At 36.2% G+C, this 72,089-nt stretch overlaps 4 protein-coding genes and 1 long non-coding RNA gene across 8 annotated transcripts in view; 3 read left to right on the top strand and 2 right to left on the bottom strand.

Annotated features, from left to right (window-relative positions):
• Nucleotides 1-1,876: 1,876 nt before the first annotated feature.
• Nucleotides 1,877-8,218, top strand: LOC131531377 (transmembrane and immunoglobulin domain-containing protein 1-like). The gene is made up of 6 exons (XM_058762091.1): nucleotides 1,877-1,913; nucleotides 2,268-2,597; nucleotides 2,826-3,122; nucleotides 3,986-4,102; nucleotides 4,658-4,722; nucleotides 6,315-8,218. The coding sequence occupies exons 1-6, from the start codon at nucleotides 1,892-1,894 to the stop codon at nucleotides 6,405-6,407; spliced, it is 924 nt and encodes a 307-aa protein (XP_058618074.1). The 5' UTR covers nucleotides 1,877-1,891; the 3' UTR covers nucleotides 6,408-8,218.
• A 14,534-nt stretch (nucleotides 8,219-22,752) lies between these two features.
• On the top strand, nucleotides 22,753-42,929 carry LOC131531382 (uncharacterized). Its single transcript, XM_058762096.1, has 5 exons — nucleotides 22,753-22,898; nucleotides 35,438-35,768; nucleotides 40,788-41,114; nucleotides 41,353-41,634; nucleotides 41,899-42,929. The coding sequence occupies exons 2-5, from the start codon at nucleotides 35,678-35,680 to the stop codon at nucleotides 42,024-42,026; spliced, it is 828 nt and encodes a 275-aa protein (XP_058618079.1). The 5' UTR covers nucleotides 22,753-22,898; nucleotides 35,438-35,677; the 3' UTR covers nucleotides 42,027-42,929.
• A 946-nt stretch (nucleotides 42,930-43,875) lies between these two features.
• LOC131531406 (uncharacterized) lies at nucleotides 43,876-52,007 on the bottom strand. 2 transcript variants are annotated; one of them, XR_009268676.1, is made up of 6 exons: nucleotides 51,831-52,007; nucleotides 50,006-50,403; nucleotides 49,221-49,286; nucleotides 46,285-46,389; nucleotides 46,122-46,166; nucleotides 43,876-45,916 (listed from the first exon to the last, which is right to left on the bottom strand). It is a non-coding gene; the product is annotated as an uncharacterized LOC131531406 (long non-coding RNA). The 2 variants fall into 2 exon arrangements; XR_009268677.1 differs by lacking the exon at nucleotides 51,831-52,007 and adding an exon at nucleotides 51,177-51,600.
• A 5,241-nt stretch (nucleotides 52,008-57,248) lies between these two features.
• LOC131531376 (natural killer cell receptor 2B4-like) lies at nucleotides 57,249-70,449 on the top strand. Of its 3 annotated transcripts, XM_058762088.1 has the most exons (8): nucleotides 57,249-57,836; nucleotides 58,086-58,409; nucleotides 58,668-58,964; nucleotides 61,882-61,998; nucleotides 62,568-62,650; nucleotides 63,044-63,822; nucleotides 67,441-67,615; nucleotides 68,065-70,449. In XM_058762088.1, the coding sequence occupies exons 1-6, from the start codon at nucleotides 57,788-57,790 to the stop codon at nucleotides 63,095-63,097; spliced, it is 924 nt and encodes a 307-aa protein (XP_058618071.1). In that variant the 5' UTR covers nucleotides 57,249-57,787; the 3' UTR covers nucleotides 63,098-63,822; nucleotides 67,441-67,615; nucleotides 68,065-70,449. The 3 variants fall into 3 exon arrangements, with proteins under 3 accessions (XP_058618071.1, XP_058618073.1, XP_058618070.1); XM_058762090.1 differs by lacking the exon at nucleotides 67,441-67,615 and having other exon boundaries at nucleotides 63,044-63,154; XM_058762087.1 differs by lacking the exon at nucleotides 68,065-70,449 and having other exon boundaries at nucleotides 67,441-67,782.
• An 85-nt stretch (nucleotides 70,450-70,534) lies between these two features.
• LOC131531397 (uncharacterized) overlaps nucleotides 70,535-72,089 on the bottom strand; it is an 8,803-nt gene continuing 7,248 nt past the window's right edge. Inside the window, exon 6 of the mRNA XM_058762134.1 lies at nucleotides 70,535-72,089. This exon is cut by the window's right edge and continues 3,713 nt beyond it. The gene's annotated coding sequence lies outside the window, so the exon portion shown is untranslated.

Genomic DNA, 72,089 nt, shown 5'->3' with positions numbered 1-72,089 from the left:
CCTCAACTCGTTGAGGTCTTGGGATTTGACTCGAAACTTGCTTGTGACTTGAAAGGAATGAGTTGGTTCCTCCTCTGGTGAAATCAGCTGCTGAGTTCATGGGTGGAATAAACACATGGCAGGACTTTTACTTTCTGACCCTGGATTTGAGACCTCTGGTCATAAATTAATCTATTACTTTTCCTACATAATTTTTTAACAGAAAAAGTGGTAAAATACCTATTTAGGAGTCTTAGACCTTTCCAACGATATATAGTTTGTCATGATTAGATTAGGATTTAATTGTAAAATAGTGAAGTAAAGGTAGGCGTCCCACAGGGTGGACGGTGACAGTTAAGAGGTTAAAGTGTTTGCAGTTTTATAGTAAGAAATATATTTTCTCAGTGGACTCAAATGATATAAGTTCACATTACTAATGCCATATGGATACCAATATTTTAAACTCAAACTGTTTGAACCAATTGGAGCAGAGTTTATTTCCATGGTAGTATAACAGTAACAGGCTGTAAAAATGAAAAGCTGTAAATTAATGGTAGAGGGCTGTAAAATAACAGTACATTACTGGCAACTCTGCTGCCAGTACATTACTGTTATTTAACGGCACATTTTTTTACAGTGTAGGCCTATACAGAAGTGTATAGAAACAGTAAGTAACTTTTTTCCAGTGAAGGTAGAAAATACAATGCATTTCTTTTATTATTGAGCGCACTATGAATAATTTATAAACAATATAACATATAGGGGTCACCAAATCAAAAAATCTAAACAACACAGTTCCCACAACTGTTAACCCAAACATCTAAACTATCTACCAAAATGAAAATGTAGAAACAAAACCAAAATATGCGACGCCTCAACTAAACTACGCAAACTAAAAACAGAAATGCAACGGGTGGCAATCACTCGTAAACTAGCCTACACTAACATTGAAGAAGCTATAAAGACTTGTTTGCGATTGGTGTATTAGATCAACAATCAGCTGAATTGTACAAAATAAAGGGCATTAACACAACACAACAACACAAAATCCAATAAAGAAATCATTTGCAATCAAGTGGTTAACCACAATTGACTATTAGCTGGAAAATGTATTACACAAAATTTAGCTCTAAAATCACCTACACACACTTGTACTTGAACCTAGGCTTTAGTTAAAACACTGAAGCAGTGTCTTAATCAGAACAAATAGTGCAGTGTATGAAGACAAACAAACAACAAAACCAAAGATCTGCTGGAGCTCAGAAACCACAGAACAAACAAGCAGTCGTGGCTAACTGAACTTTCAGGACTCAAGAGTTGCATGAGATCTGACGCTGCTCTGGTTACTGAAACAGTGCAAACAGGGCCTTTTATCCCGCCAGTATGTCAGCTGATTGGTTGATCATGCGTGATGTCACAAGCATGATCGAGAGGCGTATAATCCAGTGGTCGTGACTCATGAACCTGAAAATGGTTTATAGAAACAGTGGAAAAACAAAACCACAGGGGAAACCAAAAAGATGTAAGGCAAAATACACAAAACACACATCGAACGTAACACAACACGGTGCAAAGTATAATTCAAAATACAAGCAAACCTGTGAAATAGCTTACAATCAATACAGCACATTAACACTGTACATTCTGCTCTACTTTTGGAAGGAAAGATTGAAAGAAAATTACAGCAAATTTGTGATCTTTCTGTCAGTGTTAAAAGCTAGAGAATTTAGGCTATTGTAGCTACTGTGTCATATATGTGGTAACAGTGCACTTTCAGTGAAGGGTGGTCCGATCCTTTTGGGGGAGGATTCAAACAGATGGATATCTCACTTCTGTCGTGTCTAGTCTGTTTTCAGATGTTATAATCGTACCGTGCTCAAAGAAAATGGTTCATGTTGTCATTTTGTTCTGTATGTGTTTGTGCAAACTAGCTGGTAAGTAATGTATATTTATTGTGTTTATAGATAAAAATGTATTTACTGATTTAGTTCAAGCCTTAGAGAAATAAGATGGATATCCATTCGATATTATTTTCTGATATACTGAAATTGAACAAGTATTTAAAACCTGGTTTGGATTCATATCTATCATCACAGAATAACATAAGAACAGATTCAGATATTTTGTGTTAATTTATTTCTTCTTTCTTTTAGCTTCTTTCCTGTCTGTGGTGCTGTTTTGCGTTCTCCTTATTTCACTTTTAAATAATTACAGGGTACTGATCCTAGTAAAGTAAACCAACATAAAGTTATTAACCTTTAATCTGTGACAAACTTTATATTCTTCAGGTGTGTTTGCTGATACAGATGCAGTGGAGTCAGTGTCAGTGCTGGAGGGAGATTCAGTCGCTCTAAACTCTGGTTTTACTGAAATAACGGATGATGATCTGATTCTGTGGAGGTTTGGAGCTGAAAACACTTTAATAGCTGAAATCAGTGTAATGGCCGGCAGCATGGCTGTATTTGATGATGTTCTTGATGAGAGATTCAGAGACAGACTGAAGCTGGACGATCAAACTGGATCTCTGATCATCACAAACACCACAACTGAACATACTGGACTCTATAAAGTAGAGCTCAAAGATAAAGTGAACAAGAATTTCAGTCTTATCATTTATGGTGAGTTAAACAATTTATGTTACACTTATTTTTGACTTTCCTTTTGATTGATTATTTTGAAGTTGGCATCTCAACAAACAAACAATAAATAACTAAATAAATCTGTAATCAAAGTAATGTATTGTATGTGAATGACATCACAAACTCTAACACATCCAACACAGTTAAAAACAGCCCTCTTATTTACTACTAATAATGATTTAATCTGATTCTGCTAATCTTTTCCAGCTCATCTGTCTGTTCCTGTCATCAGCAGTAACTCTTCACAATATTCTTCATCATCATCATCGCAGCAGAATTGTTCATTGTTGTGTTCAGTGGTGAATGTGAGTCATGTAACTCTCTCCTGGTACAAAGGAAACAGTTTATTGTCCAGCATCAGTGCGTCTGATCTCAGCATCAGTCTCTCTCTACCTCTGGAGGTGGAATATCAGGATAACAACACCTACAGCTGTGTGCTCAACAATCCCATCAGCAACCAGACCACACATCTGGACATCAGTCAACTCTGTCACACATGTTCAGGTGAGATTAGCATTTATTTACTCATCTCAGTCTACAGGTCATGTGCTGAAAAGATTGGTCAATTTACACAGAAATTCAAATCGTGAAATACAGCCAATCTCAATGAGAAGTCTGGGGGATTTTTAAATGCAAATTTGTAGAGTTCACCAATAGTTGTGCTTCAATACATTCAGCTACACTAAACAACATTCAGTGTGTTTGTATCTACTCAGCCACTTCTTTATACCTGAACTTGTCAAAAAAAAATTGCTGAGTTAAAAAGAGAATCAGTGAGTCAGTACTAAATGTTATATTAATCTACAGGCCAAAAACTGTTGATTAGCACTGTTTCGTTGCCTAGTCCACAACCCAGAATACGTATAGCTTTTACACACGCTTCACATTCAGCCCCACTTTCTCTGACTTTACCCGTAAAATTTGACTATGCAAATGTGTATGTAAATGTGACACTGTAATAATGGTGGAGTAGAAGAGAAAGCAGGCAAAGAGACAGATCTAAATACAAGAGGATATTATTTTTTAAACTCAAAGTCAAAACAAGAACCAAAAAAAAAAAAAAAAACAAGGACTGAAGGGAACAGAAACACATCAACATTTGACAACTGAAAAAGCAAAAGGGGAAACAGAATGGCTATATAAACACAAATGAGGCACACCTGGGTAAGACAATCACCTGAGAAAACCAACTACAAACATGGCACTCGAGACAGGACTTTTGTGTCTCTTCCTATAGAATCTGAATCAGAAGCATACAGTAAACCAAGTATATGATGTCAACAAGTAAAGCAGCAAAAACTAAGTTGGATGTTCACTTATCAATACATCAGACTGACACTAATGATTGTGTCTCTCTTTCATTACAGGCTCTCTGTCTCTGATAGTGTTGATCTCTGTTACTGCTGCTGCTGGATCTCTGTTGATTGTGGCTGCATTCGGTATATTTCTCACATGCAGGAAATGTAAAAAAACTGATCAAAAAGGCAAGTTGTTTGGCTGTTATCTATAAAGTGACATTGGGCAGAAATGGTCTTTACTCATCTCGCTCAGAAAAAACAGATTCTGCATTTCTTAAACTGCGTTAACGCACCCTGGAAATACAGAGAAAGAAATACAATTCTGCATAGATTAAATTATACAGTAACTCAGAAACACAATCGTACATGTTAAAAATGCAGAGCTCAGCTGGTGTTCATATTAAACTGTTTCACTGGTGGGTGACATTTTACTTGCGCTTTAATTTATTACATTTCATCATATTATAATAAAATGCAAATTACTTTAGCATTTGTCTTATGGTTTACAAATTATCTGAAAAGAATGCCTTTAAAGTTCATTTTCTGTATTTCTGTGTGAACTGAATTCATTTGTTAAAGCCATTAAAACCATGTAATGGAGCATTAAATATGTTCATATTGCACGATTAATTAATCATTAAATGACAGCCCTATAATAACAACACTAATGTTGTGAAGAACCAGATCTAGTTAAGATTGAGTTGTTGTTGTTTAATGCATCTATTAATATTTTTCAAACAGTTCAGACTCCTGAAGAGATCACTTACATTGACCCAACATTCAACAACAGAAATACGCATAAAACGGTAAGATTTATTCCAAAGCTATGTTGTTAATCTCTGCATCAATTTAGCAGTCAGTCAAATTTGTGATTTTACAGTATATGATAGATCGTGATTCAGAGAAAAAACATAAAATAGTCATAATGTCATCACTCATATCCCACAATACCCAAGACACTCATTCTAACATAACAACAAATGAACAACAGATCCATTTAGAGAACACGAGTTCATATTTACACAGCTGATGATATTACTGTTCAGAATTTTTACTGAAGAACTTAATGAATTCACTCTCAGAAAAAAAAAAAGTGCAAAAATTGTATCCTAAGAAGTGCAACGGCTTGTGACCTGGGCAGCAGCCTTAAAGGGATAGTTCACCCAAAAGTGAAAATGATCCCATGATTTACTCACACTCAAGCCATATGACTATCGTCTTTCAGACTAATACAATCGGAGTTATATTTAAAAATGTCCTGGCTCTTCCAAGCTTTATAATGGAAGTGAATGGCTGTTAAGATTTTGAGGTCCAATAAAGTGCATCCACCCATCATAAAAAGGACTCCAGATGGCTCTGGGGGGTTAATAAAGGCCTTCTGAAGTGAGCTGATGTGTTTGTATAAGAAAAATATCTATATTTAAAACTTTATAAACCGTAATCTCTAGATGTGTTTGTGTAAGAAAAATATCTATATTTAAAAATTTATAAACCGTAATCTCTATCTTTCGCTAACTGTCGTACGCGCATTCACGAGAAAGTGGCGTTCCAGCAGATTACATAAGATGTAGGGGTAGCGTAAGCTCCGGTGAGTGAAAGTGAAAGTGACGTAACGTGACATTTGAAATTTCCATACTCAATTTGTGCTCTGCAGTTAACCCATCCAAAGTGCACACACACACACACACACACAGCTAAAGGGCACCTCAGTCGTGGTATTGAGGTTGGAGAGAGTGCTGTACGTTCACTCCCCCCACCTACAATCCTTGCCGGCCCGATACTCGAACCCACAAACTTTGGATTACGAGTCGATTCATTTCAAAAGGCCTTTTTAACCCTCCAGAACCGTGTGGAGCACTTTTTTTTATGATGGATGCATTTATTTTGCTTCAAAATCTCAACAGCCATTCATTGCCATTATAAAGCTTGGAAGAGTCAGGACATTTTTAATATAACTCTGGTTCTATTTGTCTGAAAGAAGAAAGTCATATACACCTATGATGGCTTGAGTGTGAGAAAATCATGGATTAGTTTTCACTTTTGGGAGATACTTTTTATATTATTTACCACTAAAAGCTTTCTAGTATGCACCTTTTTGGGGTAGAAGGTGCATAGTAATCCTGCTCCAGTCACAATATGTTGCAGCTCTATTTCTTTTAATTTTTTTTTACTTTTTTTTCTGACAGTGGTAAGTACTGTCCTAGGCTGCATTTCTCGAAAACATTATTAGTGTAATTAGACTGTATGGTAGGCCATTGCTCAACCTGATCACTGTTACAAGAAAAAAAAAAAAAAAAAAGATATTTGAACACATTGAATCTCAAATTTATCATCAGTAAGATTTTAAAAGATAGTTCATTTATTATTATTATTATTATTTTTATTTATTTTTTTTCAGAATGTTGAAGAGGAAGCTCAAGTAGAGTATGCATCAATCGCCTTGAGTACCGGACCCAGACCCTCCTGCAACAACCTTTACAACTCCTGCTGACAACAAGTTCTTTAAAACTTGTAGATGAGTTTTGGGATTGTTGACAATGTGTAGTATCTACAGTACATGTATCTAGAGGCCCGTTCACACCGGTAGTGACTCGCAGTGACTAAAACTGCCTTTTCCGACAAATGACAGGACTGCATGCAGAAGTTTTGGATCCGTTTTAAACTTTGGGTGCGTTTAAATATTTACTTTCAATAAATAAATAAATATTTACTGACCACTGTGAACTTAGACATACTTGTTTTGTTGCACATGATTATTGCCTACTGTATAGCGGGGAAGTATGCGATTTGATACACAGCTGTTTTATAACAGTAAGAAGTCTTTTCTTGTAGCCTAATCTTAATGTAATATTGTGTCATGATTATCGAAATAAAACATATTATAGATGCACTTCACTGGTATTTAAATGATATAGACTTATACTAAATCTGTTCTTGATCATACAGATTAAGCAGTAGGAGTTTTGAATGAAAAGTGTTTCTGTTGCTACAGTACATGCAAAACATCTGTGTATTTGACAAATAGTTACCGCATCCCACCCAAAAACCGCACTGACGTCACAAGAAGGTGATGTGTTCAACTTCAAGCCTCTGTTTTCAATTCCTCTTACAATTGGAAGTGGCAACTCTCACCTTTCGGTTAAATCCAGCTGTACACAAACATACCTAGTGTTAATTTGGCTAAAATATTATTTAGTTGCAGTCAGTGATTACTATAGAGTGGTCAGATGGCCCCTAGAGTTTGACTCTCTTTGGAGGCCCCTGGGATCTCTGGCTCCACTAAAAGCTCAGTTTGTGAGTCAGATTGAAACCTGCTGTAGTCGGATTTATTTACAGCTGTGCAAAAATTGTGGTCTGAACTGTTGGGCGTATAAATGGCTTCTTCATGAGGATGTATACTGGAAGATTTTTGTGGTTGATGTCAGTTTGAGAGTGTACGTCAGAGGTGTTAGTTGTGTGTCTGTGTGGATAGTGTGTGGGTAAAGGGCTTTTTCCATTCCTGTTCATATGAAGCTCACAGTTTGATGTCTGCCTTCACTAAAAATGCTGAACCCATTAATAAATTCTGAAAATTAAAGATTGTCTTAGAGATTGATATAGCTATGTGAATGTGAAATGTGAAAATATTATGCAGTGTAATGTGAAATATCAAAATCGATACTTACGCATATGCATGTCTCTCCATGACCTCACACGTCACACTGTTAAATGCCGAATAAGCAGTGTTAGTTTCACTGGTTGCAGATCCTGTAAGAGAAGTTATTTCTGAGAAGAGGACGTGCTCTTGATGTCACACTTTTTTTTTATATATAAAGGTCATATCCTGTTTATTTTTGTCGATGTCAGGGGGTCATTTTAACAATAAATGCAAGTAGTGTGAAAATGATTCATAATGCCATTACTCTGGTCTTACCTGGAAAAACAGCCTCCAAAGGAAAAAACAACATCTCAGATGTAAAACTGGAATAGCTGTCAATGTGGAAAGATGATTACACCATTTAAGAACAAACTGGCCATGTTAACCAGACAAATCTTGACACTTGATACTTTATTAGTTAGAAAGTGTACACACCACAGGCTTTTACTGTTAATTATAGTGCCATGTAGTGTCCAGAATCAGACCATCGGGAACAATAAAAGCTCCAGACGGTGTGCGCTAATACATCATACAGTAGAACACCCAAAGGCCTAATTATAAACATGATGAAAGTGTTGATGTTGTTTTTTGTTTGTTTGTTTTTTTGTGGACTGAGAAGCATGTCAATCATTTAGATTTAGTCACAAAACCATCCGAACCATATTGCCAACCAGTTTGACCAATGCATTGTTAATAACAGAGTCAAAGGTACTATTCATCAACAGTCAGCATACGAAATTCAACAATGGTGACATGCTTCATGCTGCATTTTAAGGCAGTTTTAATTATTGTTTCTGCTCGTTTCTTTTCCTTTTTCTGATTCTGCTTGTTAACATCAGGTGTTTGATGCTCATTCATTGTTTAATTAAACACTTAATCATCTATTTAACTGCAGTTGCTTCAGTGTTAATTTTTACTGTATTTTTTACAAGAATACTTGTCAAGGCACTCATTTTGACAATTGTCTTTATATTTGCTCAAGAAGACGTGAGCATGGGCGTCGCTAGGCCATTTTTAGGGGGGCTTGAGCACCCCTAAATTTCTGCTCAGCCCCCCTAAAAATCTTGCAATTCTTTCCCTTTAAATTTCAAATGAAAACGGCAGCAGACTTCGGCTCCTCCGCATGTTTCTGCGCGTTGTTCAATCCACAGACTGCGGTGGCGCAGAGGAGAGGACAAGGTGTGTGTTTATCGATAGATTGTTATAATATCTACATCTAAGCAGTTCTTTGTCATAAATATAGTTTACAAAAAGTCATGGGAGAGCAATCGGTTTCTAATCTACTGTAAAGTTTTCGCTGCATTCACCACTCATCACACCACAGCTGTTTCCTTCAGCGAAAGCCCTTAACACATATGAACGCATACTTTATAAAACGATCACGTTATTGCTATTTTCATTTGAAAATTTAGCTTTCAATATAGTACATAATATTACAGTGCATGTGGCATTAACTACCATAAAGTTATGCATAGAAATGATTAAAGACAGTGACCGACAGCACTCAGTCAGTGCACTCATTTTAATTGCATATCAGAGTGATTGACAGAGATTGAAACATTGTGTGTGTGTTTGTATTAATAAAAAAATATATATATATTGTTTGAATTGAATTTATGTAGAACGGTTCTACAATTTTTTTGTACAAATTTTCAATCAATTTATTTGTAAATATTTATTTTTTATTATTATACCCTCATTGGGGGCTGAGCCCCCCTAAAATGAAAATCCTAGAATCGTCCCTGGACGTGAGAGATAACTTAATTCACTACTCATGTGCAGTCTAAGAAGAGTTTGTTCGTGTGTGCGTGCATCAGGTGCTTGCAAGTACCGTTCTCTTTCGCGGTGTCTTGCACTTGAATGGCTTAAATGGCCCACTTGAATGTTTAAACTGGCAAGACTAAAAACATGTGAAAATGAGGAACTTTCTTGAAGAAACAGAACTGGCCTGATTGTTGGAACATGCCCCATTGGTTTTGAATGGGAATAAAACCTCTGCCAGCAGTTTACCAAGCTGTTATGTGCAAAATTTGGTAAAGACTTGGAATTGTTCCCCCCCACTCAGTCCTTATGTATGGATTTACTCATGGACTGAGTGGGGAAAAATATGTCTACAGCCATTAGGGTCAAAAGTTATAATCCAACATCCAGAAATATTTTTGACTGATCCTGTTAAGATTCTCTCTGATTATGTGAAACTTTCCTTTTTTTTTCTTCTGTAAGAAAAAAAAAAGAAAATAAAGAGAAAGACATGAACAGTATTTACAGTTAATAAGATTCAGTTTATTCGGTTTACAGCAGTAGTACAGTATTTTACCTCATACTGCGACTTTCAACAGATGCTTAGACTTGTTTTTCTTCATGTCTTCTGTTAAAAAAACACAGACAATTAAACAGTAATTTTGCTTAATAAAGATGATGTTTTCCTCTCACTATAGTATCTGTTATCTGTAGGTGATACTTGCCCTTATTAGAGCTCCTGCAACAAAAGTAAATTACACCGACAACAGCTGCAGCCAGCAGCAGAACAACACCAACACCAACACATATTCCTGCTATAAGATTTAAAGACCATCCTGAAGAGAAAGACAGACAGTCATTCATGTGAGTAAACAAAAGGAAAGTAATTAAGGGAAAAAAAGGAAGGGAGGAGAAAACATACTCTTTTCACACTCTTTTGCCTTCCCCATAATGTACTGGGATAATGTATATAATTTAAATCTTTACTGATTTTGTCCCAACCAGACAAAAGAGCTGAAAAACACAACAGAATAACAAAAAAAATAAAAAGCACATAATTTATTGTTTTTATTTATAGATTTTTTTATTATTTCATTTTTAAGGAAAACCTTTGACTTGAGAAATCTACTAAAATGCTATTAAAACGTATTATTATTAGTGGTTTATTACTATGAACTTACTGTGAGCTATTACTGGCTTCTTCTTATTATTATTATTATTATTAAGTTAGCTTGAAAAAAGCCAACGTACTGAAATGCTATTTAAAATGATTATTATTAGGTTGGCTTGAGAAAGCATCATTGACAAATACCTTATCCTGTAAAATCATTACCGCTGCTCCCTATGCACATAGTGCGTGTGATCGCGAATTCGATTTCAATCCCCTGATATTCCCTCCCTGGTGTCCGAAAATTATATACAATATAATTACCCAACAATATACTGAGACAATGCAAAGGCATTGAAACGTTTTGTCACCAAGTCCCTTTAGCGGCTCTCTGAAATGCATCATTTCTTTCCGAAAACAGTATTCGGGTTCGGGGACATCCCTAGACTTGTTTGACTCAGGGGAGCAAATAGACATCACTAATTACCTTCACCACCTTCTAGCCACAATTGTCGAGCATCCTAGCAACCAAAAAGTAAAGAGACATGGGGGACAAGAGACAAGGGACATATAATGCAGTCAAGACCTGCCTGGAACTACTTTAGCTGTGTGTTTCCCTGAAAACAATTACACACCTCACAACGTTCATCAGCCAGAGACTTACCAGTGACAGAAACACTAAATGTTTTCATGGTGTCTCCAATGTTGATATTTTTTTTGATGATTTTTGTGCCGTCACACTTGCTGTTTTGGTTAAAGCTTTGGCTGGTTTCTGAGCTTTTGCTTTGGATGAAATTTGCTTCATAACGTCCAGTGTGTTCAGGTCTGATGTTTTTGACGGTCAGAGATCCAGTTGCATAGTCCACCTTTAGTCTGTCTCTGAACATCCCACCTTCACCATAATACACACAACTCTTACTGGGCTCTCCATTGATCAGCACAATCAGAGTGTCGTTAAAATACCACAGCATCTTGTCACGTTGTTGTTTGGTAACACCAGAGTGCAAAGCAACTGAATCTCTCTCCATTACTGAGATTGTAACCACATCATCACCAACCACACCTGAAGACAAAGATAAACAATAAATATAGTTACAAGCAGCAATTGAGGGGCCAAGCACTACAGAAGCAAGCCTCAGAGTCATTAACGCGCCATGTCATCAAATTTGTTGAGATGGTATACGATAATGGTTTCGTCTATCGACACAAAATCCAGAAGTTTGCCAGCATAGTTTAAAGATGATCTGATTCGAGTTTTGTGAAAATCAGACCGACAGTCTAGGAGGAGTTAAAAAAAAGTCAATATGGCAGACAGGAAGCTGGCAATATTGCTGTCTATGTTCTTGGTGTGACCCAATGAATCTACTGAGACCAGTTTCATGACAACATCCAAAATGAATAAAATGCTATTGGCATTTTTGACCACAAGGTGGTGCTGTCTCAAAACATTTTGACATTCGGGACATGGTGCAGATGACATGTACAGTTTTGCAATAGTACACAATGCATTTGTAAAATATTGTATTTTATGTCATAACATTGTATTGTAGTTAATATCAATTTCATGTTTTGTTCAATTATAGCGCCACCTAGAGGCCCAATCCCACAACTTTTTTTTATGTGTCCTCAAAGTGTGCCCATACATATGTGTGCCAAATTTGGTGAAAATTTCTCATTTTGTTTTGGAGTTATAGACACATATTTTGAAATGTCCTACAGTGGTTTTGTTTCAGTCGGACTAATGATTTTGAAGATATTATTGTTTGATGGTATCACTTGATTTGACAGGGATTCAGGAATCTAAGGAGATGACTCCAATGAAAATAAGTCAACCACATCCAAAATTAAAAGCATGTGAATATTTTATTTCACCACTATGTGGCGCTGGCTTGAAATTTTGCAGGTTCCTTCAGGGCATTGTGCCGATGACCCATGCTGAGTTTCATAACATTATGCTAATGCATTCATGAAATACAGGATTTTAGTACAACATTCTAAATGGCTGACACCCAAAATGGCCAACATGGGAAAACTGGACTCGGCTTGCAGTACTGAATCTAATGAGACAGATTTTATGATTTTTGGGCAAACCATTCAGAAGTTATAAACAAAAATATTATTTTTCATATCTCCTGACCACTAGGTGGCGCTGTGTCTAAACTGTGCAGGTAGCCTCAGGTCATGGTTGTTATAACACACACCAAGTTTGGTCTGAATAAGTCAAAGCATTGGAGACATACAGCCTCACATCGATTTGGCAAGCTTTTCGTCAAATTCGTTGATGATCTGTGTAAATTTTGGTGAAAATTGAACAAACCGTCTCGGACAATTTCGAAAAAGTAAAAAAAATTATTGTTCCTGGTTACATGATAGTGCTAGTAACCCAGCATGATGTGTGCTTTAAATTCCAAAGGTGGGATAGATAATATATTGACAATGGAGTTATGATCAGAGATGATTATAGTTGAATATGTTGGACTTGTTAGCTCTGCCAAAAAATATCTTAAACCACATAAGCTTGTTTGCTGGTAGCTGGTCTGTTTATGCTTTTAAAGGAGTTTGAGCACTTATTAGCTGGTTAGTCAGGGAGACCATACACCAGACTAAGCATGTTAAGACCATTTACTAGTGATTACGTATAAAACAAAGGCTAAAGTGCATATATTGAGTATGCAACGGAATTAATTTTCGTATGGAGGAAAATCACTTGATCGATGGTTTTGTTGTAACACATGCAGAATGAATCTTGGCATTGTCTTGCTGAAATAAGCAGGGACCACTCTGAGAAAGACGTTGTCTTGATGGCAACATTATGCTATATTTTTTTCCCATGCTATAGCCAGGCAAAAGTAACAAAACACATGTCATAAAAACGGACAGTTTTTGATTTTATAATTTTTCCCTTATCGGATATCGGTTTTGTAATATAATATTCACCGATATATGATGCCTTCTTGTGGGCGCTTTAAGAATTGCATGCGAGACCTCCATTACTGCAGTGCATCTTGAAGAGAGACAAGTCAACAATGGCGTTTATAGGTAAAGTAACTTGATTTGCTTTAATTTAAATGCTTTATTTAACATGTCAGCCAATAATGCACAAATGAGAATTAAATGTTAAATGACTGATATGTAGTTTTAGCTTGTTGTTGAGAAATAGAGACGAACTTGAGTCATCCATAAAGTCATGCCCCAAAGACATAACCTTTACATGAGTTCAATAAAACAGACTCAAATAAATGCACGTTGGAAACAAAGCAGCTTAATCTAACACTTATTTTTTATGCAAGACAATTATAATTTTGTAAAGCTGCCCTTTATGAGTCCTGTTCACTCACCGGGTCGACGTTCAACTTGATCATTCAATTTGGTAACATTCTACTTTTCTACTTCTACATATTTATTACAACAAATATTCAAACATTATCAATGGCAGATAATAAAACTGTAAAAATGAATAATGTTTTTCACCATTAAGAACATTTGCATTAAGAACATTCAAAGTCTTAACAAGTGCCAGAAGAACATTTTATGTAACTAGGCCTATGTATAATGTGCATTATGTAACTATGTACTGTATAATGTGCATTAAGTGTATGTATGTGTGCATATGAGGAAGGTCAAACTGTTGTTGTAGGATGATTTAAACCACATTAAAAGTTCCATTGTGGGTAAATCAGTTTGATCTTTTCTGGTTGTCTTAATAGGTTAGACTTTTCACTGAACCATTTAAGAAAATGATTCACATGTGTGTTTTGTTCTGTTTGTGCCATCTCACTGCCTGGAAAGTTATCTATTTTCTGGACATTCTTCAGTTCACATTTACATGTTGCAAATTTCAACAGATTTTTTAAACCAGCAAGAGCCTTAATTTGTTCCTGTATATTATCCAGGTGTGTTTGATGCTGGTTTACAATCAGTTATGGAGGGAGGTCCTGACACACACACTTTGGTTTTGGTGTTATACAGGGACTCTCCATAGGCGTAATTATACTGTACAAACTGTATGTGCTATTGCCCTACACCAACCCTACGCCTAAACCTACCCCTTACAGGAAACTGTCTGCATTTTTAGATTTAAAGAAAAAAACACCATTTAGTATGTTTTTTAAGCCTTTTGATTTACGGGGACATAGGCAGTGTCCTCATAAACCACCTTCAAGTTGTAATACCTTTGTCATACCTATGTCATTAAACAAATTTGTGTCCTCGTAAACCACAAAAACCAGTACACACACAGTTTTCCTTTTTGCAACATTGGGATTGTTTTCATCATGTTGACAGTACCTGTATTTTTGCGGTTTGGAGTTCCTGTCAGAAACGTCCTGGGTTACTCGCGTAACCCTTGTTCTCCTTCATAGGTTCACTCAACGCTGCGCAAACTAAGACACTTTGGGAACACCCTCTGAGTGTGCCGATTGTCTGAAGCCCTTATAGAATCATGCCAATTCATTGGCTGATGGCGCGGATGCCGTCTTCAACGTTCTTACGTCGCCTCCTATACTGGCGAACGTGCCATCTGCTCCTCAGATTTGCCGAAAAGGCCCCTGTCGGCAGCGTGAGCAGCTTGACAGCAAACGCAGTGTCTTGTTCCCTATTCAGAGAACAAGGGTTACGCGAGTAACCCAAAACTTTCTCTTTCATAGGTTTGGTATATCTTTCATAAATATACCAAACATGCCAAGCTAAAAACGCTGCCCTATCTGGCCCGTTTACGAACCAGACAGCATACACGGCTGGCTCAAGCAGATAAAACCTGGGAACCCGGAGCTGTGTCAAGATCCAAGTTATAGAACTTGATAAAAATGTGCGGAAAGGACCATCCTGCCGCTACACAAATATCCTCTAGGGGAACCCCTCTAAAAAGAGCTTGAGAGGAAGCCACGCTAGTAGAATGCGCCCGAACACTGAGAGGTGAAGACACGCACCTCATATGCTAGCGAAATAGCGTCCCCCACCCAGTGAAAAATTCTACAGTGGGGTAAAAAAATATTTAGTCAGCCACCAATTGTGCAAGTTCTCCCACTTAAAAAGATGAGAGAGGCCTTTAATTTTCATCATAGGTATACCTCAACTATGAGAGACAAAATGAGAAAAAAAAAAATCCAGAAAATCACATTGTAGGATTTTTAAAGGATTTCTTTGAAAATTATGGTGGAAAATAAGTATTTGGTCAATAACAAAATTTAATCTCAGTACTTTGTTATATACCCTTTGTTGGCAATGTCATCTAGGCTGACAGCGACGATACTCCATGGCACTTCACCACAAGGAGAACAGAGTTCCACTAGTGCAGTCACCGAAGTGCAGACGAAGAAATCCCAGAAAAAAAACTATTAAAAAATCATTAGAAAAATCGCAACAGAATGGCTAATATGGCCGCTTCGTGAAGGCAGAGAAATCTGAGGAGCAGATGGCACTTCGCCAGTATAGGAGGCGACGTAAGAATGTCGAAGACGGCATCCGTGCCATCAGCCAATGAATTGGCGTGATTCTATAAGGGCTTCAGACAATCGGCACACTCAGAGGGCGTTCCCAAAGCGTCTTAGCTTACGCAGCGTTGAGTGAACCTATGAAAGAGAACTAATATTTGCTTGTTGAAAATCATTAGCTCATTTGTTTTTCCACATCCACTGTTGTGGTTCTACTGAAGCTGTGATCCGATTGGCTGTCTCTGCTTTTGTGGGTGTGACCGCTGTTGCTTATCTGATATATGACATCAGAGCTACAGGAGGAGAAGACAGGAAACAGATATCATAAATGTTGTGACATATCTTGGAGTTTTGTAAAGATGGATGCAAATAGAATTGACAAGTTTCTAAAAAAGCCAGAAATTATTTTCAATTTTATTTTAGGAAAGAAACAATTACATTCAAAATATAATGTGGTCAATGTATTGTTCAGTAATGTCTTGGATTATAAAATCACTCTTGGATTATAAAATCACATAAAAACCGAATACTGTGTACGTTGATGCCATCTAGTGGCGATGAGTAGTTTTGAATATTTCCTTTCATTCTCTACACTGCCACGCATTTAAAATTTCTATAATCAGTGTTGGGCAGTAACTAGTTACTAGTAATTTAGTTACTGTAATAATATTACTTTTTGCAGTAACTAGTAGTGTAACTAATTGCTAATAAGATTTCAGTAATAATATTACAGTTACTTTCCATAAAACAGCTTAGTTACTTAGTTACTTTTGATGCCTCAACCCGCTGATTTAAAATCTAACAATCAAATAATTCCTAGATTTATTTTCATAATTTTCATGACTCGCACATGCATGTGATGTCCCCCGTGCAGCAGGCAAGCTTGGAATATGGAAAAGCTTACATTCAGCAGATAGAAATATTGCATTATATTGATTTTGTCAGGAAAAAAGATCTGTTGTGTAAGTTGTGGCTTTACTTTACTCTGGCATTACATCCGTCTGATCAGCATGTGGTACATTATATTAATATAATTCAAAATATTTTTGGAAAATTAAACAGTTTCTTACAAACTCATGTGATTTGATAAAATACATAACAAAATTTAATCGCATATGGGTAACAGTAAAATTACTTCAAGCTACACATGACAATTAATGAGATGAATACAGCACTTCTACTTAAATGCCACTATCAATCACTATTGAGTGATTGAGTAATAACTTCTGACTGCGATCCAATGTGGATTTTGGTCAAACGATGAGGCAGAAATATGTTGTTAGTAACATTGTAGAAGAATTTTATCTGGAAGATACACAGTTACAACTTCTGTGGAGCGTGAAGAAAAAGTAATGTAACTAGTAGTGTAGCTAATTATTGTTGCCAGAAAGTAATAAGTAACAATATTACTTTTGAAAGGAGTAACTAGTAATGAGTAATATATTACATTATTTCAGTAACTAGCCCAACACTGTCTATAATACACCATATCCATGTGTGTTTTATGTTGATTTCCAGTATTTTCATTATGAACTGTTTTAACTGTGTTATAATAGCAATAAATGTTGGTTATGATGTTTGAAATGTGGCATTCTTACATAATAGCTCAATAAATTATAATTAATTTAAACACACTAAAATAAAATTTTAATAATAAAAACATCATCCATTCTGAAGGTGTATTTAACAGCAAACTTATTAACTTACCATTATAGACATAAAAATTTTCATTTTTCTCATGTAGATGAATAAATATGATCAGAAGGGAGATTTATACAGCCCTTATTTGGGTTATATAACTTATTTCAAAAGTAAAAATTGTCCTGTGCATAAAGTTGCACTCTGACGCATGCTCTGTCTGCGACAACACAGTTTATCTTCTCTTATTTGCGTTGTTTGTTTCCCCAGTTTTTGTAAAAAAATGGGATTTTTTTTTGTTTTTTTGAGTTTGTGCTCATCTATATTTGTGTGAGTTAGTAATCCATGACTACCATGACTCATGCCGGAAAAATGCTGCGGTTTATCGTGATCCTTTGGCTGATTATTTGCGATCTCAGGTGTGCAGCGCTTCACCCGGATGAGTATAGCAGCAACAAACTTACCTACTCTCGTCAAGATCCTCTCTCTATCCGGAGCTCCGTTTCTCTTGGCCTAAGACCACTGGATGTAACGTGTCCTTCCATCCTTAAACAATATGTGGACATTCCCACAAGGAAGGAGAAGGTGCTAGACCGGTGTTATGGGAACATAAATGATGCGTACTCTGCTCGCGTTCAGCCCCCACTAGGCTCCGCGGATCATAACATTGTTTTCCTGTTACCGCAATACAGACAAAGGCTGAAGAGGGAGAATGGCCACCTATAGCATTAACCAGTGGTCAAAGGACGCGACTGCGAGACTCCAGGGGTCCCTTGCATGCACAGACTGGAGCATCTTTGGAAGTGATTTGAATGTAAGCACTGAGATAATAACTGATTATATCAAGTTTTGTATGGCAACTACCATACCAGTCGTAACTGTAAAAAAAATATCACAATTCCAGACCAAAAACTTGCATATAAGGACAAACTGGAACAGGACTTCAGCAGCATGAATACCAGACAGACCTTTCAGAAAGAAAGGACTCTTACTGGAACCACTTCAAAAGTAAAGGTAACTATACTTGCTGACTCCCACTCATTTACCAGAGATTTGAATAATTTGTATGCCAGATTTGACAATCTGAAATAAACCAGTGAGTGTGAAAGACTGCTCAGGAGCCTACCCACCCCTGAGCAGTCACACTTTGTCTCTTTCACACTGGATGATGTTTACCAGCAGCTCAGGAGATGCAAAACTGGTAAGGCTCCCAGACCAGATGGGATCACTGGAAGGCTGCTAAAGAACTGTGCCCTGGAGCTTTCTCCTGTTCTCTATTCACTCTTCAAAGAGTCACTAGGTGCGTTTACATGTACACTTTTTTGTCATTCCGATTCAAATCATTCCGATTGAAAGATTCGATGAACTGTTTACATGAGACGCTTTCGATTTTAGGATATGCTAATAGCCTACAGTGACAACAAAAACCAAAACCATATTTACGTTAATATTTTTAATATCTGTCTGCACTTGCTTAGAATAAACGGTTAATATTTGAATCCCTTGCGTTCATTCGAGCGCTCAGTCATATGGCCAGAACGCGATCATAGAAATCATATGCCCCTCTGTAATGCAGCTGAGATTAATTGTACTCTGATACTACAAAGTTGTACTGTACTTAAATGGAACAAATACACGATTTCTTACCAAGAGTTGCTGAACAATGAATCAAAGGAGCATTGCTTTATCACAATCGTGTTTCTTACAACATTCATGGCGTGAGCACGTATAAATTCAAGCAGATCGGAAATTATGAATCTGTCATCTATACAAATACAAATGACAAAGGCAACTTTTGGTCAAGTTGTTTATTTTCATTGAGCTACTTTCACTATCATCACTGTGTTGTTTCTAAGCTGAAAAGCAGAAAATTGCGCTTCATTTCGGATCTGTTTTTCACTTCGGACATGAGAGCAGATAGTCCGTCACACAACAAGCGTTCTCCTTTCTAATGTGTTTTTAACTGTATAATGGAAATTTTAACTTTATACCTCCACTATTACCCAGTCTCTACTGTAGTGTCGGTGTCCCCAAATCACAGAATGTACCGTTGCCGACATCATCACGTTCACGTTCTGACGACCCGACCTCTGGACGTGATGATGTAGACGCAAAGTAATCGGTTTAAAGTGTTTACATGGCAGGATTTTAATTTTGTTCGGTTTATAGAAAGGTTTATCCCACCCCTCTCAAACCGATTACAATTTCATTCGGTTTGGGCATTTTTATTCCGATTGAGGTGTTTATATGGAGCATTTTCATTCGGATTGGACTTTTAAACCGATTACAATGCTCCATGTAAACGCACCTACTGTTGACAGCAACTGTCCCCGTGCTCTGGAAAACAGCAGCCACTATTATCCCTGTTCCCAAGAGGCCCCGTCCTTCTGAACCAAATCATTACTGGCCAGTAGCGCTCACTTCAATAATAGCAAAATTTCTTGAGAAACGAGTTCTGAACATCATTCTCCCAGTCATCAGTCCACGGCTGGACCCTTATCAGTTTGCCTATAAGGCTAAAAGAGGAACGGAGGATGCTGTTGCATGCCTCCTTCATACTCTTCTCCAGCATCTGGATACCACTGGCAATCATGCCAGGATTCTTTTATAGACTTTAGTTCCGCTTTTAACACTATTCCGCGTCACATAATGATTACCAAACTTCACCATCTTCACGTGCCATATTTTCATCCGCTGGATTTATAATTTCTTAAGTGACAGACCACAGGCAGTAAGGATGGGTAGCATTACATCTACAACTATCATTGTTAACACTGGAGCTCCTCAAGGCTGCGTCCTCAGTCCTTTTCTTTATCCACTATACACCAATGACTGTCTCAGTCCCTCTCTGATTACGAGATATTTCAAATATTCGGATGATACAGCCATACTCGCCCTCCTTAACGGAGAGGACTCAGTTACAGCATATCATCAATATGTTGCTTATTTCACTCAATAGTGCACAGACAACCATCTTCTCAATGTTACTAAAACAAAGGAATTGATTTTTGATACACGGCACAAATTTTCTACTTCTCACTGTCCTATATTCATCAATGGCCAGTCAGTAGAAATTGTTGACAGTTTTAGGTACCTTGGCATTATTTTAGACAACAAACTAAGTTTTGTCCATCATACGTAAACTCAGGTTCTTTTCAGTGAAACCATATTTTTTGCTTCTGTTGTATCATTGAATCCAGTATCCTGTATTGTGCCACTTGCTATTTTACCAAGCCCTTTTGCACAAACAGAAATAAGCATTGTAGAATCACTAATACCTCTTCAAAAATAATTGGTCTTTCTACCCCTAATTTGTCAGTTCTTATTGATACTGCCATCATTCGCAGGGCAAAAACTATAATAAGTAACCCTAGTCATCCTCTAAATTTTTGTTTTACTCTTCTTCCATCAGGTCGTAGATACAAACAGTTAACCCCCAAAAAAGCACGTTTGGGGAAAAGTTTTGTACCCTCTGCTATTAGAATGTTAAATCCAATAGTGTGTAATTTAAAAGCTATATTGTTTTGTTGGTGCTACTACCTTCTGGTTAATATACATGTAGGACTGCTGACGCACATCTGGTGCAGTATACGTGTATCTTGTGCACTGACTGTATATTTTTATTTGGTGGAAATATGTGTGTATCACTTATGAGTGTATTATGTGTACTACAGCTTGGGTACAGTCTGTGGAAACAAGTTTCCTCTTTCTTGGGGACAATAAAGAATTAATCTGAGTCTGAATCTAAAGTTATAATATCTGTGTCATTCAGGTATTTATGTATTTTTTTGCACAAATAATAAAGTCACTTTCCAGATCCATAACCTGCTCTGTTGAGCTATTGTGAAAAAAGGATCATATTCTTATTATAATAACTCCTATAATAAAGTGCTTGGGATCTTGGGATTGGGTCTGCGGGAGTTTGGGCGGGACTTTGATAACACGGCTCCACCTCACAATCTCTACTGCGCAGACTTGGGCTCCAAATGATGTCATTTTCACAGGATGACAGTGGCAATACCAAGTGTGCTGCACTAGTCCTGAAAAGTGAAGCCAGAACGTTTTGTATAGGTAAAGGTATAGGTCATAAACCCTGCAGTCTCCATTTAATCTAATGGGACGTCAGACAAACTAAATATTAAATTTCATTTCAAATATTTTTTACAAAGATGCTTTTTGTCATTTTATGTAGTTTTTATCATGCTGATGTGAGTTCAGGTGTTCGTTTTTAAATAAGTTTGATTTAGTTAGTTATGAGATTAATTTATAGTTAACGAGAGTGTGACGTCATGATTGACAGCTGAGACCGACAGCTTCTCTGAGTGAACTGAGGCGCCGCCAACGGACTTTTTCGGAATCTTCAGGAGGAGATTGGAGTTTTATTTACCTTATTTTAACACAAGCCTCTTGTACGGCAATCAGCAGATAAAAATTGGAGCAGTCAGGGTAATTTAAAAAGGGTCATGGGCGTGTGCTTGTGATCGACTCTGCAGGAGTGTGGGTGGGACACGACTCCACTTCACAGATTCGGGTCCCAATATCTCTACTGTGCAGACTCTGGTCCTAAATCAGCGCAACCGCAACGTGTCAACCTCATAATGTCCAGAGTCGGTGGTTCTGGTATTCTTGATGGTCAGAGATCCAGTCTGATGATTCTGTCTCTGAATCTCTAATCAGCACTATCATACAAACTCCATTTCTACTCTATTGATTTCTCCACTGTATCACATCATATCTCTGTATAACAGTAACAGTGTTTAGAGCAAAATAATCTCCCACTGACAATGACAATACATCAGCAAACACTGCAGAAGGACTGGAGAAACAAACTTTTACTAAGACTTGCACTGCAACTATTCAGACCTTCACTGGTTAAAAACCACATGTCAAGACTAGAAAGAGATTAATGGACAACATCCACAAAATATGTTCACAAAATCAAGTGAGTTCATCCAATCCACATCTACATTTATACTTAATTTAACATATTCTTTTTCCAACGTGACATACAAACAAAGCAAATCATTTTAATGAGACAATAACACACTGTCTAGAAAATCACAAGCTAAAAGAATATTTAATAAGTAGTGAATAATAGTTTGTCAAAAAAATAAAAAATTAAAAAATTAAAAAAATAAATAAATAAATTTGAAGGCTGTCCTAGCTGCCAATTATTTTGCGCATAATGTTTGACTGGCAGGTCTTTGGGTGAGTTTTAGAGAGGAAGTGTTGTTGAACACATGGGGCGTGGTCTAATTCAGTCTGGAGGAAGTGAGCAGAGAGTTCACATTGTTAACAGCTTGTACTCTACACAACTTTACTGCAAGGTTTCAGATTCAACTATTAAAATATTTCAGATCACTGAACTGATGATGAAAAGGTTTCACACATTGGCTTTTTGCTGTTTGTCCTGTTGCCATCTGGTTGGTAAGTTATATAATTTTTTATTTTATTTTATTTTTATAAATATATATATATATATATATATATATATGAATGAAGAGTTCAGATGCAAAGTGCCATCTCTAAGTGCGATCTGAAATTTTCTTCTAAAATGAGCATTTTAATCAGGCTCCTATGTTTAAGTTCAGTTATTTCACTTTAATTGCATAAAAAAGGACCTAATTGCATATATTGCCATTAGAGTAAAATTACTAAACCTAAACATAGGAGCCTGAAAAAAAATTCTCATTTTAGATGAAAGTTTCAGATGGCACTAAGAGGCTTTTGCATCTGAACTCTTCATTATATATATATATGTATAAATTTAAACAGCTGCATGTTATTTTTGTGTAGCTCTAATGAATTCAGTTTCACTATCAATAAATAAATAATGCAGTCTGTATAAATACTTAAAATTGTAAATAAATAAATAAACAAACTAACTAACTAACTAATAGAACTTATGCTCGTTAGGCTGTTTCCTTTATGTTAATTATATGATGTCACTACGCTGCTGTGTTGATGCCAGCCAATTGCTGCATTGCTGATCATGGTTTCAATTATTAATATGTCTGTCCTTTCCAGAGCACAGTAATCTCAGGCAGCTTAATGCAGATATTTTAATTAGTGCAGTCAAACGATTAATCACATCCAAAATCAAAGTTTTTGTTAACATAATAAATAGTCAAGTCAAGTCACCTTTATTTATATAGCGCTTTTAACAATACAGATTGTGTCAAAGCACTTAACAGTATCAAATTAGAGGATAGAGTGTCAGTAATGTATAATGATAAGATTAAACACTCAATTTTCAATTTTCAGTTAAAGGCATTTCATTTATTGAATTCAGAGATGTCATTGTCTAGCTCAGTTTAGTTTAACCCTCTGGTTGTGTTCGGGTCAAATTGAACCCGAAGAAGATTTTCTTTTTTCCGAAAATACTAGTTAACGTTATCACATTGGACTCAAACTTACTGACTTTGTTCACATAGGGTATAAGTAGTTCTCATAAATCTTTTTAGAATTTTCGTAATTTTTTGTGGGTTTTATTTCACCTAGTAACACTTGTGCTGTTCCCGGTCAAAAATGACCGGACTCCAAACAACTGCTTATAAATCTGTCATTTTGCTATATTATCACTAAATATTGGATTCATTCTTTTTATCAACTTGTTGTCTTTCATTTAGGACTGGTTTTGTGTTTCTATTTGCATCTGATTATTCGTAGGCCTCATTTATCCGAAAGTAGGCACTTCATTTTTTGAGTGAAAAAAGCATTTATGAATAATTTTCACAAATTATGAAAATTTGCACTGTTTCTCACACTAGTGTGCTGTAATGTTTAATCAGGAAGTTTGCTTTTAAATGTTTTTATTTTGTACAAAATTGCACAAAGTCACACTCGTCAAAAATGGCCGGCCATTGAAAGTGAATGGGGAAGAATGAAAGTAAGAGAAACAACTAGTGTTCAGGAGCATGTTGTGCTTGCAAACATAAAGGCCTTGGACCAGTGCGTGTGTGGATGCATGTATACTCACGCTATCACACACACACACACACACCTATGCATACAAACTATTGTGAGTATTACACCTATTTCATCCTACCCTGAACTGCATGCAATATGCTTTTATGAATCTGATATTATAACTCTCTCTCTCACACACACACACACACACACACACACATGCTCAAACTTGTCTTTGGCCTGCATTGACTTCAAAATAATCTTTTCTTTCTCCACATTCTAGACAAAACATTATGACAATAGGTTTTGAGGCTTTCGTGTTCTCACAGAGTAGACAAAAGTTTACAAATAAATTCAAGAGCATACAAATGCCTAGGAAGGGACAACTGAAGATGAATCTTACAGTGAAGATGCATTGCAAGATATATTGGAAGAGGAAAACATCACTGAACAAGCTGAAAACCTTGCAACAATTGAAGAGGAGCAATCTTCTGATTTTGAGGGACCAGATTTTGAAGTCAATGCAGGCCAAAGACAAGGCAGTTTGAGCATGTGTGTGTGTGTGTGTGTGTGTGTGTGTGTGTGTGTGAGATAGCGTGAGTATACATGCATCCACACACGCACAGGTCCAAGGTCTTTATGTTTGCAAGCACAACATGCTCCTGAACACTAGTTGTTTCTCTTACTTTCATTCTTCCCCATTCACTTTCAGTGGCCGGCCATTTTTGACAAGTGTGACTTTGTGCAATTTTGTACAAAATAAAAACATTTAAAAGCAAACTTCCTGATTAAACATTAAAGCACACTAGTGTGAGAAACAGTGCAAATTTTCATAATTTTTTTATCTCGTATTGTGAAAATTATTCATAAAAAATGCTTTTTTTCACTCAAAAAAATGAGGTGCCTACTTTCGGATAAATGAGGCCTACGAATAAAACCAGTCCTAATTGAAAGAAAACAAGTTGACAAAAAGGTTGAATCCAATATTTAGTGATAATATAGCATAATGACAGATTTATAAGCAATTGTTTGGAGTCCGGTCATTTTTGAACACAACAAGTGTGACAGGAGTCCGAACAGAACCAGAGGGTTAAATATTATCTGTGCAATCAAATCGGCGATAATCGCTAGAAATTAAGTGTCCCCAACTGAGCAAGCCAGAGGCGACAGCGGCAAGGAACCAAAACTCCTCTGTGACAGAATGGAGAAAAACCTTGGGAGAAACCAGGCTCAGTCGGGGCCAGTTCTCCTCTGACCAGACGAAACCCGCAGTTCAAAAGTTTATATTTCTATTTTAATTTTGTTGCAATTTCTAACAATAGTAGTATTATGTAGTTAGGTATTTTATTATATTTTAGTTATTTTGTTTGTTTTTTTTAGTTTTATTGTATTCAATCGAGGTTTTATTGTTTTATTGAAATATTGTTATGTCCCAGGACGTATGAATTTGTGTTTTATTATCATGGTGTATGTCATTCAGGATGTGCTGCCAGTGGACTCAACGGCCTTCTGGGAGTTGTAGTTTTTGTTGTAGGTTTTGTCCTATTTTTTGTGCTCCGCCCTGTCCTGATTGGACCTACCAGCTGCTCCCCGTTAATGTCAAGAGGAACTAGTTGTAAGTGTAGTATGTAAATAATTTAATTTAGCTCAAAGGGAATAATTTATGATTTTATAGGAAATTTGAACAGAATCACTGTTTTGCGGCTGATCACGGAGTCGGCCAATGATTCATTGAATGAGCCATATAACAAACTCTGCACTGGATATTAAAATCCAAAATATAGTGAAAACAGTATTAATAAGCACAGTAACAAGATTGGCAGTTTAAGAAATTAACTTATAAGCACAAAACACAAGATACTTCTCTTTTCAATATAAATAAGACTTTATTTATATAAACCTGAGACAAACTAATCTAACGCATGAACACACGCATTCACACGTTGCAGAAAGAGAGAAAGTGAGGGCAGGATGAGTTTAAGAGAATGAAAATGTGATATCCCAAGTTTACAGCAATATGTGCTATTGCATAGACCTGAACAACCATCAATCACTTATTTAACCCTCGCATTGAGTTTCTCAATGAGGCTAAAGTTCAAAGAACCAGTTCAGCCTGGAAGTTTGTACTTGTGTTGCCTTTGTGTTAGGATTCCCTTCTGTCGTCGTCTTTGCAAAAAGGGGGTTTCCCAAGTTGCCAATTGGCTGGAAGTTCAGTAGTCGTTGAAGTGATGTCTTGGGCGTTGGCTGGAGATGCGGAGTTGGTCTGGTTGAAGTTGAGGCGGTCACAGGCTCGAGTTGAACTCGGAGACAAGGCGTGGCGGCAAAACTTAAACTGAGAACACGAAACTCGCAACGGAAAAGAGACTAAAATAAAAGAAAGAAAGGATGTAACGAGACTAGATGGTTTTTCTTTTCATCGTGGTGTTAAGTAGAAACTGGCCTGTAGGCCAGAGCACGCTCCAAGAGCGATAAAAAGCAGCATCAAAACGCAGTGGCAAAAAGAAGAAGAGAGAGGAAAGAAAATTTGATGGTGTCAAATACTCGGCTTCAGGACACATCCCATCTGGTGTCTTGACCAATTAGATAGTCTATTATCTTAGCTAGGGTTGTTCCTTCCATCATAAATCAGCATGTTATCAGTGACATGGTCTGAATTTTACACACTCTTGCAAAGTATACTTTTGGATGTGATTTCTATAACCAGAATATGATACATTTGACAAAGAATCAATTGGAAGAAACGTTTCAAGCTAGAATTGTCAAACTCATACATACCAAACACGAATAACCCTTAAAGTCATTCAATAGTTATTAAAAAGACATACATAATATGTGCTTAAAACATGATAGTCTAATGTGTGGGTTACATACATAATATGGGGTTATGCATAGAAATGTCCTTTTAGGATGATTTTAGGTGCATATGAAAAATAAAGTCTCTGTGTAGTTCTGTGGAGACCAAAAGACATGTTCTTTGGACAAAGGAATTTCAGTCTGGTTCTTTGTCTTCTATGTGTGGGAGAAGTGTCAATCTAAAGAAGCTTGTGATTTCTTTCACAGATCTACATGTGCTGGTCATGCGGTGCATCTCTTTGGCCATTAATCTTGATTACTTACCCCAAATTTGACAATCTCCTTCCTGCGTTGGAATTATCAATAAGTGTTCTTTTGTTTTAATGCTGTGAGCTGTTTTGTGAAAGAGGCTTGCTGGTTAGGCTTTCTTCAGACTAGTTGGAGCTAGGAATCTGATTTATGACGTCCTGTTGCAGCCTTGTGGCCCCTCTGGAATTTCGGCTCCTCATGTTTCGATCGAATTTTAAATTTGTCTGACTCGTTCTGATCCTACACAGTATTTAAGAAGATTAAGAGAATGAACCAGTCAGAGGTTTCTTCTCCCAAGAGCATGAGTGTGTTGAGACGTTGCCAGTCCCAAAGTGTTGCTCTTGTTGGTGTGTTTTAAGCCTAATATTGGTGTTATGGCTGTAGTGTGCCGTTTTATGTGGCAAGCTTAAATTTAAAACTAAACTCAAATGTGATGTGGCTGTAGTGCACAGCTTTGAGTTGTTTGCCTGTTTTCTTTTAGTGTTGGAGCAGTAGGGAGTCGGGTGTAATTTTCTTTTGTCCTCGTTTTCTCCTGTTTTTGCCAGTTAGGAAGTCAGGTAAGAATTCAGTTTATTTGCTTTTTTTTTTCTTAATCCTTGGACGTTGGCTAGATTTTCCTTCTTATAGGTAGAAATATTTTCTTTATTTTGGCTTTACCCACTCCTGAAGAGATGCTTCTCTTATGTTGAAATTGTTTGCTTCGATATCTTTTAGCACTGTATATATATATGTCGCCATTTGTTTATTGTTGATAAATTTACTGGCATCTTACCTTGTGTACTGAGTGCTGGGACTGAGAACGGCTCAAACCTTTACTTTAAAATGTTGCTTCCCTGTTGCCCCTAGAAATCTAATTGGGAATGTAACAATATACATACTAAATATACACAATACACACATTATGTAAACAACTTTTATTTTGGATGCGATTTAATCGTGATTAATTGTTTGACAGCACTAATTTTAATAAAATCCACTTGAGCCTGAGATAAGTTATCACTATTACAATATCTGTCATGTCAAATGTATTATGTGAGCTACAAAGCACAGACCTCTGGTACCCCCTTTCCACCAGCAGAAACCAGGTGCTAGTTCAGAGCCAGTGCTATTGCCAGTTCTTAGTTTGTTCGACTGGCGAGCCCTTTAAGAACGGGTTGCTTTTCCACATGCTAGAGAGCCAAGTCTTAAGTCACTGAATAGGTTTCATGTTTCGTTTCACTAGCGCGTCCGCGGTAGCGGCAGCGCCAAATACAACAGACTTGTTCGAGGTGCATCAGCACCACGCAGACCGATCGGTCGATCGGCACACAACACACTAAAGCACCGCGAGAGAGATCCAAAAACATAAAGAGCAGTCTGCTTTCCAGTCGCTCCCGCAGCACCCCGATGCCACGCACCGACTGGTCCGCGCAGCGCCGATCCACAACAAGCCTAAACAAACTATCAGTAATGGCACACGTTGCGTTGTTATTGATGTTCATGGCTTTGTGAACCTACATCGGCATCCAAACACGGCAAATCCAGCGTGTTCGTGTTTAGCTGCTATTTCAAATATGGCGGTCCAAAGTTTCTGTTGTCTTGTTGGTCATGGTATAACCCCGACCAAAGCCCCTGACGCAAGCGGTTCTTCCTTCTAGCCCAGCAATGTTTTGGTGCTACTTACGAACCACATTTCCTGGTTCGGAGATGGTGCTTTGGGTGTCGAAAGACAAAGAACCGGTTTGAAACTAGGCTCTGGCTCCGAACCAGCACTGGAACTACCTTGGTGGAAAGGGGTATGGTATACGAGTCTCACCCACAGCTGCTAGTGAGCTCTGCTGACTCCAGCCCTCTCTTCCGTGGAGTGACGAGCAGACCATAGATGTGTAAATTCCCTGTTCGACCGCTCCAGCTACGTTGAAGCGTCAGCCATCTCGCATTCACCATAATAATCAATGAATATTCAAAGATAAACAAGCGTATAACTTGCTGTTGTAGACGCACACAGTCAATGCGCTCAAAGATTCACAGACCGTTCCAAAAATGGCGGATGGCTTACATGTATCGCGGTCCATAGAAACAATCGATAATGAGGCATCTAGGTATATATATATATATATATATATATATATATCTATATCTATGGAGCATACTAAACTTCAGCCACGAAATGCATGTAAAAGTTAACGACCAAATGGATGTTTAAAAAAAGTTCACATTGCTGTTGCAGATTAAATATAACACGGATAACAATAAAAAAATATATATTTTTACCAGGTTAAATGTTGATTATTAGTAACTCAAACCCCTTTTTGCAAACCTCTCTACCTAACCGTCGATCGCATGCATCTTCCACGTTTGTAGTTTTTCTAAAGCATTTTATACATGTTTGTAGTTCTGGACCAGAATCCGTCGCCAAAGCGCAATGGATTGTGGCCAATTTTAGCCATTAGTGTGTGCACGGATCCACACTTCAAAAATCGACCTGAAATAGTCTTTTCAACATACTATGCTTTGGGACACACTTATTGTAATCTCACATACAATTTAGGATGGATAGTATGAACATTGGGGCACCGGAGTCGACACAATGGCGGACAGCTCTTAGCTCACTCAGGGCGGGTCTAAGGTAAGACGGTCTTGTCAATCAACTATCGTGGGAGGGGCCTGTACAGAACTACATCATTCTGACAGGAACCTCAGAACAGCCTGATTTGAGAAAGGGGATTTTACAATAGGGATTTTAAAAAAAAAACACACAAAAAAAAAAAAACACTGGGTGGATTTTTATCATTATAGGATGGCTATGTACACACACTTCCAACACACATTTATGTTCAAACAACTTGTAAAGTGAATTTTGCATTCGATGACTAACACATCCACTAAAAATGACTGTCTCAGCAGATTAATTCACTGAGCAAAAATTATGAAAAAAGGGAAGCTAGTTTTGAGAAAAGATCGTGCAGCACATGTTTAACAGTTAAACCCAGCTCACCCAGTGTGATAAAAAAATAAAACAAAGTGTCTGAAATAAAGTTCCCAGTCTTCACCCAAACTGCTGAGTCAACTTTCACAAAGCAACTGAAGACAAACCTCATCCATATCAGCATTTAACCCAGCGGCAGCTCGTGTCTATTCGTCTTACTGAGATCACAGTCAAAACCATCACAAAAAACTTCATGATGCCACCTCAGTCAAAGTTAACCAATTCATTAATGTGTTAGTATCGCAACAACCTAACTAATAGTTTGGATGGCATGAACAAAAGTCATTACACTACACACAATGAAACTGTGAAATTATATTCAATGCTATTTAAAGAGAAATTGTTGCATTATGTGTAATAGCATGATATAGCATAGAGTGCATACGCTTTCTTGGAGTACATTAGAATAGAATAGACTTCGTTTACCACTGCTTCTCCACAGCCTCATTTTGAGCATGTGCATGAGAATGTGGCCATTACTGCATGTTTGTGGTTAATGTACGATAGTGTGTGCATGTCTTGAGACATGAAGAGCGTGAGTGTGTGTTCTTGTGAATATAGCCTGTGATTGAAAGGACCTCCACAATTCCACTTCCTCTATATGAGAAACAGTTTAACGGTGAAAAAGTGCGGAATCTATAATGCTAATGTTTGACCACAAACAAGAAAAAAACATTTCTCTTTGTGAGATCTCACAGTGTGAAAGTGAAATGTTAATATATCATTTATTATATGAGTAAAGTATTTTACATTTTACATTTAGTCATTTAACAGATGCTTTTATTCAAAGTGGCTTACAATATGCAACAATATGCAAGTGGCTTACAATATGCAACAATCGTGTTTTTGTTTTTTTTTAATAGGAAAGTAAACAAAATGGATAAAACTGAATTAGATTGTGATTGTGAGTGAAATAAGAAAAAATATGGGGCTGGCCTAATTTTGGCCTAATAACTGATTGGATAGTTGTGGTTTGCTATTGGTGAATCTCATGTGAGTGACAGGTTGCCCCTCCCTCCTGCCAGTAAACATCAGAGAAAAGATTCCACTGCAGGAGGGAAGGCAAGTTATTTTGATTAAAGATTATGAGGGCATATGAATTAAAAAAAAAAGAAAAAAAAAAGATTAATAATTTATATTTAAAAAAAAAAAAAAAACACTGCAATATTCCATAAATAATAGGAAGTCAATTTTGATTTCATGCTGACTTTAATAAGAGATGACCAGCATATATAAGTGGGTCATTCCTGGGATTCAGTTCCTTTTGTGTCCCCAGTAAAGATCATGATATTATTGCCTTAGCATTTTCAACAGCATCAATTTTAAAGTTGTCTTTGTCATAAACAACACCATTTGAACTTGTAGCATTTTTGAGTGCTTTTTAAAATCAATTCGAAGCATTTTAAACCACCAAATATCACAATTTTTTCCATGTCCACCCCGTTAAGGGGAATGGGTCATTCCTAGTATTCGGTGCCTTTTGGATATCATAACACTTAAAGGGGTCATTGGATGCGACATCCACTTTTACAAGTTGTTTGAACTAAAATGTGTGTTGTCAGTGTGTATACACATCTACCTTATAATGATAAAGATTTCACTTCCCCTTTCACATATCAAGCCATTCTCAAATTCTTGGCTGTCTGACATCACACAGACCCAGGCCCCTCCCACAATTGTTGATTGACACTAGCGTTTTACCTTAGACCCGCCCTGAGTGAGCTGTCATAAGTCCTCCATCGTTTCACCACTGGAGCAGATGTAGACAAGATTGTCTCCTAAGCGATTGAGGCATTTTGTTGTTGGATGTAATAATGAACATTGCAGTTGTCATTTACTCCCGACATCTGAGCCGCTGAAGACGCAGAGGATTATGTTTGTTTTTGAAGGGAATGCCCCCCGATCTACCTAAATGCATTTATGTTCGCGCAAATCATTCGTGATCCAGCCTCACCTACAGAAGAAGCAAGTATAAAGTTCTTTTATGAATCTTTGCAAATTGTCTTTCCTAATAACGTGTTAGTTAGAAGGTTCCGCGACTAAAGTAAACAGTTTCATGAGAACTGCTCGTCTCACCCCACGGAAGAGTGGGGCAGGGCCAGCACAGCTTGCTGAAAACAGTGCTGATTTTTACAGGGTAAAAAGGGTGTTTTTTACACTACCATTGAAAAAATTTAAGACTTTTTTTATTAATTGTTTTAAAAATCAATTCTTGTGTAATTATGATAGGAAGATGTAAAACATGTGAAAAAATAATTTTGGTATATAAATTTAAGGATCCATTTACTAAATGTTTCCATCTTGATAGGTTTTATGACTTAACAGGGTGACACTAACAGAGTGGACATTTTGACCTAAAATCAGTCATTACACAAAGTCCGAGCAAGAAATGCTAACACAGAAGATCTGTCAAATAAAGAATTGAATGTTTTATTAAAATGCTACTTTTACAAATAATAATTTCTATTTACTTTTTGGTTACACTTTATATTAGGTGGCCTTAACTACTATGTACTTACATCAAAAAATAAGTACAATGTACTTATTGTGGTCATACTGTATTGCAAAACACTATTGCTGCTATTAAGGTGTGATATGGGTAAGGTTAGGGACAGGTTTGGTGGTATGGGTAGGTTTAAGGGTGGGTTAAGGTCTAAGGGATGCGTCAACAGTGTAATTATAAATGTAACTACAGAAATTAATTACAGATGTAAGTACATATAGATATTTTTAAAAATATAAGTACAATGTAAAAACATGTATGTACACAATAAGTGCATTGTATCAATTATTAATTTCAATGTAAATGCATAGTAGTTAAGGCCACCTAATATAAAGTGGGACCTACTTTTTTTATATTCCCCTTAACAGGGTAGACATGTTGAAGTTGACCACATCAAATTGGAAAGATAAAATAAGTAAAAACAGACAATTAACAAAACAAAGGCTCTCACTCACCTTCCCCAGTTGTTTTCCTTCCAATGAAATGATGTCAGCCATTTGATATTGTAACGGGCAGTCCACTGGAGGAGAGTTTAAGAACCCATGTGCAGTTTATTTACAAACGTGATTCAAAATACAAACATAAACCGAGACTTGACTTGAACAGACTTGACATGAACAAACTAGACTCACCGACAGTGGGTTACAACATCAATACATGATGAGAGACAATGGCAACACGATGGCTGCTTATAGCAAAAAATACAGATCACATGACAAGAATCAACCAATGAGAGACAGGACACATGACTAGGACAACCAATCAGAACATGACACAATGAACAAAGGATGAATTGAACTAATAGCATGAATACTCCAAAATAAAAGACATGAAAACATGAACATGAAACAAAACCCAAAACAGGCGTTACGGACATGGTGTAATTTCCTTTTTCCACCTTTCATTTAAAAGGACAGTAGTCAAATATAACAGGGTGGACAATATTTTGAAGGACTAGCTAAAAACCATTATTATTATGTTTTTAAATGAATTTAATACTTGGAAATTATAAATACATTAGAGAAAACTATTACTGATATACCAAACAAATGAAAAAAAAAGAAAAAAAGAAAAATCACTCATATTATGTGTTGTATCCATCATCAAAATGGCAGACACAGACTTAGGGACATAGGAAAAATGATGATATTTGGTGGTGTAAAGTACCCCAGTGGTGAAAATCAAGTTTTTTACGTTGTTTATTTGTCTATGTGGTGTCTTTAATGTGCTTTTAGACAAACCATGTGCCAATCCATTAATCAACATGGGCAAAGCAGGGGCTAGTGAGAAGGCAGCCAGGTTAATCCGATATATTTTTCTGTAGATGTTTCCATAACTGTTGATATTTTTCACTATTTTCACAATGGCATGTGCTGTTAGTGCTTATTTATTTGTATTTAGAACCTCTAACGTGAATAATAACTCGCGACAACAGTGTACAAGTAGCCCGGAGTCAGACCCGCATCTCCCGCATTGGCATCCGCTCTTCACTCTCATTTGCTCCCAGGCACGAACTGGAATCATAAACAATCCAACGCTCGGGAAGCTGCCTCCTTGTAATTTCTGACTTGGGCCTATAACAAAAAAAAAACAGAATAACAAATAAAAGCTGCTGTGTGACAAGGTGTACAGTAAACAAGCTAAAAAAAATATTTTTATAAGCTGTCAATCCCCAAAAAATGAGCGTTTAAGGACACAAATAATTGTAGATGCCAGGGTATTTCACGTTGGGCCATTCAGTTGGATCTTTTCTCAAACAAAAGGAAGGTAAGGAAAAGGGGCACTGACATCTACCAATAAAATGTGGTTTCTCAATATATCTCCTCTTCTCAGGTTCACAGGGTGGTGAAATAATCCTTTGACATGGTTAAAAATAATGAATGTTTCCTGTTGCCGATTACGCTTGCCTCCAGTGGGCGTAGTTCTCACTCAGAGTAATATGACACGACGCACTCTACTTTTGTGTCCTTAAACGCTCGTTTTTTGGGTCAACAGGTTATAAAAACGTAGTTCTTTTTTTTTTTTTAAAGCTTGTTTACTGTACACCTTGTCACATAGCAGCTTTTAGACATTGTTCTGTTTTTTGTTATAAGTTAGAAATGACAAGGAGGCAGCTTCCCGCAATACAAAGTCAATAGAGAGTGTTGGATTGAACTTTTTATCAACAACAAAATAACTTTTATCAACTTTTTTTTTATCAGTTTGGAGTTGGAAAATTGTGAAAACAGTGCAAATTATTTAAAGTGTCTAAAGATCCATCTAACACAGGTTTATGAGCAGAACTAGACTCAAATCAACTCAAATACTCACTAAAACTGCAGTCCTCAAAGCCTCAAATTAATGTCAAAACCATAGTATTTCCAACGTTTTTAAAAATTTCAAAAAAGAAACAAGCTTAAAGCTTAATTCAACCATCACTGAGATATTTGTTTTACTTTAATAACAAGTTCAATGTGTAAATGAGAATCTGTCTCTGTTCTTCAGGTGTGTTTGCTGATCCAGATGCAGTGAAGCCAGTGTCAGTGAGATTCTGTCACTTTAGAATCTGGTGTTACTGAAATACAGAAAGAAGATCGAATTGTGTGGAGATTTGGACATGCAGAGACTCTTACATTAATAGCTTATATTAATAAAGAGTATGAAATCTTCAACACATCTCATGGTGATGCTGTGGGATTCAGAGACAGACTGAAGCTGGATCATCAGACTGGATCTCTGATCATCATGAACACCAGAACCACAGACTCTGGACTTTATCAAATAACCATAAAAGCTACAAAAGAGACCACAAACAGATTCAATGTTACTGTCTATGGTGAGTAGAAAAGCTCAGGCTTGTTTGCTCTTTTTTACAGTTAGGCCAGTGATGTAACTATTATCATACATAACACTTGATGGGCTTCTGTCACTGCCACAGCTTACAGGAACAAATGCAAATACATGAAAACATAACACTAATTTTTGTTTTAAAATCTGATGTTCTCAAGGCTTCTTTTCACAAACTATTACAAGTTCAGTGTGTTTGTCATCTGCCCTTAATTAATACTATCCCTAAAATATCTTCAACAAATACCAAATTGTATTAAGTTATAATTAAAAGTTAAGCTAAATTAAAAAAAAACAAAAAAAACTTTGGAATAAATAACCTGGCAACCACCCCATAGCAACGTGGGAGTAAGTTTTGCACAGACACTACTCATGCCTCCTTCCCAAAATTTAAAAATATATTTTGATATTGTTTGAGTCATTATTAAATGAGCCATAAAGAAATGATAAATGAGTCCCTTTCATATTTCAACAAGTTTTAAAGTACATTGTTTAATATGATATATATAATATACTTTTTTCCATGGATGAGGTACATCAGTTACAAATACAAAGTGTCTTATAAGACTAGTGCAAAACACTAAAATGAGGCCATTCCTTAATTTATTTTAGTTTTTTACAAGGGTTGACAACAAATATTGTTGGATCCACAGGCATGAGATCAATCTACCATTAATATCTACACTGCTGCCTAACTCCAGAAACATGTAAAAATGAACTGACCCCAGAAAAGCACTTTAAAAAAATGATCTGGTGTAACTTATTCCATACATATTCTTAATTACATAACATTCTTATTACGTTGAAATCTCCAGCACTGCTTCAATTCTACTTGAACACTCTGTAGTGTGGAAACACATGAACACTGAGCAGTGTGGGGACTTTGCTGTGAATTATTACATAAATCTTACCTGCTTCATTCACGTATGACTGATGCATATGAATCACATTAAGTTTATTGATTTGTTTATGTTAAAACTATGTAATTTAAATGAATGGAAAATTGTAATGCAATTGAATTACATAAAATGTCAATTTAGACCGAATCATTTTTTTGAGTGTACATGAAAATGACAGAGACCCTAAATGTGTTCTAAATGTACAATATCAAAATCCTCTCAAATTTTTTAATGGGGATTTTTGGAACAGGTCAAATGCAGATAGAACCTTCTAATTCTAAAGTCATTTTCCGCTTGGAATTATAAGGTTCTATCTTGCAAAACATTAATTGAAGCAATAATTTTCAAGAAATACAAATATTTTTTTTTTTTATAATTTGTTTTAAAACATATAACTAGTGTTGTAACAATGTGTCAACATGTATGAGAAAGGTAAATTTAATGCTTTCCTTATCACATTTATTCCATATTTTAGGACAAATAATTTTTTCTTAGTTAAGTTAGGCACAAAGGGCAATACTAAATATTTTGTTCATTGTTAATGTTAATTTTAGCTAGGATTATAGTGGGTAATTAAACACATTAACACATTTAAACTGCATGAATATTTCGCCAATCATTACATATTCGGGTCTTTAGTGACCCAGACTTATATCCAGCACGGATGGATCTCTAATTGCTGCAATAGCAAACTCTCCTGATATTTTAAGAGCATAAAAAAAATTTAAAAACAAGAATAAAATAAGCATACTTTCTTACCTTTTGAAACTTAGAAGGGTTTGATTTGAGCAGATGATTTTACCATCACTGTCATCGTCAGAGCGCATTTCCGGTGTTGTGTAATATTCAGTTCCTGTGAAAAACTGTTCCAGTGGGTGGAGTTAATGTGAATAGTCATTAGTTCCCCTGTTGTGGGCGTGTCCTTGAAACAACGCGCAAAACGAATGGAACTGAAAATATTAGTGCATGCTCCTCAAATCGCTACGTGTTTAATGGATTATTTAGAAAAGGTAATCAAGTATCAATGTTCAGCATTGAAGCATTAACTGCAACAGTGTCAAAATAATGCATAGTTTTGTAATAATATGATAAATCGTCTATAAGCTGTTTTGCCTGATTGATTACAGGAATGCAGCAAAACAAACAATAAGTGAATAACTTATGCTAACCTAGGCTAATATAGTTTTTCATTTGTGGGGTTTTAATTATTTCATTTATTTATTTGAATAGATTAGCCTACATAGTTGTCATTGGTGACTACTGCAGTGTGCATACAACAATGCCTGAAACAAACCTCTAGAAATGTATATACACCTCTAGGTCAGCCGCTACTCCAAGAATATTATTTTTAAATTTGGATAAGAAATCATACATATGTCACCATCAATAGTGTCATAATATGGCCTTGATTTGCTTTTGTGATGTTTCCACATATATTCATCATCATGTAAAGTCACTGTCTTGTTTCAGACTGGATGTGGAGTTTAAGTCACTCGTAGCTGACCATTGTGTGAACTGAACATACATGGAGCCTGTTTTCATTGAGTGCCAAGGCCATGTTTTAATATTTATCTCAGACACCAGACACTGACTTAATTTTGCATTGCTTCATTCCACATACACATACTTTCACATAATTTCCCTTGTTTTTTCAATTTGAGTTGTATTCAAATACTTCTGCACTTGTCATAGTAACATTTAATGTATGTAACTAATATTTATATACTCTACAACATAATGTTTTGAGTAGCATTTTTATATAAACAGTCAAAATAAAACACTTACTAAAAAAAAGATAACGCTATTTGTTAACCTACATGTCATGTTAAAATTAACCCATATCAGAGAACTGTCAACATGAAAGTGTTAAAATTATTGAAGTACTAACTTTAAATTAATCTCAGAAAATATTAATCTCAGGAGGAGATAGGAGAACAGAGTTTGGCTGACAAAAACATTTGGGTTTCATTGTTGTAAATTTTCAAATGTTAAACATGATTGTGTATATCTGCACTATCATGTGTGTTGCACTATCCGTACTTTCTTCTTGGAAGATCCTGCCGCCAAGTCAGATTCCTTGTGTGTGTAAACATACTTGGTAATAAAGCTCTTTCTGACTTCTGAACACAACACTAGGATCATGAAATTGTGGATGTTTTCACACACCATTTTTAAACATATGACATGAAAAAGATTGTTTGATTGATTGCAACATATGGTCAAAGAACAGACACAATGTATGATTATACAGTATATGATATTTATTATTATAATATTATTGGTAGTTATTTCTCAGATTATCTAAACTGTTAAGCAATGCTCTGTATTTGATTGTTAACTAAATACAATTAAGGAAAACATGACATGCTTTTTAGGTCCATTTTAAAGGGACAATTCATTCAAAAATAAAAATGTTGTTTCAATGTTGTATGACTCATTCTTCTGTCAAAGATACTTTGTTCACACTGGTTTCAAACAGGTGAGTAAATGATGGCACAGTTTTCATTTTTTGGGTGGACGTATACCTTTATATTATAATTTATTATAGGCTACTTGGAGATTTGTGATTCCCAAACAGGTGTATGTGCAAAGATTTTGATTTGTTTTAACTTAAAATAAAAGAAAATAATAATAGAATAAAATATGTGACAGATAGAAGTAAATGTGCATTTATCTTTGTGACTTTTAATTTACATGATACATGATATAATATGAGAAAAGGAATATTTGTAGTTTGGTGTTGATAAAGATACTGGGCTGTGGAGGCTGGGAAATACTGGCTATTAAAAATAAAAAGAAGATGATGATGAAAGAAAGAAAGAATGACACAGGATACTCACACGAGACTAGCTTATATACATTTGGCCACAGATACATTTGTAGTGGTTTGTTTCAGGCATTGTTGTAGCTACACACTGCAGTATAGTCTCCAATGACAACTGGGTAGGTTAATCTATTAAAAAATAAATTAATTAATAAATTAAAGCCCCACAAATGAAATATATAAAAGCTACACATCAAACAACAACAAAAAAAAAAAAACTATATTAGCCTAGGTTAGCATAAGTTATTCACTTATTGTTTGTTTTGCTGCATTCCTGTAATCAATCAGGCAAAACAGCTTATAGACGATTTATCATATTATTACAAAAACTATGCATTATTTTGACACTGTTGCAGTTAATGCTTTAATGCTGAACATTGATACTTGATTACCTTTTCTAAATAATCCATTAAACACGTAGCGATTTGAGGAGCATGCACTAATATTTTCAGTTCCATTCGTTTGCGCGTTGTTTCAAGGACACGCCCACAACAGGGGAACTAATGACTATTCACATTAACTCCACCCACTGGAACAGTTTTTCACAGGAACTGAATATTACACAACACCCCAGCGCATTTCTGGCTCATATTCACGATCTCAATATATTCTAAAAACTGTCGTTTTCACCCTCTTCAAAAACAAAATTTTGATCGCTATTCACCACATCCACCATCAAATGACAGTGACACTTATATGTCATTATGTGCAGTAATTGCTCTGCAGTAAAGCCATTCAAGCCAGTTAATTTTTTGCAGATGATTATTTGGTTTTTTATGCATGCGCTAATTATGAGTGAAAAATCACGTCATCATTATGTTTTAAACAGTGTCACTTTGTGGAATAAAGGTGAATTGCACTCACTGATTATGCAGACACGTAATTATTGTTGTTTAATGTTTAATCTTTCCTGCTGTTACAGAGCAGTCCGGCAACATGACAAAGAACGTTGATACTGATTGGTCCGCTTGCCTGCATTTGAAGTGCTGATTGGCTGATTCACAGATAGAACCTTATAGAACCACGTTAGAGTTCGACTTTGTAGATAGAACCTTTTTGTTTTCTAAATAAAAAGTCCTAAAATGTACAAAACATAAAAAAAAAAAAAACATCACATAATGTAAATAAGTTGTTGTCACAGAATAAGAATATGTGAATAACTCAATTTTGACAAAAATGTCAGATAGAACCTTATAATTCCAAGGCGACAATTTTACAAAACTGGTCTATTGAAGAAAATCAACAAAATTATTTGAGACCTTTAATCTGTGTCTCTGTTCTTCAGGTGTGTTTGCTGACGCAGATGCAGTGGAGTCAGTGTCAGTGCTGGAGGGAGATTCAGTCGCTCTAAACTCTGGTTTTACTGAAATGATGGATTATGATCTGATTCTGTGGAGGTTTGGAGCTGAAAACACTTTAATAGCTCAAATCAGTGTACAAGCAGACAGCATGACTGTATATAATGATGTTCTTGATGGGAGATTCAGAGACAGACTGAAGCTGGACGATCAAACTGGATCTCTGACCATCACAAACATTAGAACTGAACACACTGGACTCTATGAACTACTGACCAACAGTGTGAGCAAGAGCTTCAGTCTCACTGTCTATGGTTAGCTTAATGTTTATTTTATTTAAATTTAAAGTACAAGTATCTTAACATTTCTATTATTTTGATTATTGATTATTAAAATTACTATATAATTTTAATTAAGCATCATTTTCCTATTTGATATTTGTCTGTATGTGTAAACAATAATAATTTCTAATTGTAAATAGAGGAGTGAAGATCACTGCCATGAGACTGACTGATTCTGCAATGAAAACTCATGTTTGTCTTATGTTTTCAGCTCGTCTGTCTGTTCCTGTCATCAGCAGAGACTGTTCTTCATCATCATCATCATATTGTTCATTGTTGTGTTCAGTGGTGAATGTGAGTCATGTGACTCTCTCCTGGTACAAAGGAAACAGTTTATTGTCCAGCATCAGTGTGTCTGATCTCAGCATCAGTCTCTCTCTACCTCTGGAGGTGGAATATCAGGATAACAACACCTACAGCTGTGTGCTCAACAATCCCTTCAGCAACCAGACGAGACACCTGGACATCAGTCAACTCTGTCACACATGTGCAGGTACTGCTGCGCTGATATTTGCATTATTTACTTAAATAAATTGTTAATTTTACAGAGATTGATAACATAAGATGCCAGAAATGATGAAGCACCTGTCATCATTTACCTTAGTCATGTCTTTCTAAACAGGTTTTATTTTTTCCCCTGCGTGGATAACAAAAAGAGATTTTACAGAATAATCGATTGACTTCAATTTTGAGTTCCTATAGCAACTAAAGTCAGCGTGTTTAAATCACAATTATGTTTTTTTTTTTTTTTTTTCAGAAGTTCACATCCATGGCTGTGATACAGTTGAAGCTGTGATCCGATTGGTCGTCACTGCTCTGATGGGCGTGGCTGCTGCAGCTGCTGCTGTTCTTCTGGTCAATGACATCAGATCTACAAGAGCTTAAAAGAAAACAGAACAAATATCATAGATATTCAGACATATATTTGAGTTTTAATGGTATAGATGAAAGTATGTGTGGTCTAATTGTTTTTTTGTTTTGTTTTGTTTTGATGGCAAACCAAAGCTTTGCTCACCATCTGGTGGCCAAAACAATTAATATTCTTTAATATTTCATTTATTTTTTTATTTTTTTATGCCACCCATTTGACAATTCTTTACATACTGAAAAAGATGAAAGATCTATGAATCTATGAATTACATACTGAAAAGATGAAAGATCTATGAATCATGCCTATATTTTAATAGAAGGGGTGTCACAATAAGAATTATCTATGAATTCAAAATCAGATTGAATGATGGTTCAATAAAAACAGCATTAAACAGTATATTTAAAAACACACAGGCAGTATAAATGGCAATATTTTAAATAACTGAATTTTAAAGATTTTGGAAAGGTTATTAGAATTTTAAAGATTTTTGGAAAGGAAATATTTTGAAATACATATTAATAGAAAACTGGGTTGTATGATAGAAATGTATGTATGATGTGCTTTATGTAATATTATTTTTCTCTCTTTCTGATAGCTATAATGTAAATAATGTGATTATTCGAAACACAAATGTAGAAATATTTGTGTATATTTTCACCATAAAATTGAAACTATCACCTAACCAACTGATATCTATGAACCATATATAAGCCTATATTTTTAGTTTCAAGCTTGTATAACAATACAATATAAATTAAAACGGAATGTTTCTACTTACTTTGTCTGTATCTGATGGTTATAATGAGTGAAAATCTTTGAAATGTACTAGTACACTGTAAAAAATATAATAAAATAATAATAATTGCACAGTTTTATGATGAGTATATGAAAACAAGTGAGCAAATTCAGACAGACAAATTCTGTTTCAATAAAACATTAACATCTAAACCTCTGTTAAATCTCAATAAGATTTTCTGAAGACGTATGAAAGAAATCAAGTCAAATTGGTTTGTAAGTGAATCTGGTAATGCTGTCTGTGGAGTTGTTTATTCATCCTCTGCTGAGATCTTGAGACTTGTAACCTGAAGGTCATGAGTTCGATTCTCTGAACCGGCAGGAATTGTAGGACGAGGAAGTGAATGACCCATGCTCTCTTCCACCTTCAATACCCATTGATTTCATGTCAGGCACTTTCACTTTCACTTTATGTTCAGCTGATTTTATGTCAGGCACTTTCACTTTCACTTTAGTTGCAGCTGATTTCATGCAAGTCTGTGGCTGGAAGTCAGCTGCGTTTTTACTCACCTCTTCCTTTTTTCTCTTTCTTTCAGTGATTCTGTTTGTTAAAAGCAGGTGTCCACTAATGCTGAATCACCACTTAATTGATCAATTATCTAATTTACTGCAAAAATGCTTCAGTGTTACTTTAACATTCTCTAGTGTGCACACTGAGCAGTGTTCATTTAACACCGATGACTGTGCTGAAGAGAGCCTGTGTTTAAGGCAAATATGGACCAGAAAACCTTGATGATGCTTTATCTAAAAGGCGGTACTATGTAGTTTCCAATGCAGTGATGTTTATCACTGAGTTACGTTAGTTCAGACATGTGTGCTATTGCTAGCTAAAGGTTAACTCCAAGTCAGTTCAACTGAATTATTTATTAAGTAATTAAGTTTTGTATTAGATACACATAGTATTTGAGCAGTGTTTAGTTTCATTTTATATTAAGAAAATTATTTGTTTAGTGGACTCAAATAAGTTCACATTAATATATTAATATTACAAACAGCATACATATTAGTTTTTGAACGGTTTATGGCAATTTACACTGAATTTACATAATGAACTTAATTATCGCTACATCAATTTGAATTATTTTTATTAAACATTTAATGAAATAAAATACATAAAATGCAATTTAATAATAAAAACAGCAGCAACAACAACATGCCACAGGAAATCAGAAGAGGACAGCAGTCTTTTTATTTTAGACATACAATACAAACATATAATTTTTCTCATGCATGAATAGATATGACTATACAGCATAAACAATGACAGAGTACTTTTTTAAAAAATCTGAATGTGTAATGTCATTACGGTTTTTGTGTATCACAGGGATTCCCAAATATTTTTGTCAGACAAACCCCTATGACCTAAAATTTACTTAAAATCCCCTGAGATGTTAAATGAGTTATTTCAAAAGTAATCTAAATATAGTCAGAATACATTACCTAAAATGCATAATACAAACTACAGTTTTCTTCATGTAATTTGTAATAAGTACATTAACTACACTTTGCACTGCTTACAGGTCTGTGGTTTATACAGAATCATTAACAGGTTCTCAATATTATAAACACATTACAGTTTTTGGACAAAGCTTGAAAGATCATTTCAACCTCTGAGGTATAACGAAAGTAAAAGTGACAGTAAAAGTTTGCATTTGTTTGCATAATGCAAATGTACAACCAAACATTTTGGATCAATCTCTTCAGTTTTCTTTGTGTTTATTATCAACATTGTTACTAAATCAGTCAACAAACTGGCTAATTTTTGACTGGCACATAATCCTAAAATTGTCCTGTGCGTAAAGTAAACTTAAAATATCTCTGTCGTCCAAATATTTAATTTATTTTTAATGTTGATGTTATTTTAATTTTTTTGTACACAAAGAAACAATAAGGTTTAAAGTCACTTTCCAGAACCTTAACCTGTTCTGTTGAGCAGTGGTGGATCAAGGATCTGTCCTTCATCTTATTATAATAATTCCTGTATTAAAGTGCTTGTGATGCTCATCTGCTGATCTGAATGAACACGATACATTTTCCTACGTACTCTAGATCAGTTTACAGCTAGTGTCAAAGTTAACAGGTGGTATAATAAATTATTTAAGCTGCACGTTTCAATGCCCAGACTTGGCCTGTACTTCATTTAACCAGCACAAATTCAAAAGAGTTATAGCAAAACAAAAAACAGTGGAAAATAAATAAATAAATATTTAAATGAAAACCACAGGGATGAAATTACAATAGAAAGTATTGCAAGAACAAAAATGACAGAAACACAACTCTGATACAGTTGAGGTCAAAAGTTTACGCCCCCCTTGCAGAATCTGCAAAATGTTAATTATTTTACCAAAATAAGAGGCATCACATAAAATTCATGTTATTGTTAATTTAGTACTCACCAGAATAAAACATTTCACATAAAAGATGTTTACATATAGTCCACAAAATAAAATAATAGTTGAATTTATAAAAATGACCCGGTTCAAAAGTTTACACCCCCTTGATTTTTAATACTGTTGTTTCCTGAATGATCCACAGCTGTGTTTTTTTTTTTTTTTTTTTAAGTGATAGTTGTTCATGAGTTCCTTGTTTGTCCTGAACAGTTAAACTGCCTGCTGTTTTTCAGAAAAATCCTTCAGGTCCCAAAAATTATTTGGTTTTTCAGCATTTTTGTGTATTTGAACCCTTTCCAACAATCACTGTATGATTTTGAGATCCATCTTTTCACACTGAGGACAACTGAGGGACTCGTATGTAACTATTACAGAAGGTTCAAACGCTCACTGATGCTCCAGAAGAAAACACAATGCATTAAGAGCCAGGGTGTGAAAACTTTTGAACAGAATGAAGATATGTACATTTTTCTTATTATGCCTAAATATCTTCTTTCTTTTTTTTTCCATTTAGCTCTGCCCTTCAAAGGCTACAGAAGATATACTTGCATGTTTCACAGAAGACAAAATAAGTTCAATTTATCCTGATCTTCAAATTCAAAAAGCCAAAACCAGTGGGAATATTTTTCAAAGTTGTAAATAAAACAAAGATTTTATTTCTGCAGCATTTTTTCTTATTATTATTTTATAATCACACTTTTGGGACTGTCTTTCTCCTTCTGTAAGAAAACAATAAATCAGTTAGAGAAACAAACAGTGCTGTTTACAGTTCAAATCAGACACAATCAGCACAGTCGTCATATATCATTCAGTTAGATTTAAAAAAAATTGTTTATTTGCCATTAAGATGATTTTGTCCATGCAAGTAAAATCAAACACAGATCTTGGTGTCATATAAAGTTAGTTTTCCGTACAGTATCTTACCTCATTTGGGCAGTAGTCCTTCATACTTGTTTTTGTCCCTGTCTGCTGTGAAAAATGTTGCAAATGACCAATCAGAATCAAGTATTCCAGAGAGCCAAATAATAATTTTGCATTAAGCACATGATGTTTTCCTCTCATTATAGTATTTGCATGTAATACTCACCATTTCTGGAGCTCCTGTGGGAAATCACACCAGCAGCAGCTACAACAGTCAGCAGCAGAACAGCAGCACATATTCCTGCCACAGCAGCTGAAGACAGACCTGAATCTGGAGAGATAAAGAGAGACAGTCATTAGTGTGAGAGAATATGACTGTGTGTTTATATTCCATATTCACTGGATATATTCTCTCTATGGACACTTTTGCATGTCCAAAAGGCTTATTCCTCTGTTAAAAATAGGGATTATTCCATAATGGAATAGTTTATGAAAGATTTAGGGATAGTCTATGAGGTTGGCCTCCAGAAATGTCAAGAGACGGCTTTTAACTCTTTGTGATCTCATGATACAATTGATGCATTTCAAATGTCATTAAGTACTTTACTATGTATTTCTTTGAACAGCTGCCATGTTTCTGTTTGTCTTTCCGGTACCATAATAGTCATTGGAGGGAGCATTTTATTGGCTTCAAATGACTGCAGTCTTAAACGGTGTGAATAAATATTTCTGACATCTTTATTATAAGCAACAGGGCCTGTATTCTTAAAGATTCTAAGAATCCTCTCAGAGAGCTCCTAATTTAGCTTAAAAATTTCTAACTAGAGGCCCTTTCGCACTGCAGGAACCTTTTCATAGTACCGGAACTAATTGTGGAACTACCCACTTTTTGGCGTTTTGAACTGTTTTAGTTCCCGGAACTCGTTTGGAGGAACTAAATTAGCTCCTACTTCAGAGTAGGGTCTAAAACAGTTCCATAGGAACTATCGTGACGTAAGTGTACGCTGATTGGCTAAACGCGTACGAAAACGCCCTCACCCGCCATGATTTAAAACACCATATAAACACATACTGTGTAAACATTGCATCAACTTATATTTCACAAGAATGGAGAACAGCGATAGATGGACGGACGGACGCTTAAGTGCAGGCACTTTTGAACATTTTGAACTCCTTTCCGATCTTTCAATCGCTTGACGTATAGCCTAAGTTACGTCGACATTCCATGTCCAGTATTGTGAACCCTGCAAGACACAACAAAAACACAGCTCTGATCACAGCGTCCTCCATCCTCCTGTTGTTAATGTTGTTCTTCTTTGTTTTCGTTGTTGAACGCCGCGCACAAATGATGTCGCTGTCGACCGGCTTACGTCACTTCTTAGTACCCACTGTCGGTGCGAATGCGACCCTTTAAATGGTACTGGGAAATAGTTCGCGCAAAATCGTCCCAGTACTTTAGTACTGTACTTTTAGTTCTGGAACTAAAGCGGTGCGAAAGGGGCTTAGGAGTCTTCGTTTAAAAGTGATTCAGGACCAATCTGAGAGTAACTCAGCGAGGAAAAGACAAAAACTTTTATCTCAGTGAGGAGGCGGGGCTGACCTCGTTGCTAGCGATGACATAGTCTTTTGAATACTGTAATTGGTTAGTTGTCCTAGAAGGAAATAAAAGAGCGCTTTTTTTTATTATAAAAACCCTACGCATATTATGAGCGTAGGGTTTATTATAAGCCTTCACTTTGAAATTACAGGCGTAATTTTTCCTGTTTTACCATACTTTCTCTCTCTCTCGGTCTCTCTCACATACACACACAAACACACATTATATATGTATATATATTCTTTATTTTTTATTTACCATGCTGTCATACTTAACGTATTTTATAGGAAATGAACAGCGACACAATGAGGTTCTGAAAGTGCTGTCAGGTACAGACCCAAATCATCGCTGCTGCAGAGTTGCATTTTTCCAGTTGCCAAATATGTTAATGTAGTTAATGTAGTGATTACGTCCATTTCTGGCACTATGGCATTTCTGCGCAGTGTCGGAGATGTTAGCATGTCTTTAATAAGATCGGTCACAATCATGATCCCTGCACGATCTAATGTGTAGCATCTTATTAACTCACCGCCATGCATTGTGTGCAACACATTTCTTCTCCCTCTTCATGTTTCGTCCATTTTCTCCGCTGCTAAAGAAACTCTTAAGCCCCTTAAAAGTCCTCATCCGTACTCCTAACAATTTTGGACCTTAAGACCTCTTTTAAGGGTTAAGATGCTTTCTGAAGAGCCTGTCCTCCAACAAACCCTATAGGTCGTTTGTGCAAGCCCTTATTACGACCTATATTTACGTTTTAAAGTTAAGCGCCCTCTAGTGTGCATAAAAATAATGACAGTCTCGTGTTGCGTCTGTCGTCATGAAATGACGTATGACTGTCATTACCAATCAAAATGCATGTTTATTTAAATGCAATGTGTGGACTTTTTACACCGATCTCACAGTATTCGTACATATTTTACTTGGTGGCTAATTCGTACGAATGACCACACCTAACCCTACCCCTAAACCTACCCCTTACAGGAATCATGCAAAATCATGATTTTTAGTGCACATTTTATGAGTGCGTGTGTTCTCTGGGATCGAACCCATGAACGCATGATCATGTAATTACATATCGTTGTATAACGCAATGCTCTACCAACCGAGCTACAAATGTACCGTTGCCGATAGGGGCGCAATTGTAGTATACGCTCTGATGGGTCGTATTTCAGGGATTTGGACAAACGACCTATATGGACGTATTGGTTGGAGGACAGGTTGTTTCTGAATTACTTTTTTCTTTACTAGGATCTTTTCTTTAAATTTTAAGAGGAAACACCTACATTTCTAATAATTTTCTTAGAATATTGTTACTAGGAGCAGCTCTTAGCACCAAGACTTGTCATGAATACGGGCCCTGGTGTTTAGGATGGAATTTGACCAATTTAATTTATAGATTTTTTTAAATGCAACATTCTGTGTTTAAATGAAATTCAAATGTTTAAACAACAGCTAAATCATTTAGTATAAAGTCAAGCTCCCCTTAAGAACAATGCATTTATAATACACTGCACTACATTGTGTGCAATCTATTAAGAGGTAAATAAAGATGGGTGAAAATATACTCAAGTCAAACTCCCTCTTCTCCGTGCGGGGCTCTTCATCGATTTTGACTTGATCAGACAGAGCAGCTGGAATAAAAATAAAGAAATAAAGAAAAACACATTGACATTGAATTGATGTTGAAAAATTAAGTCATTAAGCCTGTTCATTTGTATAACTGCAGGAAAAACATTAGAAAACATTCTCCAAAGCCACATTAATATTAGTTGCATATGCTGTGCAATGAAAGTTGCGATAGTCTTTTCTTCCCTGTGTGTGAGTGAAATGACATCAATAAATAAATAAATAAATAAAATAAAACATGAAGGTAGGACTTGATTTGTCCATTGGTAATTGATTGGATCACTGGATGGGTAAGTTATTTTGATTAAAGATTATGAGGGCACATGAATTTGAAAAAAAAAAACAATAATAATGTGCAAGAATCATCAACTTTGATTTTATAGTGACTTCAAAGAAACATGAACCATCAGTAATAAATTACAGTGTTAGGTCATCATAAAAAGGTTTTTAAAAGACCATTTATTATAATTTCAATAACATCCATCCATCCAGCCTTTTTCTAATCAACTTGTGTTTTGCAGGATCACAGGATTTCAGAAATGTCAGATTTAGGACCATTATGTTTACAGCATGCCTATGAAGTCGAATTTGGTTTTTATATGCTGCATTTTTGCATTATAATAGAAAAATCACTGATTCGTATTCTAATATGTAATTTCTTCAAAACAAAAACAAACAAACAAACAAAAAAACACTTAAGGGTAAATTACATTGAGTGACTCACCAATGAGGATCATATTGAAAGTTTTTATGGTATCATCATGACCGATGCTGATTTTTTTGGTGATTTTTGTGCTGTCACATTTGCGGTTTCTGTTCAAACTTTGCCTTTTTCCTGAACTTTCACTTCTGATGATCTCTGCTTCATAACGTCCAGCATGTTCAGTTGTGATGTTTGTGATGATCAGAGATCCAGTCTTATAGTCCACCTTCAGTCTGTCTCTGAATCTCCGTCTTCACCATCATATAAACAGCTCGTATTGGGATGTCCATTGATCAGAGCGATGCGAGTGTCTTCAAAGTACCACAGTATCTTGTCATGTACTGTTTTGGTGATATCAGTGTGTAGAGTGACTTTATCTCCCTCCATCACTGACACTGTCACCGCATCACCCAAAACACCTGGAAACACAGATAAATAATTACTAAATAATGTTTAATTAATATCTCATTCTTAATTTGAATTAAATTTTATGAATAAAACAGTTAGTAAGCATGCTTCAATTCATCATTTAAAAATAACCTGTTAAACTTGAAAGTATTAAGCAATCATTTAAGATAGGCTATTTCTCCTTATAGCTATATAACCTTTTTGGCATTAAGGGTTCTTAAATAGTCAGTCAAGAACCTTTGTCCTATGTAGGACACAGAGTTGCAGGAGTCTGTCTCAAGCTGTAGGCAGGGATACACTCTAAATGGTTGCCAGTGTCACAGGTGGCAAGGAAGGAAACAGAGCGCTTAACAGGTGTAAGCAAATCAGATACCATAGAAGCAGGAACCAGGAAACAGACACAGACAACACAGGCATATAAAACAAAAACAAAACAGGCTTTATAATCTTGACAACCATTGTTGAGTTTTCAATAACGTCATATATTTAAATTAGGCTATTCATAAAATATTTCTGCTGAAAATGTTGAGCAGGGTCAGTTTAATCTTCAACGCATCTGAAATGCAGCTTTATGTTGACGAGTCATTAAATTAACAGCATGCCACTGAACCTTTTTTTCCTTGGAGAAAGTTGGTATAAAAACGAAAGGACTCTTGGGGTACAACAACACAAATACAGCGACAAATACAATCCAAGATAAGATTTTAGGAGTTGATGATGTGAAATTGCCATTTTCCATCGCTGAAAACCGAAAGCGTTGAGGTTACAAATTTAAACGTCTTACCTTGAATGAGCAAAACACACAGAGTGAGCACAAAAGAGCTTCCCATCATGTCAACGGCTGTGTTTGATAGAATTATGCTGCCTTCACTTGCCATCGGAATTATCTTAAATATGAGTTTCCTAATCGGAAATTGGACGTCAACGGCCAAGAGTTTCCGAGTTGGGCGTAGAGTTGTGACTTTCGCGAACGAACCGATTCTTTTGAACGGCTCATAAACATGAACGATGGGAGCCGAGTCGCGGCTGGGGGGGGAGCCGTTCTTTCTGTGGTTCTTTTTTTCCTATGCGTGTTTCACACAGATGCACACAAATTAGCTCCTCCGCGAGACAGAACAGTTATAGAGGGAGGGGCTACTGCCTAACAGCATGATGATAGTTGTGCACGCATCCTTCACTTGAGTACTCCAGTGGAAAAAAATCCCGCGTGCCTCTGTCATTGGGTAGGAGTCTCAGCATGAAATGATTAGAACGATATCTCCGTTGTATTCTCTATAAACAACATTATTATCACATGAACTCTTAACACACGTGCAAACTCATAAATCAACGCATAACATATCTGTATACAGAGACACGCTTCACACACTTTTAAAACACCTCGGAAAATATACACACAAACATTAATACACTAGTATCACATTTCCCACCAACTTACCTGGAAAACATGAGCCACTCGTGGTTCACACCACACGCGCTACTCTCGCACTCAAACTCAGCGAGAGATCAGTTCCACAACCGACCACGCAATTTCACCGCCACCTGATGTACACTGACGCCCGTTTCACACCGCAAGCGTGAGCGTCACGTCAGCGTAACTACAGCGTCACTGCAGCTGCAGACTCGCCAGAGTATTCACACTGGAAGCGTTTGTTCAGCGTCACAGCAGCGGCTCCAAAGCGACATATTTCTTTACAAAGACAACTATAAATTTGTTTTTAGAAGTTGGTCAGTTATAAACTTGAAAGTTTTGAAGTCTTGGGGATTCGCTTGTAAATGGTAAACAACAAAAACAGCTCCTATCATGTTGTTTCAGTCATACTCAAATATAGAAAGTGCTGTTTATACAGTTTTTTTATTATTTTCTTTTTAATAATATATACTTTTACCCATAATCTCCATTTCTTATAGAAGCTGTCAATAATGAATGAATAATGAATTTCTTATGTAGGCCTACTGTATATACTCCATTGTAACTTAAGATCCTGAACAAGATGAATTGTTCGTTGTGAGTTTGTTAAAATTATTTAAGTTATAATTTTCTTATGGTGATTAAAAATGAAAAACAAGTTAAAATGGGTAAATCTTCTATACATATTTTTGATTGTTCATTTTCTTTCCTGACTTAAGAAAAACCACATGAATTTCACATGTGCAAAAGCACATGTGGTCACATGTGGCCACATATACATGTGATTCTGCACATGTGAAATGTCACTTGTGAAAACATGTGAAAATCACATGTGAAGTGTGTGCTTTGCACATGGGAAATGTGTGTTTTTGGAACATTTTCATGTGAATTTCCATGTGAATCCCATGTGAAACCCATGTGATCACATGTCAAACACATGAGATCACATGTGAAACACGTGTATTTCCATGTGGAACACACGCATATTGCCATGTGAAACCCATGGTACTTTCCTATGTGAAACCCATGGGATCACATGTGAATCCCATGTGAAACCCATGAGATCACATGTAAAATACATGCAAATTCCCATGTGAAACCCATGGTATATTCCCATGTGAAACAAGATATATTCCCATGTGAAACACATAGGATCACATGTGAATCCCATGTGATCACATGTGAAACACATGTATATTCCCATGTGAAACACACATATATTCCCATGTGAAACCCATGGTACTTTCCTATGTGAAACCCATGAGATCACATGTAAAATACATGTAAATTCCCATGTGAAACATATGTGATCACATGTGAAACACATATATTTTCCCATGTGAAACCCATCAGATAACGTGAAATACATGTAAATTCCCATGTGAAACTTGTGAATCCCATGTGAAACGTATATTATAAACCTGCTTGTGTTGCAATGTCATTGTGAAATGACTTTAAAAACTCTAATCAATATTTAACTCATGCACAATATACACTCAAAAAATATTTAATTCTGTTAAAGACCTCAATTGCATAGTAAAATTCCATTACGTTTTATTAAGCAATCCTTATACACTATTCATATTATGAAGAATTTAAAAAGAATAACTACAGTCTAAAGCATTTATATAAATCTTAAAGGGATAGTTTGTCCAAAAATGAAAATTCTGTCATTAATTACTCACCCTCATGTTGTTCCAAATAGATCTTAGTAAGATCTTCGTTCTTCTTCGGAACACAAATTGAGATATTTTTAAGCATTTCAGTTGCATGCTGTCTATGCAGGGTCAGAAAGCTCTCGGATTTCATCAAAAATATCTTATTTTGTGTTCCAAAGATGAATGAAGATCTTATGAGTTTTGAACGACATGAGGGTGAGTAATTAATTACAGAATTTTCATTTTGAGTGAACTATCTCTATAATAACTGGGAATGTGCCATTTCAGATTTGTTCATAAATAAATAAATAAAAAGTTACTCAATCACAGTTCCCATGGCATGAAGTTCATAGAACCTGAAAGTACACCGAGAGTCACTATTAAGAACAATTAACACAATATTTATTAATCTCTTTTGTAACTGTGTTGTATTTAGAGCTATAACAACTTGAGTCACATTTCCATAATGACATGAGATTTTCACAGGTTGGTAATGAAATTTGTATCATCTGTAACAGTGGCGTGCACAGACCTCCGGAGGGGCAGGGGCAAAATGTGTGTTTGGGGGTGGGGGCGATATGGCAAAAATATCACGATTTTGTTTAGAAATATCACGATTCACAATATTAATCACAATTCTTTGTCATGTTGGATTTTCTATTTTGCAAGCTGTTTGAGCAGTACAGACAAACTAATTTCCCTATTATAAAGACAAAGCCTTTCAAGTTAACAAAATATTAAAAAGTATGGCGGATATTTAGGCCAAAGTGGGTGAAGATAAAAATCGTTGTCATTATTTTATCTTTGTTATTAAAAAATGAGAGCAAAGATACACATTACAAATACACATAATATACAAATAAAATAAACAGTGTTTTATTTTCAGGTAGTCAATAGGTGTATTTAGCAGGAGCATTCAAGAAATTGAATGAACAAATATAAAAATAAAACACTATATAGATTGATTCCTATTAAAGCAACTGTATTAAAGTTTTTCAGTCAAGAGTAGTGAGTGATTTTTCTCTTTGTGTTTGGTGTTTTATTAACATTAAAGGAATGATTCATCCCAAAATTAAAATAGACTAGAGTTTGATTTTTATACCTTCATTTACTCACTCAAAAGTTGTTTTAAACCTGAACGAGTTTATTCTGCTGAAAATAAATGCTATTTTGAAGAATGTGGAAAAGCAAACAGTTGCTGGTCTACAGTGACTTCCATAGTATTTTTTTCCCTGCTGTTAAAGCCAATGTGAACCAGCAACTGTTTGGTTACCCACATTCTTCAAAATATCTTCTTTTGTGTTCAGCACAAGAAAGAAATTAATACAGGTTTGGGACAACATGTGAGTGAGTAAATAATGACAGAATTACAATTTTAGGGTGAACTATCCCTTTAATTACAGTCGGTAGCATGTTTAGTACTGTCCCTTTAAGACCTGCACGCATCTAATATACAGGCACTCATGCGTTTCTGTCAGCTGTTTACCTTCATTTTAGACATAACCAACTGAGTCTATACATAAACCTTGTGTGTTTTGACAGTATTAGCACAAAACATAACTTAGTTCAGTAATCAGGCGCTGTTTGACGGGCTTTTTAGAGCACGCGCTTTGAGTGTATGTGCTCAGAAAAGGCACACGAGTGAAACATTTAACCAGTAAGTATTTGAAGCAGATGCAGATAATGTACTTTTGTGACTGCGAATAAGTGCAGTGTCCCGTGAGAGTACTCTACCACTGAGTTAACACTGATGTGAATGTATGTGGCGTTGTACAGTATATAGAGACGGCGGCGCCAGAACTGCAGCTGATAGAATGCGCGCTGAAGTACGATACTACGATATTTCTTCAAAAAAGCAAATCGTGGAGAAATTTTTATCGTCCACGATCAAAAATCGTCATATCGAACACCTCTACCCTCGGCAGAAATCGCAGACCGGGGGCACCGGACCGCAAGGGCACTTTACCGTCGGACCTCAAAGGGGCAGGGGCTCGAGCCCCCCTGGCCCCCCCCCTTGTGCACGCCACTGGTCTGTAAAGAGGGGCACAGCAACATCTCCACTCATCGGACTTGTCCTAAATGAATGAATGAAAGAGAGATACAAATCACAAACAAATCCATGGTGTCCAAAAATAGTAGTGTTCAATTTAATTATTTTTTAACCATAATTTATTTTATTATTTTTTTTTAATTTAAAATAGTTTTTGACAAATAATCTCACAAAGACTGATACCAAGCTAAAGGTCACCCAAAATTGAAAATACATTACAACAAATAAAGAAAGCTACAAGGGACTACAATGGGAAGCAGGAAATAGGAACAAACTAAAAGTCAACATACAGTGTGAAGCTGAAAATGCACAGTATTTGTTACATGTAGCTAACATATGATTCACATGTGAAAACCTATTTTAACACATGGAAACATTTTCCACGTGATAACCTATTATAACACAAGGAAACATTTTCCACATGTGATCCACATGTGCTCTTATGTTGCAACATATGGTGACATGTTGTCTTCATGTGATCAAATGTGAAAAATATATGTACACAAGTGATCACATGTGGGAAATATATGGACACATGTGATCACATGTGAAAAAAATGTTATGGACATGTGATAACGTGCAAAATATATGGACACATGTGATAACATGTGGAAAACATGTGGACACGTGATCACATGTGGAAAACATGTTAAATTTATGTGGTTTTTCCTGTAAGGGTTACTCCAATTCGTCTTAAAACACACTAGACATGCTTATTCTGTGCATTTTTAGCACGTTTTGTGTGAAATATTTATTTTGTCCATCAAAAGTGTGCTGTCACTTTAATTGAGCGTGAGCGGCGCAGCAAAAATAGACTCGGCGCCGAAACCATCGCTGCAGCGCTGCTCACGCGACGCTCCTGCTTGACGCTCACGCGCTGCTCCTGCTCCCGGTGTGAATACACTCATTTGTTAACATGGGCGCCGAAAAAAATACGCGCCGCTCACGCTTGCGGTGTGAAACCGGCGTGACCCCTGATGTACACTGCACGCATCCACGGCGCGTTACGGCTTCGACGCGGCTGTCGGAGCTGATCGCGGCCACTCTAATCAATGCTTGTGTTTACACCAGACGCGCCGCGGCACGTTTCAAAAGCGTCCCAGAAGCGGCTCTCCGCGCCGTTTCGCTAAGTATAGGCACCTAGTCTATTTTTGACGCACGCCGCGTCTAAACCGCACAGCAAATGCAAAATAAAAGTCAAAAAACCATATCAATTTCAAAATAAACACCCTGTGCAGACTCCCGATCGTATTTCACATCACTATATCCTTGCTAGGAGGTCAGAAATGGATGAGTTTCATCCTCGAAGTTGAAAAACACACATTGTTATATGACACCAATAATCCTTTTTTACAAGGATAATTCCAAAAAGGACACTTCCTGGAGTTTAATTGCAGGAGCTGTAGTAAACAATTTTTCTTATTTTTTTTAGTAAAGAGAATTAAACCAGACAAAACATAAATATTCAACCATCCATGTTAGAACACACACACACAAAATCAAGAAAGAAAAAAAAAAAAGTCAGACTGGCAAACACGTGATCACGCGAACCCTGCCGCTTCGCTTCTGAAATGCTCCTGATGTGAGTTTGCACCGCGTGGAGGACGGAACAAAACTTTGCCGGAGCTGTAATGCGCCGCAGATGCGTGCAATGTACATCAGGGGTTAGACTGCATTTTTTTTTTTTTTTTAAACTAGCACATGCACTTAATATTACACTTAGCCTATTATGGCCTACTCCCCCGTTTACATGTCTGGAGTGTAATACTTTCTCACTGCGCAACAAGCACCTTTTTAGTTGCACCTTTTAAATGCAGTGATGAATCCCTCACTAATTTTGGGGAAACAAATAAGACACTTACAGGATTATTATCATTCATGCATCATTCATGAACTCTTAAGTTTACTGTCCTTTATTTTAAACCTTAAACACAGCACAGTGCAATGTATAATTCAAAATACAGGTAAAACCTGTGGAGTATCCTGCACATTAACAAAGTGCAATTGTGCCCTATCTGTAGAGTGAAAGATTGAAAGAAAAGATACAGAAAAATTGTGATCCACTGATAATTGTGTTAAAGTTTTCTGCTAGTAAGAACAGTAAAGCTAGAGAAGGTTTTGTCATATGCCTATGTGGTCACAGCTAGAGCGCTTTCGGTGAAGGGTGGTCAGATCCTGTTGTGTTGGGGGAGGATTACACGCTAGATTGATGTCTCACTTCTGTCCTGTCTAGCAGTCTGTTTTCAGATGTTATAATAGTACAGTGCTTAAAGAAAATGGGTCATGTCGTAATTTTGTTCTGCTTGTGTTTGTGCAAACTGGCTGGTAAGTAATAAATGTATGTATGTTTATAATATTTATAATCTGGTTTGGATTCAGATCGATCATCACAGAATAATTTAAGGACAGATTCAGATTCTCTCAACTTTACTTTGAGTTATTTTTTTTCTTTCCTGTGTGGTGCTGTTTTGTGTTCTTCGTTTCGCTTTTAAATAATTACAACATACTGATATAGTAAAGTAAACCAACATAAAGTTATTATCCCTTAATCTGTGACAACTCTATATTCTTCAGGTGTGTTTGCTGATATAGATGAAGTGGAGTCAGTATCAGTGCTGGAGGGAGATTCAGTCGCTCTAAACTCTTATGTTACTGAAATGATGGATGATGAACTGATTCTGTGGCGGTTTGAATGTAAGATTTTAATAGCTCAAATCGATGTAATAGCAGACAGCATGACTGTATATGATGATGTTCTTGATGAGAGATTCAGAGACAGACTGAAGCTGGACGATCAAACTGGATCTCTGACCATCACAAACACCAGAACTGAACACACTGGACTCTATCAACTACAGACCAACAGTGTGAGAAAGAGATTCAGTCTCACTGTCTATGGTGAGTTTGTTACATTGTTATAATTAAAGTATATCCTTATTAGATTTTAATCTTGAAAGTATAAATCTTGAGAGTCACATTTATGTTTGACTTTTCAGCCTGTTGAACACTTTCAAAATTACATTACATTACTAAAATACGTAATCACATGTTTGTGAATCACATCACAAACTCTCCCTCAACACATCAAACAATGTCAAAAACAGCCCTATTATTTATCAATAATATTATTTAATCTGATTTTACTCATGTTTTCAGCTCGTCTGCCTGTTCTTGTCATCAGCAGTACCTCTTCACAATGTTCTTCATCGTCATCAGGATCATCATATTGTTCATTGTTGTGTTCAGTGGTGAATGTGAGTCATGTGACTCTCTCCTGGTACAAAGGAAACAGTTTATTGTCCAGCATCAGTGTGTCTGATCTCAGCATCAGTCTCTCTCTACCTCTGGAGGTGGAATATCAGGATAAAAACACCTACAGCTGTGTGCTCAACAATCCCATCAGCAACCAGACTCAACATCTGGACATCAGTCAACTCTGTCACACATGTTCAGGTGAGATTAGCATTCATTAATTGATCTCAGTCTACTGTTCATGTGCTGAAAGGATTGGTCAAGGTGAAATACTGCCAGTCTCAATGAGAATTTGGTGGATTTTGATATGAAGATTCATAGAGTTGGCTAATAGTTGTGCTTCAATACATTCAGCTACACTAAACAACACACAGTGTGTTAAGTATCTAATCTACTCAGCCACTTCTTTATACCTGAACTTGTCCATAAAAATGGCTGTATTAAAAAGAGCTGCTTGGAAAGTAGTTAGCTGTGAGACAGAACTAACAATAACTAACACGAACAAACAATGAACAATGCATTTATTACACTATTTATTAATCTAATGTTAGTTAATGAAAATACAGTTGTTCATTGTTTATTCATGTTAGTTCACAGTGCATTAACTAATGTTAACAAACACAACTTGTGATTTTAATAATGCATTAGTAAATGCTGAAATTAACATTAACTGAGATTAATAAATGCTGTGGAAATATTGTTCATTCTTAGTTCATGTTTACATGTTGTTAACTAATGAACCTTATTGTTAAGTGTTGATATTAATCTACAGGCCAAAAAGAGTTGATTAGCATTTATTCGTTACCTAGTCCACAATCTGGAATACATGTGGCTTTTACACTCTCTTCACATTCGGACCCACTTTCTCTGACTTTGCCTGTAAAATTTGACTATGCAAATGTGTATGTAAATGTTACTGTGTATTAATGGAGAAGTAGATGAGAAGGCAGGCAAAGAGACAGATCTAAATGCAACAGGTTATTATTTTTTAAACTCACTGGCAAAACAAGAACCAAGAAACAAGGACTGTGGGGAACAGAAACACATCTACATTCAACAACTGAAAAAGGGGAAATGCAAGGACTATATAAACACAAATGAGGGAGGCCCACCTGGGGGAGACAATCACCTGAGAAAAGAACTACAAACATGGCACTCAAGACAGGAAATAACACAAAAGTCCTAACAAGACATAGGGAACATGTAGCAGTTGCTATTGTGTTAACTGAATTGATTACTGAAGACCAGAGCTGATTTCAGTGATTAGACAATAGATCAGAATCATTACATTCTGCTTCTTTATAAATGCAGACTGCCAATAGTTTTTGTTTCCTAACCCCCCTTACCTTTTTTTCATATTAAAGCATTATAGCGAACATCTGTCAAATTCACAATCAGAAACTAAATCAAAAACACAGTAAATTATGATGTCAACAAGTAAAGCAACAAAAACTGAGAGGGATGTTCATGTATCAATAGACAGATGTGGGTAGTAACGAGTTACATTTACTTCGTTACATTTACTTGAGTACATTTTTTGGGCAACTAATACTTTTAGAGTATATTTAAAAATGGGTACTTTTACTCTTGCTCAAGTATATTTTTAGTGAAAAAACGGTACTTTTACTTCGTTACTGTGGGCGACGCTCCTCTCGTTACGTTATCTTAATGCAATACAAGTTAAAAATACTTCAATTTATTCCAAACGCGCCGTCTACTTTTTTTCTGGGCAATGAGCGATGCCCGTTCGCGAATGATTCATTCTTTTGAGTCAATTCTGTTCGAAGGCTTGATCAAACCAGTTGGCAAACCAGTGAATCGGTTCGCGATCCAGTTTGAATGATTCGTTCAGTTCCCTGCTGCACGCGCTGAGTCGTCTGAAGCGGTTCTCACTCAGAGTTGTAACAGAAAGAGCGTTGAAGACGTGGATTTGGATCTACAGTCAGATGAAAGCAAAGGCTATGGTTTACTAGCTATGAAGATCTTTATTAGACGAACATCGCGTGTGCTGTCAGTTCCACAGGTATAGATTCGATTACAATACACGATACCACTATGACATTACCAGTTTGTTGTACATGTACCTTACACATTAAATACATTGTATAATTTATTCATTAAATAAGCTGTCACAGAGTATGAAATAAACACCCGCCAAACCCGCGTTAGTTCCAGGAGGAATGCCTTGCCTAGACACAATTAATATTGATATTTTCACAATATTTACGCTTGCAGAAATAAAGGCTACATTTGTTTACATTTTGCAGAACAGACGGAAGAAGTGCATTTGTTTCGTTATGTTCAGATGTTCTGTAGCGGTCATGTGAGGAGTTTTCACTCTTCTCCGTGTCAGAGGTTATATATACATATATACATTTATAATACATAATTAATATACTTTAAAATATAATTTAATTCAGTGATGCAAATCAGAATTTTTATCAGCTGTTACTCCAGTTTTCAGAGTCATATGATCTTCAGAAATCATTCAAATATATTGATTTATTACCAGTGTTGTTAAAAAAAACCCAGCATATGCTGGTTAGGTGTGTTTTGAAGCTGGGATGCTGGTTTAAGCTGGTCCTTAGCTGGTCGGACCAGCATAAACCAGCAGTGGACCAACTTAAATCAGCTCAAACCAGCATCCCATGCTTCAAAACATACCTAACCAGCTGTTTTTTTTTCAACAGGGAACAGTTTTGCTGCTTAATATTTTTTGGAACCTGTGACATTTTGTTCAGGATTCTTTTATGAATAGAATGTGTGTGTGTGTGTGTGTATGTATATATATATATATATATATGTAAACACAGTATATGTACAGTATATATAAATTTAATCTAAATATCTATAGATCTACATAAAAATAGACTATATTCAGTATATGATCCAAAGTAACTAGTAACTAACTACTTGAGTAGTTTTTTTATCCGGTACTTTTTTACTCTTACTCAAGTAACTATTCAGACTATTACTTTTACTTTTACTTGAGTAAATATTTCTTCAAGTACTTTTACTTTTACTTGAGTACAGTTTTGGGGTATTCTACCCACCTCTGTCAATAGATCAGACTGACAGTTTCACTCACACTAATGATTGTGTCTCTCTATCATTACAGGTTCTGTATCTCTGATAGCGCTGATCTCTGTTGCTGCTGTTGCTGGATCTCTGTTGATTGTGGCTGCATTTGGGATATTTCTCATGTGCAGGAAATGTAGAAAAACTGATCAAAAAGGCAAGTTGTTTGGCTGCTATCTAAAGTTACATTGGGCAACGCTCTTTACTCGTCTAGCTCAGAAAAACTAATTCTGCATTTCTCAAAATGCATTAAAACACACCAGAAATACAGAAACATGACAGAAATGCAATTCTGCATTAATTTAATGATAAAATAACTTAACATAATCCTACATATGTAAAGATGCAGCACTGCAGTTGGTATTCACAACACCGTTTCACTGGTGGGTGACAGTTTATTTCAGCTTCAACTTATTACATTTCATCATTCTATAATAAAATGTAAATTACTTTGGCATTTGTCTTGGTATGATTTATAAATTATCTGCAAAGAATGTCTATAAACTTAATTTTCTGTATGAAATTCAAACTGGATTAATTTGTTAAAGCCATTAAAACGTAATGGTGCATATTGCACAATTAATTAACCATTAAATGTATGCATTAATGTTTTAACTTTGACAGCCCTATAATAACAACACATGTTGTGAAGAACCAGATCTAGTTAAGATTGAGTTGTTGTTGTTGTTGTTTTTTTTAACGCATCTATTATTATTTTTCAAACAGTTCAGACTCCTGAAGAGATCACTTACACTGAGCCAACATTCAGCAACAGAAAAGTGCATAAAACAGTAAGATTTATTCTAAAGGTATGCTGTTCATCTCTGTATCAGTTTAGCAGTCAGTGAAATTTATGTTTTTTTAAGGCTACTGCTGCAGGCACAAGATGTACCTCTAAATGTGTGCACCTTTTTATGTCTTGGGCTGCATTTCCAAAAAGCATTATTAGTGTAAATTGATTTTAAAGACCATTTACGGTATTTCAGTTCTCAACATGATCACTGTGATCACTGCAAAAAAAAAAAAAGATAGCCGATCTAAACTCACCCTGAATCTATTTGCAGTATATACTGCAACATTTTGTGACTGCGGCAGTAGACTTAAAAAAACATAATGTTAATATATATGTATATATTTTTAATATAATGTATAAATATATATACATATATATTAACATTATTGTATTGTATTTTTTTTTACAGAATGTTAAAGAGGAAGCTCAAGTAGAGTATGCACCGATCACCATGAGAAGTTAAAATATACCAGACCTGCAAAATCCTGTGACAACCATCACAACTCCTGCTGACAACAAGGTCTTTAAAACTTGTAGATGAGTTTTGGGATTGTTGACAATCACTACATATGTAGTAGCCACTTACCTAAAGTCCTGTTCACACCAGCAGTGACTAAAACCACCTTTCCTTTCTCTGACAAATGACGGACCTGTATGCAGAATATGCAGAATTTTTGGACCTGTTTTGAGCTTTGAAATATTTACTGAGTTCTGTGAATTCAGACATATTTCTTTTGTCACATAGCACGGAAGTACGTGATTTTAGACACAGCCATTCAGTTCCACAAATCCATGTTTTTATACCAGTAAAAAGTCTCCTCTTCTACATTTACATTTATGCATTTAGCAGACGCTTTTATCCAAAGCGACTTACATTGCATTCAAGTTACAGTTTTTACATTTGATCAGCTCTTGCTTTCCCTGGGAATCGAACCCATGATCTTGGCGTTGCTAGCGCCATGCTCTACTATTTGAGCTACAGGAAAGCCTAATTTCTTCTTCTAGCCTAATTTTAATGTACTATTGTGTCATGTTTATCAAAATAAAATATATTATAGAGAAAATTCATTGGTATTTAAATAGTATAGACTTATGCTGAACTCTATTCTTGACCAAACAGAGGTTGCATTAAGCAGTAGGAGTACTGAATTCAGGGCCATCCCTGGCTGACGCGGGGCCCGGTGCGAGGTAAGGAGCGGGGCCCCCTTCGGTCCGTTCATGATCGCGTTTCGGAGTGTGTGTGTGTGTGGGGGTGTCTTGGTCCGTTCGCCACGGGCCCCGGTGCACCACCAGTTGCACCACCCCAAGGACGGCCCTGACTGAATTAAAAGTGTTTCTGTGACTACATGAAAAACATCTATGTATTTGACACATAGGTTTTGCATAATCTACTTCATCTGTGATAAAGTAATCCCACGCAAAAACCACGCTAACGTCACTACGGAAAACAGAAAGTGTTCAACTTCAGGTCTCTGTTTTTAATTCCTCCCAGTTGCAAGCGGCAAATCTCACCTTTCGGTTAAATCCAGCTGGAGATGAACACAGAGTTAATCTGGCTAAAACAAGGACACACGTGATTCAGTAGTGGTCAGCAACTACTATACAGAGTGTTCAGATGGCTCCTAGAGTTCGACTCTCTTTGGAGGCTCCTGGCAGCTCTGGCTCCACTAAAAGCTCAGTTTGTGAGTCAGATTGAAACCTGCTGTGGTTGGATTTATTTACAGCTGTACAAAAATTATGTTCCAACCTGTTGGGCGTATAAATGGCTTCTTCATGAGAATGTACTGGTAGATTTTTGTGGTTGATGTCAGTTTGTAAGTGTTGTCTGAGGTGTTAGTTGTGTGTCTGTGTGGATAGTGTGTGGGTAAAGGGCTTTTTCCATTCCTGTTCATATAAAGCTCACAGTTTGACATCTGTCTTCACTATAAATGCTGAAACCATTTATAAATTCTGACAAATAAAAGATTCTTTAGACATTGATATTGTTGTGTGAATGTGAAATGTGAAAATATCATGCAGTGTAATGTCAAAATTGATACTTATGCATATGTCTCCATGACCTCACAGTCACACTATTACATGCCAGATAAGCAGTGTTAGTTTCAGTGGCTTTTTAGCTTCATAAGAGAAGTTATTTCTGAGAAGAAGTGTTCTTGACATCAAACCTTTTTTAGAAAGGTCATATCCTCTTTATTTTTGTCAATGTTAGGGAGTCATTTTAACAATGTTTATATTATCATGATTCATGCTCATGTTCAGAGTTTTTAATAATGTATTTAGTTTTCCTCAGTCTTGGGAGTAACTAATTTAAAGTAGCAATGCTGCTAACAAATTTTTATTTTGTTTAGCAGCATATCAGTGTTGCTGTCCAAAGCAACACTGCTTTGTTACGTTTAGTCTTTGTGGGCTTGTAGTGTGATAATGATTCATAATGCCATCACTCTACCTGGAAAACCACGTCTATTTTAACAGCCTCCAAAGAAAAAAAAAAAAACTCACACATAAAACAGTGACGATTACGCCATTTAAGAACAAACTCGCCATGTTAACCAGACAAATTTTGACACTTGGTACATTTTTAGTTACATCTTTAGTTTTTACTGTTATAGCAGTTGATTTCATCTAAGTGAAAGTTAAAGTAATGTGACATACAGCCAAGTATGGTGACCCATACTCAGAATTCGTGCTATGCATTTAACCCATCCAAAGTACACACACACAGCAGTGAACACACACCCGGAGCAGTTGGGTGAGCGTGATTTCACCAAGTACAACATGTTCCTGGATCAACATCCTTGTTGATCCTGGAGCGTCATTCCAATCAACCAATCAGAATTGAGGGATAACTTTTCAGGAAATATAAGTTTTAGGCTTATGATCAGGGTTAGGTGCTTCGGCACCCTTGTTAATCAGCTATCATTTCTCACTGATTTTAGGAATAAATTAAGGGTAGGGTTAGGTTTAGGGGTAGAGATTGGGTCTATACTTTTGGACAATCATGTTGATCCAGGATCAACAAAAGATGTTGATCCAGGAACATGTCTTACCTGGCAAAATCATGGCGACCCCATTAGGCCATGACTTCCTAAGGCAGTTTTAGTTATTGTTTCTGATTGTCTCTTGTTGTTTCTCGTTCCTTCAATGATTCTGCATGTTAATAGCAGGTGTATGATGCTCATTCATTGCTTAATTAAACATCTAATTAATTGTAGTTGCTTCAGTGTTCAGTGCTACACTCTGTAGGCCGGTCCCATAGACATCTATGGCCAGTTCTTCAAAAGTAATCTGATCAGATTTCAGCTAATGGATTGGATCAAATCTTGAAAATGGGTTGTTCAAAAGAAGAAGAAGAAAAAAAAAAAAGATTCTGTAATTGGATTAGATCACAAAATCTAATCTTGGTTTTGATTTGGATCAAATGACCTAGAGATAAATGAACCTATGTGGTCAACAAAAACATTCAGTGTTTCTGGTTATGGTCAGTCAAAAATTCTTGTTTTATTCTTAAATATTATGCTTTAAATTAAGCTTAATCCACATCAGTTTGTGTCGTAAAGCTGATTACTGATCTGATTACCTGATTACAAAAATTATTGTGCTTACACTGAATGTAAATTAGGTCAATTTTTGGAGGGTTTAAAAGCAGAAATGGGACATTTGTGTTGTGACGTATCGAGGGGTGAGAACCAGAAAGGCGTAAGTGACATTTCACCAACTTTACAGGAGAGCTAAAATTTAAATTTTACCATAGTTTGATCTGACTTTGTGTACTGATTTCAGTTATTTATAATAAAAATTTGTACACTCATGGATGACAGTACTTTTGCCAGTAGAAAAGTACAAGTCATTGGTGTTTGGTAAAGAGTTTTTGGCTCAAGTTCTACATTTAAAGTCACACCAGAGGTGTTCAGCTGGGATTAGGACTTGGCTTTCTGCAGACCAGTCAAGTTCTTCCACACTGACTCAATCAATCATTTCTTTTTGAACCTTGCCTTATACATAGAGACACTGACATGTTAGAATAGAAAAGGGTCCTGTCCAAACTGTTGCTTTAAAATTAGAAGCACACAATTCCCTAGAATATCATTATATGCTTAAACATTAAGATTTGTACTCATGGAAATTACTAAAGTAGTCAAACCTGTTCATTATGTAACGGGGCGTGTTTCAGGAACTACAAATCCCATCAGCTTCAGTTCTATAAAAGGAAGTGACGAGATTTGTTCTTCCATATTCGCCCTTTGGTTTCCGCTGACGATTTATGAATGGAAGTCGCACCAGATCTAAGGTATGGCATTGTGACGCTAGATTAGTAAGTCTTGTGAAATTATTGTATATGTAGTGATGTGTTGAATAATGCGTTGACCTTCTGTTTGTTGTACGTCTTCCTGTTCATTGAAATGGGAGTCGCAGCTGGTTTACGTGTTGCATGGTGGCAATAGACCAAATGTAAGGATCGTTTGTGCAGTTACATGTCAAAGAGTGGAACATTGTTGAGTGTTGAACACGATGCATCGTTAGGAGGTATATTGTGGCTGGATGGTTACCCGAGTGTCATAACCCAAAATAACGGATGGTAGAGGGATGCACGATTACCGTTTATTTTTGGTTGAATTATTGTTGAGATTGTGTTTTTTTCCTTTTTGGTTGGATGCTGGACCAGAGTTGGTTGAGGGAGAACTGAGGTCACACCAAAGACAAAAAAAGGGACTAAATAGATCATAGTCATCTTACAGGGTTGACTTACTCGTTCTATTTGCATTACCCACTGTTAATATTATTGTATGTTTTGTTTTTTTGTTGTAGATTTCTTTTTGACCTGACGGTGGCTGCGGGGTTGCCTTCACTGGTGGATTGCAGTGGTGTGGTGGTTTGGTCACCTTATTTTTCTTTCCTTTTAGGCCTGCAGTGTGATTAGTCGTGAGCTTGTTTGCAGTGGGAGCATATTTGTTTGTATGCCCTTCTTGCCTTCACAACCTAGGTAACCTGTAGCCATCTGCGGGTTTTGTTTGTTTTTTTCTATTTTGTTTTCCTTTTATTTACTTTTCTTTGTGGGTAATTGTATTAATGGTCTGCAGCATCCTTTTTAACATGTTAATGTTTATATTATTTTCTTTTGAATAAATATGTTTGTTTGTTAAAGCTTCACTACCGCCTTCTGCCTGATTATTTCCCTCTTTTGGGTCATGATGTTACAGTTAGAAGGGGGTGACCCAATACTTTTGGCAATATAGTATATATATATATATATATATATATATCTATATCCATTTCACCAAAAATGTCACTTTCGCCCTTCTGGTTCTCACCCCTCGATATATTAACTTACTTTAATTCTACTGCTCATACTTTACTTTTAATGCTACACTAAAAATAAGATTGGTGTTGTTGACTTACATATATTTCTGTTTATTCTGTTATTTTCTCTAGTTTGTCTGCCTGTTCCTGTCATTACCAGAGATTTTTCTCAAAATCTTTCATCATCATCACAGCAGAATTGTTCATTGTTGTGTTCAGTGGTGAATGTGAGTCATGTGACTCTCTCCTGGTACAAAGGAAACAGTTTATTGTCCAGCATCAGTGTGTCTGATCTCAGCATCAGTCTCTCTCTACCTCTGGAGGTGGAATATCAGGATAAAAACACCTACAGCTGTGTGCTCAACAATCCCATCAGCAGACTGCACAAAAACAGCATCCATGGGAGAGTTCCAAGGCAAAAGCCACTGCTGACCAAAAAGAACACAAAGGCTCGTCTCACATTTGCCAACAAAAATACAATATCTTGATTATCCCCAAGACTTTTGGGCAAATTTTCTGTGGACTGATGAGACAAAAGTTTAACTTTTTGGAAGGTGTGTGTCCCGTTACATCTGGCGTAAAACCAACACAGCATTTCATAAAAAGAACATCATAACAACAGTCAAACATGGTGGTGGTAGTGTGATGGTCTGAGGCTGCTTTGCAGCTTCAGAACCTGGATGACTTCCATAATTGATGGAACCATGAATTCTGCTCTCTATCAGAAAATCCTGAAGGAGAATGTCCGGCCATCAGTTTGTGACCTCAAGCTGAAGTATAAAAAAAATTATAACGTTGTCACGGATTCACCTGCCTCACCAGCTGTATCACCTCATACTTCCGTTCACCATCGGTAATCACTCTCACCTGATCGCCATCAAGGAATCCTCTGCACCTGTTGCTACCAATCAAGCTCCCTATATAACTTCACTCAATCCATTCCCTCACTGTCTGGTCATGAGATAGCAAGCTATTTGCCGTTCTGCTGGTGAAGTGTCGCGCCCCGCCCCGCAGTTCGAAGAATGAAACAAAGACTTGGAGTTTTGATTCTAGAAAAATTAGATTTTATTCGGCCGATATAAAACCGAAGCTCTCTCTTCAGAAAAGCTTCTCGACTGTTCTTTGTCTCTGGTTTATATACATTTCCTGAACAATTTGGTTTCATTGTAATAAGGTTAATGATCTTTGAAAAACCATGATTATGAACATAAAATTACTTTGTCTTGAGCTGATCAGCCAATTGTGGTAGTGTTCGGTGATAGGTGTTTATATTTGTTCAAGCTTGACAATCTTATCGCCTTTTATTTTCTAATATATATTTCTCATTACAGATAAGAACAAAGATCAAATTGTAAGAAGGGTTGCTTATAAGAGAGCATACAGTACATCTGAAACCGCTGAGGCTGGGAAAGTTTTTGGCTATATTACTGACCATGTACATTGTACTCAGCATACTGTCATTCTTAAAAATAAAACTATTAACATTTGTTGTTTTTCTGATCAGCTGCTATAGAAGACAAACTGAAATCTGAGTGCAGAGACGGGAATAGTAAGTATATTTAAATGTCTCCTCTGTTATAGAGATTTTTGAATCTGGCCTAATGGAGGGTGATTCGGTCAATCTTGGAAGAAAAACGTTAGCAATGTGTCCATTAGCAATTTGTACTTCCTTTCAGTCATTCATTCTGTTATTTATTTATTTTAATTTTTTTTGGATGACTAACTTATTTTATTAGATTTTTCAATTGTGGGAACAGAGGTGAAGAGAGTGTATGTTAGCATTACCACAACAGACATATTTATGTGAAATATCCTACCTAAAGACAAAGATAAACAATAAATATAGTTACAAGCAGCAATTGAGGGGCCAAGCACTACAGAAGCAAGCCTCAGAGTCATTAACACATCATGCCATCAAATTTGTTGAGATGGTATATGAAAATGGTTTCGTCTATCGACACAAAATCCAGAAGTTTGCCAGCATAGTTTAAAGATGATCTGATTCGAGTTTTGTGAAAATCAGACCAAATGTCTAGGAGGAGTTTAAAAAAAGTCAATATGGCAGACAGGAAGCTTGACCAACCATGGCAATATTGCTGTTTATGTTCTTGGTGTGACCCAATGAATCTACTGAGACCAGTTTCATGACAACATCCAAAATGAATAAAATACTATTGGCATTTTTTTAAATGTCGTTATAACTTTTGACCACAAGGCTGTCTCAAAACATTTTGACATTCGGGACATGGTGCAGATGGCACGTACAGTTTTGCAATAGTACACAATGCATTTGTAAAATATTGTATTTTATGTCATAATATTGTATTGTAGTTAATAGCAATTTCATGTTTTGTTCAATTATAGCGCCACCTAGAGGCCCAATCCCACAACTTTTTTTTATGTGTCCTCAAAGTGTGCCCATACATATGTGTGCCGAATTTGGTGAAAATATCTCATTTTGTTTTGGAGTTATAGACATATCTATGTGAACATAAAAAAAAAATAAATAAAAAAAAAAGATCCATTTCTGACTTTGATTGCATTTTTTGGTACTTATTATCATAATTTTGACATTTGGCCATCAGCATATAGTCAAAGACCTATGTTTTTTTAAATGTCCTACAGTGGTTTTGTCTCAGTCAGACTAATGATTTTGAAGATATTATTGTTTGATGGTATCATTTGATTTGGCAGGGATTCAGGAATCTAAGGAGACTCCATTGAAAATAAGTCAACCACATCCAAAATAAAAAGCATGTGAATATTTTATTTCACCACTATGTGGCGCTGGCTTGAAATTTTTCAGGTTCCTTCAGGGCATTGTGCCGATGACCCATGCTGAGTTTCATAACATTATGCTAATGCATTCATGAAATACAGGATTTTAGTACAACATTCTAAATGGCTGACACCCAAAATGGCCAACATGGGAAAACTGGACTCGGCTTGCAGTACTGAATCTAATGAGACAGATTTTATGATTTTTGGGCAAACCATTCAGAAGTTATAAACAAAAATATTATTTTTCATATCTCCTGACCACTAGGTGGCGCTGTGTCTAAACTGTGCAGGTAGCCTCAGGTCATGGTTGTTATAACACACACCAAGTTTGGTCTGAGTAAGTCAAAGCATTGGAGACATACAGCCTCACATCGATTTGGCAAGCTTTTCGTCAAATTCGTTGATGATCTGTGTAAATTTTGGTGAAAATTGAACAAACCGTCTCGAACAATTTCGAAAAAGTAAAAAAAAACAAAAAAAAAACAAATCTAAATGGTGGATAAATTCTTATGATGGAAAATTATATCATAAGGTAAAATCAAATCGGCATGAGCAGGAATAAGAGGGAAAAAATTCTAGCCCGTACGGCTCAATTTATTAGCATAAACATGAGTGAAATTTTGGACACATGGTGGCGCTACAGAGTTTGAGTTAGAGACGCCAAATTTGCTGTGGTTAATGTCGGTTAATGTACCCTATCAGTGTGCCCAATTTCATAACTTTCCTACAAGCGGTTTTATAAGCTGCCATAGACTCCCAAAACGGAAGAAGATAAAAAAGAAGAAAAGGAAGAAAAGTAGCAAATAAAATAGGTGTCATAGTACCTTTGATGCTTGGCCCCTAATTACATTACGAATACAAGTGAATGTGTACATATTTATAAAATAAAAATATTGCAACATTCTGGAAAATACTTCAAATGTACAGAAAAAAACTATATTGTCTTTATTCCCATTCAATCCTTTGATTATTTAATTATTATTAGTGTAAATGCTGTGGCATAAATACATTTATAACAAATTTCCTCATAACTCATAATTTGCAACAATAAGTCTGTTTGATTTAAGTTTAAAATTAAAATGTTGTGTAATGTAATGTGCAGCAAATATATAATTAAGTTAAATTATTAGGCACAAGAACGCATCATAGTTGCCCGACGCCCAAACACAAACCCAGATGCTTCACGATGCACTGCTGTGCTGCATTAAAAGTGGTCATTATTCAGGTTTAAAGCCAAAAGACTTTTTAAAGTGGACTTTTATGAGACTTTCACAGATTCAAGGACCTCTTTTCAAGACAAGTGGCCAATGAGTTCTCACGGTGTGAACCAGACGTGCCAAAGTAATAAACGCTGTGTTAAGGAACCAACTTGTGTC

Source organism: Onychostoma macrolepis, chromosome 22, assembly GCF_012432095.1.
Source record: "Onychostoma macrolepis isolate SWU-2019 chromosome 22, ASM1243209v1, whole genome shotgun sequence".
Classification (NCBI taxonomy): Eukaryota; Metazoa; Chordata; class Actinopteri; order Cypriniformes; family Cyprinidae; genus Onychostoma; species Onychostoma macrolepis.
Note: the sequence above shows the minus strand (reverse complement) of the source record. Positions and strands in the feature narration are given on the sequence as shown.

Coding starts and splice junctions, on each gene's coding strand:
- LOC131531377 (XM_058762091.1), top strand. CDS start 1,892: ATGTGTTTGTGCAAACTAGCTG. Junction 1,914..2,267: donor GTGTTTGTGCAAACTAGCTG/GTAAGTAATGTA, acceptor TATATTCTTCAG/GTGTGTTTGCTGATACAGAT. Junction 3,123..3,985: donor ACTCTGTCACACATGTTCAG/GTGAGATTAGCA, acceptor CTTTCATTACAG/GCTCTCTGTCTCTGATAGTG.
- LOC131531382 (XM_058762096.1), top strand. CDS start 35,678: ATGAACACCAGAACCACAGACTCTGGACTTTATCAAATAACCATAAAA. Junction 35,769..40,787: donor ATTCAATGTTACTGTCTATG/GTGAGTAGAAAA, acceptor TCTGTTCTTCAG/GTGTGTTTGCTGACGCAGAT. Junction 41,635..41,898: donor ACTCTGTCACACATGTGCAG/GTACTGCTGCGC, acceptor TTTTTTTTTCAG/AAGTTCACATCCATGGCTGT.
- LOC131531376 (XM_058762090.1), top strand. CDS start 57,788: ATGGGTCATGTCGTAATTTTGTTCTGCTTGTGTTTGTGCAAACTGGCT. Junction 58,965..61,881: donor ACTCTGTCACACATGTTCAG/GTGAGATTAGCA, acceptor CTATCATTACAG/GTTCTGTATCTCTGATAGCG. Junction 61,999..62,567: donor TAGAAAAACTGATCAAAAAG/GCAAGTTGTTTG, acceptor TTTTTCAAACAG/TTCAGACTCCTGAAGAGATC.